Consider the following 70,845-nt stretch of genomic DNA (forward strand, 5'->3'; position numbering starts at 1 on the left):
CCTCTCACCGCTGTGACCTTCAGGGAGTTGCTGCTTTCCCCTTCGTGAAGCAAAAGCTCTCCTGTCTTCTGGTAGTCTGCTGAATTAACTCTTAAACCAACTTGCAAACTGTGTATATATTAATCATTTCCTATTCTCTTGTCTAAAGTGTGTCATGTACGGTCATTGCTTGAGGAAACTGGACCTTATTGGAGGTTTGGACCTGGCATGCAGTTGAGGAGCGTGTTGCTTCTTTTTATTAATTTATTAATTTAATAAGAAATATTGGTTTATCATATAATTGATAAAAATCAATTATAATTTATTGATTAATAATTAATAATTGTATTTTACTTGTGGTTGTTCAATATTAATTACAAACCTGTATCTATTTACAGACAAATCTCAGGTTAAATCAGGTGGGAATTGGTACAAAGAAGCTGTAACAGTGATCTACAGAGTTCAGTGCAGAAATGTGATGTAGGAAAAGAATGCAAGTCCCAGGCGGCCCCCGAGAGAAGTGGTGGGGTTGGGGAGGTGAGGAGGAAAGTTGTACATACAGTGGGGGACCACGAGGGGACAGCTGTTGCTGCCTCTGCAGATCTGCTCAGGACACCCTCTGCTTCAGTATCAGTTGGAGAAAGCTGCCAGCACTTCTGTACACTGAAAACATAAAATAAAATATGCTTCAAAATTAAAACCAATTTTTTTTTTCTGTTCACATTGAAATCTTCCACTGTAAGTAGACTCCTGAGACCTCTCCAATTAGCTGTACAAGCCTGGAAGCCCTGAAGAAAATCATGGAAGAGATGTTGCTCATTTGGGCTTTCTGCACTTTAACGAGCCCCATGGTGTATTTGGAGCTGAGCCCGTGAACCTCAGATACTGAGAGTGAACAACCTGTCCAGGAGTTAAAGTCAGCAGCAAACGCCAAAGTGTGTTGGAGCATTAATTGGCCCCACGGAGGGCCCTTCCAGATCAAGCCTCCCCATGGGTTTGTTAGAGGAGAGGGAAATATTTGACACAGTTATGATGTACAGTGATTAAAAATTTATTAGTGATTTAAGGTAGATCAAGAGATGGAATTTTAGCAGCACTTAATCATTAGCCAATTTAGAGGTTTGCAAAGTGATTTAACAAAATAATTGAACAGCGACTTAGCTACAGATTCGAAGATGGCAAGATTCACACTAACATACTATAGAGTATTCCAAATCAATACATATACATATGGGCAAGAGCACACGTCTCAAGTTAATACATATGCACATAAGGAAAGCATATAAGTGCGCATGCACACACCCCCCCACACAGACAGAGGTCTTTGATTCCTGGAATCAGGAATTTCATAATAGCATATTAGCTATAATGCTCATAATTTCATAATGGCTCTAACGAGCCAACAGGTATTGCTTTTAACTCCTACGTGTGCATGGACAAACAGCAGAATATCCACATCCATAAAGCTAATGTGTATATCACAAACACATAGGTGGAGGGGTGGGTGGGATAGAGGCTAGCCTATAGTCACAATTTCCCTTTCCGGAGTTTAGGATAAATACTCACAATGCATCGGTGTTCCTCAAGGGGCAGTAGTTGAGGCTCGACTAGTCTGGCCTTCCAGTCCTCGAGGTGTCAGCCTGAGCGGTGTCCCCACTCAGGGGAGATCCTGGCCACAGCCCACTGTGATCCAGAAGAGTTCAAATGATCTTTATGATAATTACTACTTATAGGATCTGAGATAATTGACTTTCATCATGTACTTTTCCACTCTGAACCAGCTCAGACAACGCAATATCCCAGTACTTTCAACCAGAAAGTACGCAAGCCCAGAAGTTGCAAGGACTTGGGGTCCTGGTATTCCCTTTCTTTGTGGCCACGACCCATATGTTGTGAGTAGTGATGGGTTGTACTTATTATCTCCAAAGTGTAGGACCGTAGGGATCAGGCACACCATTGTGTTCTGGTCCGTTGTGTTCCACCTTTTCTATCTTTCATGGTACACCATTATGTATTGTTCTGATCCACTGTGTTATTTTGTGGCTCAGGTGGGGAGGAAATCTCGGCAAGTACCGAGTGGTCTGGGAGGAGGGGGGTTCCCCACCACAATCTGCTCTGTGACTAACGTTAATTTACCTCGTCCGTAGAGCTGCTGTTTTGTTGCCTCTTGTCTCTATGTCTATAAACATGGAATGCCTCAGTCTAAGTAGAATTTGAGGGAGACTTTTTGTTTGGTTAGTTCCTCAGCATTTTGTTAAATGTAGTTAAGTGGCATTATGTACACAGGGATATTTTTGCAGGAATGCAGTTTGTTTAGCCATCCTCCAAACTGCAATGTATAAGACAATATTTAACAGCAAGCATAATATAACAGCAGTCAGTAAGATCACGATAGGCTGTAACACCGGGTTTGGTATTCCAGTTGCCCTTGGAGACCATCCAAACAGGACTTCCCACCAGTGGTGTTCTTGTCCTCCTTTGACACTTTTTAACACTCAGTGTATTTCTTCAACATCTCTGTAGCCTGTGATAATAGTTTTTTATCCAGTCTCTCGTGTTCGTTGTAGAAGGTTGATTAAATCTGGGTGGTGAAGGAGCTGTTTGATGATACTTACACTCATTCTGATAGGTGTGGGCTGTAGCTGGTGATATATCATGTAATCAAAAGACAAATCATCATGAATAGTTATTGGTACAGAGAAAATAAAATCACAACCAACAATTATGAACAGGTTGCATACACATAAGTTGAGCTGATTGGTTATGTTGTAAGCAAGATCAGCTATCAATAAAGATTCACACAATGTTTGCATGCAGACATGTCCTTTTCCAATGTCTATGATGGCAGTTTCAGGAATCTCATTTGGGTGGATTTCAAGGTGGCAGATGCTTTGTTCTGTATCTTAACAGATGTCTTCAGCTTCAAGAGTGATACTTTTGCAAATGAAACCTTGTTGCTCTCTCATAATGCATGCATTGTCATCAACTGTTTGCCACTTTCCTCCCTTTGATGGGACCACACTCTGTGGTCTAAGGGACAGAGGACAGTTCCATTTTGATTTAGTCTTAATGCAGTGATTGGTTCTATAGTGCACACCGAAGCATTGCGTATTGTGAGGATGAAGGCAATAATCTTATCACTTTCTGTGTGATAAGTGAAGTTGATTAATTGCCACCAGGATTGAAACTGCTTTTCAAATTTTGAGGCATTGTCCCAAATCAATTGACGAGTTTCAGAGGGTAGGGTTCCTCCTCCTCTTTCTCTAAGAATGGCTGCTACCATAGGCTGTATCCACAAGTGTGCTCGGATACAACTCAAGGCAGGAGAGGTGTTATCTTGGGTTGCTCTGAGGGCTTTTGCAATTAATTGATGATCATTTTCTTCACTTTGTTCCCAATGAGGTAAAATGTCTGATCGGAGACACTGACTTGCTCCCAAGGCTGATAAAGATGACTGTAGTGGGCGTTCCAATTTGCTCAGGTCATGGGTAGTAGCAGTTAGTCTGTTCACTAGGACCTCAGCATCTATGCAATTCACTACTCCCAATCCTGTCCCCAGTAATTCAGTGGTGTCCCATCATATAAATTGGGATTGTTTATTGTTAAAAGATGGTCCATGTAACCATGCTATGCTGTCAGGAGTGATCAACCATCGTTATTATCTTCATACAACAGGACCATGGGGACCGGGCAGACTACTGTGTTCTGGTCCGTTGGGCTCCACCTTTTCTACCTTTCGTGTTAGACCATTATGTATCGTTCTGGTCCAGTGTATTATTATGTGGCCCAGACATTGGAAGAACTGCTCTCTCCTGGGCACTTTCCACACCAGTCCAGAGCCTCCCTGGCTCTCCCCCACCTCCCCTGCCCTCTCCCCAGCCCAGCAGAGCAGCCCAGTCTGGGCTGGCCCCACAGCAGCACTGGCCACAGGGTACTGTGGGGTTCTGGGCACTCCCCCCACAGCCCATATTCCTCGGAAGGCCACAGCAGCTGCTGGCGGGCAGAGCGGGCTCTCAGCCTCCCCACCAGCCCAGGGCTGGAGCTGGCCCCAAGTGCCAGCAGAGCCCGCTCACTCTCGGGCTCTCCTGCATTCAGCTGCGGGGCATCCCCCGCCCACACTGCCTCTGCCCCGCTCGGCCTCCCCGCCTGCCCTGCTCCCCAGCACAGCACCAGAGTCCTGGGGCTCCTCAGGCAGCTCCCCCACCTCTCCAGTCTCCCTTCCCTGGGCCCGCTGCATCCTCACTGCCTCCCACAGCACGGCACAGTCCTGGTTTGTGGGTACCTGGTTTGGTGCATTCTCCTGGGGGGACTTAATCTCGGAGGCTGTTTCACCTTCTCAGTCTCCATTCCCTTGCCACCCCAGAGGGCATGGAGTGTCCCCATCCTCCCCTGAACACTCCAGATTCCTTTCCACATGGACTGACATCTGCCATCAGCCCCATCATACCTGGACATCTTCAAGTGTTCAAGGAAGTGTCTGGTGTCTGAAAGATCCCAGTGATACCATGAGTTTATTCCCCCAAACACAGGGAGAAAACAAGGTGGAAAGACACCTGGAAAGTCCAATGCTTTGTGTTTGTTGCTAGCTACAACTGTATCAAGGAGAGCCCAGCCTGCAGGAACCACACTCAGGAGATCCCCTTTTATTGCAGAGATGCTATTAGAAAGGCAAGAGGTGACACATGGTTCTTCAAGGATTAGACACACAAGACAGAGACTCAAGAGAAGTGTTATGATCCCAAGAAATTACCTGTAAGTATGATTATGAGAGAAAAAAAAAAAAAAACCAAACCAAAACAAACAATAAAATAACCCAGAGGCCTTATCTAAAAAACATCCTCGGTACTCTGCAGACAAAAGGAAGAAAATTACTTCTGATGGTGCAAAACCACTTAGATCAGTTTCCTCAGGGCATTCTTCAGCTCCGTGTTCCTCATGCTGTAGATGAGAGGGTTCACTGCTGGAGGCACCACCGAGTACAGAAGTGAGACCACCAGGTCCAGGGTTGGAGAAGAGATGGAGGGGGGCTTATAGTAGGCAAACATGGCAGTGCTGATAAACAGGGAAACCATGGCCAGGTGAGGGAGGCACATGGAAAATATTTTTTGTTGTCCCTGCTCCAAGGGCATCCTCAGCACGGCCCTGAAGATCTCCACGTAAGAGAGCACAATGAAAACAAAACACACAGAGAATAAACAGGCGCTAAGTAAAATAAGCCCAGCTTTCCTGAGATAGTATATGTCAGAACAGGAGAGATTGAGGATCCGAGCAATTTCACAGAAAAACTGCCCTAGGCTACTCCCTTTGCAGAGTGGTATTGAAAATGTATTGGCAGTGTGCAGGAGACCATGGAGGAAACCACCGCCCCAGGCAGCTGCTGCCATGTGGACACAAGCTCTGCTGCCCAGGAGGGTCCCATAGTGCAGGGGTTTGCAGATGGCCACGTAGCAGTCATAGGCCATGACAGTGAGAAGGAAATATTCTGCTGAGATCAAGAAGGCAAACATAAAGACCTGTGCAGCACATCCCAGGTAGGAGATGGCCCTGGTGTCCCAGAGGGAATTGGCCATGGCTTTGGGGAGAGTGGTGGAGATGGAGCCCAGGTCGAGGAGGGAGAGGTTGAGGAGGAAGAAGTACATGGGGGTGTGGAGGCGGTGGTCGCAGGCGATGGCAGTGATGATGAGGCTGTTGCCCAGGAGGGCAGCCAGGTAGATGCCCAGGAAGAGCCAGAAGTGCAAGAGCTGCAGCTCCCGTGTGTCTGCGAATGCCAGCAGGAGGAACTCAGTGATGGAGCTGCTGTTGGACATTTGTTCCCTCTCCACAAGAGGAGCCTGTTCAAAGTAGGAAAAGACAGTGACAAGTTAGGACAGACACTTCTGAGCAGAACTTGTTCCATTTGTCACAGAGAAGTGCCCCAAATGTCCTCTGTCATTCCAGGAAGACATTTGTGCAGGTACACAGGAACCAGGAGTGATCGCAGGTTAGAACTACCTTTGATATAAAAGAGCTTTTCACCATTATTACTCCCAATTCCCCTGAAGGCAAAACAGAGATGTGGGTTGGGTTTCTTTTATTTTATATTTTGCTCTTGTTACTGCAGTCCCACACAAGGAGTCATTTTTGAAGACAAAAATCCCTGGGAGGCAACAGGACACACCCTTAACCGCAGAAGGAAGAGAGCCGGTCTGTTAATCCGTCCTGCACTCAGCTGCATTTTGCTTGAACCTCTTTGCTCTGGAGGATGATCTCATGGAGAGTAGAGGATTCCAGTTTCAAAGTGTAGATCTTCAGCCTCCCCAGTGAAGAGCTGTGAGCTTGTGGATGCCCAGAAGATGGGGTATCCTTTAATGGAGAGTCAGCTTTATCCCCACCCCATGGACTGCATTGCCGAGAGACCCACAGGTTGGAAAGGTGCTTGGGCACCATGGACACATCAGCATGGCAAGACATTCAGGGGCAGTTGCTGAGCTGCTGCTGAAGCCCAACCCCAAATAACCTGAAAAGCAGAGCAGCAGCAACAGCAGGGATGGATGGAGAAGCAAGGAGAAATGGCCCAATGGGTCTGCCAAGGCAGGCAAGGCCGGGGAGGGACAGAGGGGCACTCAGGAGAGTCTCTTCTGCCCGAGCTCTGGCCACAGATTAGGCAGCTGCTGCCCTGGATGCCACATCCTTGAGGGCAGAAGCTCACTGGGCAGGCACACAGCCCCCCGGGGCACAGGGACCCAGCTCTGATGGACAGCCCTGGGCACCCCTGGCTGCACACCCGCCTGCACACCCCTGCAGTCATCCATTGGACAAGGTAGTCCTGTACCTCTGACGGTGCTGCAGGGAAGCCCTGCTCTGGAGAACACCCTTATCTTCTACACTGCGGTGGCAGTGCCCTGCAGCCCGAGACTTACCGTGCAGAGGGCTGTGAAGCTTTCTCCCACTGTGAGCTCTCAGCTGTCTTCCACTCCCAACTGCCTTTAAGCTCTCTCTGCACTGCTCATCTCATCGTTGTGCCTGAAGCTGTTCCCTCAGCCCTGCTGCGCTTTGCAGAGGAGCTGCTCCTGGGCAGAGCTGTCTCTCTGCAGCAGCACCAACTCACCAAGTGCTCCCTCTGTCCCAAGAGCCCGGCCCAGCTCAGCAGCAGAGCACCAGCCCAAGGCATTTTAATGACCCCCCTGGTGGGTTTGGCATGGAGTCCATGAACCTCAGACACTGAGAGGAAGTACAAGAAACTTCTCAAGAAACAGAACTTCGATGTCATCTGCAAAACCAACACTTTCTTGGAGTGTTAATGGTCCCACTGAGGACCATTACCAACAAAGCCTCCCCAGGGGCTCGTTGGAGCACAACACTGGAGTCAATAACAACAGACAGGGAAAGGAAAATTAAAGGTGGCTCTGATGCTGAGGAAACCTGAATGTGTTACATTGAGCCAAAGGGCCACGCTCGGACCTGCAGCCCCTGGGAAAGGAGATCTCGTCCCTCACCCCATGCTCAGGGCTCTTCCTGGGGCAGTGTGGTGTGGGGATGTGCAATGCTGAGGGAAGGAGTATGGCGTGAGACTTCTGGGTGGGGCAAGGAGGTAATGAGGCCTTACCGAATAAGGTTAAGGTACCTTCTGGTAGGATTTGGTGGCAGAGACAGTAGCCATAGCCATGGTGAAGAAGAGATCATGTCTGGTGGGGGCTTTCAGTGCCCCCTTCTTTCTTTGAAGGCTCTCAATTGTCTTTCATTTTCATCTCAAAATCTCAATTACTGATATATCTTCATCCTCTCTGGCTGTTCCTTGAAAGAGAAAGCCATGGCTTGGTCCTGCCCCACTCTGGCTGCCTGATTGTTCCACAGCACTGCCCTTGCAGTACATTTCCTTCTCTTCTTTTCTAGTCTCAACCTCCCAAGCCACACTTTGTGGCATTCTTCCTCTCTCCTGCTTTTTGACCACCTCGAAGAAAAGCTCCACCATCTCTGAAAACCCCCTTCAAGCAGTTACGGGTTGTGACGGTGATGCTCTGAGCCTCTACTTCACCAGGCTGAAGGAGCTCAGGACCCTCAGCCTCCCCAAATGGGGCATGTGCTTGAGACCATGAATCCCGTATTGGCAGACCTCCTCTGGACGCTCTCCATTCCTCCCCACTTGTCTAGAACAGGAATTCCCAAAGAGGACCACGCTAGTCCAGAGGTGGCCACATGAGGTTTCAGCGGAGCAGGATGATAGCCCCCCTGCTGTGGGTGACCCACACTCCTCCCAAGGCAGCTCCACATACACCTGGCCCTGTTCATGGTGAGCATGCCCTGCCGGCTCCTATGGAACCCCTGGTGGTGCCCAGGCCCTTCTCCTCAGGGTGCCTACTCAGCCAGGCAGGTCCCAGGATGCCCTCCTCTACTGTATTAATCTTCCCCCTGATGCACCACTGGCCTCTTATCTGTGTAAAATTTCAAAGGTTTTCTGTTGCCCAAATCCCAGAGTTTCTCAAGCCCCCACTGGACTGAAGCTCCCTTTTGTCAGCTGCCAACTTTAATGTGCAGTTGGTCACCCTGATGGTGGTGTCCCTCACAAGGTAACAACCCAGGGAGTTGCAGGGCACTACAGATACAAACAGGTGGTGCTACTTTAGTGCAACTTCTTTCCAATTTAGGATTATCCATACTGACCATCTCAGAAACAGCTGCAAAGCAAGCAAAGCCAGGGCCAGTGAGGAAAGAGCAAACAGAGGTGGGCTGTTTGTACTGGAAAGCACAAGAAGGATCAAAGGGAAGAAAAGAGGGAGAAAGGAAATGGCAGGTGAAGCTAAGGACTAGATCAAGGCTGTTTTGGGGGTACCTTCCAAGAAGCTCTGGATGTGAGCAGCATGTACTTGTTTGAGACAAGAACAACCCAGATGATCTGACCAAACCTATGTCTGCCTTACTTCCAGGGTCTTGGAGAGTCTGAGTACTTTCCCCACCATGGTGAAGACAAGACCTGTGGTGGAATGACATGTGTGGTCACTCATGTTGAAGGGACCGCAGAAGCTCTCTAGGCCAATGTCCATCTCACAGCAAGTGCAGCTATTAGATTACACCAGGTTGCTCAGGGATTTATTCATGTTGGCTTTAAAACCTGCCAAGGAACGACACAGCACAACGTCACTGGCCAGCCTGCTCCAGTGCTTCACTCTCTTCATGGGTAAACAGTGTTTCCTCACACACAACAGGGAAGAACCTGGATCTGCCTCCTTGGTGACCTCCTGGTAGTGGTAGGAGGTAGTAATTTTACGTTCTTGTTAAAGCCCCCTAATCTCACAATTGAACAACTTCAGCTCTTTCAGCCTCTCCTACTGACAAGGTCAACCTTACCAATGCATGCCTGAGACATTTAGGGCTCTTCCAATCCCACTGGATTTACAAGCAAGGGACTTCAGGGATGTTGGAATATCATCACCCTCATGCCATCACGTTCTGTGTCGCTCTCATTGGTCACCTTGTTGCAATGCACAGCTGTTGCAGGCTGTAGGGACAGCCTGTTCTGTCTGAACAAGCAGTCACCCACAGTGAAACACTGAGCTGACGATGGTTCAGGCCCTGGTGGCAACAGGACACCACTGTGAGGGTCTGGCTCTGGGGCACCATGCTTGGTGCTAACCCACATGCAGATGAGGAATTAATGGCTGCAGGAACCACAGTAGCCATTATCAGAGATGACAGGTTTATCACAGAACTGTTCAAGTTGGGAGGGAGTTTGGGATGTCTCTAGATCAGCCTGCTGCTCAATACAGAGTCAACCTTGAATTCACCCCGAGATCCTTCAATTCACTTTGTCCAACAGAATCCTGAAAACCTCTTCTGAGGACTTTGTCAAAGATCATGTAGTTCCAATATCTCTGCCATGGGCAGGGACACCTCCCGCTAGAGCAGGAAGCTCAAAACCCTGTCCAACCTTGAGAACCTCCAGGGATGGGGCCTCCAAAACTTCCCTGAGTAATTTGTTCCAGTGCCTCACCACCCTCAAAGTGAAAATTTTCTTCTTAATATTTATTCCCAATCTCACCTTTTCCAGTTTGAAGCCATTCCCCCTCGTCCTATCACTACATGCCCTTGTAAAAAGTCCCTCTCCAGCTTTCTCCTAACTCTCTCAGCCTGTTTTCAAAGGACAGGTGCTCCAGCCCTCTCTTCATCTTCGTGGCCTCCTCTGGACCTATTCCTAACAGGTCATGGGAGAGAGCAGTGGGAATGTCTGGATCTCTGCCTGGGGAGAGGTGATGAGTCAGCTGAGAACAAATGAGTTAGTGGGCAGAGACACATGGGTGAGGTAGTGGGTGTCTTCTCAAAAGTAGTGGGAAGATTAAAGAAGATGATTGAGGAAGATTAAGGCTTTCTTCAGATGATCAGAGCCATGCTCCCATGGTGAACATGCTCCTGTTTCATCTGGGAAGGGATATGAAGGGCAACAAGAAAGGACGCTACAACTCTATCAATGGCAAAGGGAAGGCTTGGGAAAACATGAGACCACAGCTGAATGGGGCGGGAGTCCTGCTGACACAGGACATCGACAAGGCTGAGGGATTTGATGCCCTTTCAACCTCACTCTTTGCTTCTTACATGAGCCTTCAGTAATCCCAGACCCCTGAAACTAGAGGCAAAGGTCAGATCAAGGATCATTTACCTTTTCACAGAATTGCCAAATGGTTGAGGGTGGAAGAGACCGCTAAATGTCATCTGGTCAACTCCTTTTCTCCCGCAGCGCCACCTCGTGCCAGTTGTCCAGGATCATGTCCAGATGCCTCTTGAATATCATCAAGGATGGAGACTCCACAACCTCTCTAGGAAACCTGTGCCACCCCTCAGTTCAAATACTTTACCTGATGTTCAGAGCTGTGTTTCAGCTCATGCCCATTGCTGCTGGTCCTGTCACTGAACAGCACTGAAAAACATCTTAGAATCCTAGAATAGCAGTTTGGAAGGGACCTCAAGGGTCATCTGGTCCAACCTTTCTTGGCAAAAGCACAGTGTCAATTAGATGGCCCAGCACCCTGTCCAGCTGAATCGTAAAAGTGTTGTCCTGGTTTGGGGTGAAGCAGAATGGATTTTTTGTTCAGTAACTTCACTTTTGAGCTGAGCCTCTTCTAACTACTGAAATTAACAGCACATTTTCCAGACACTGTTCACCCTCAGAGGGATAAGACCTGTGTTTATAGCTGATGCCCGGGCATGGTATGCAGAGAGGCTCCTGCTTATACTTATTGCTATAACACCCAAGGGCGGCTCACTTTGGTATTTGCCCCATTGGAGGGTCGGAAGCAGAAGAGCGTAAAGGGGTCCCACCTGCGGGGAGGAGCGGACAGGACAGGTGACCCCAAACTGACCAAGAGGGTATTCCACCCCATCTGCCTCGTGCTCAGTGTAAAAGCTGAGGGATCAAAGAGTCAGGTCTCTTCCTTCAATAGCCTGTGTCCAAGGAGGACTCTGTATTTTCATTTTCCTTTGATCCCGGTCTGTGCGTTCCTGACTCTTGATCTGCAATCCAGTTCCCATCCGTTGCTGAGTCCAGTCTGGAACTTTCCCAGTGCTTGCCAGCGATGTGATCGTCATACACTGTGCTCCATACACGTTCTATATAATGAATATATTTCATTGTTTTCTTATTACTAGGATCAAATCTTCTTCCAATTATTTTGTTAAAATAATTTAGTTTCTTTTCAAAGCATCAGTTTCTCTCTCTCTCATTCTTCTCTCCCTTGGGAGAGAAGTTAAAGGAGAGCATCTGTCATTTATTTTGGTGGAAGTCCAGACAAAACCACAACACCAGACTAAACAACCCCAGTTCCCTCAGCCGCTTCTCATAAGACTTGTTTCCTAGACCACTCACAAGCTTCGTTGCCCTTCTCTAGACATGCTCCAGTGCGTCAATGTCCCTCCTGTAATGAGGGGCCAAAAAATGAACACAGTACTCAAGGTGAGGCCTCAGCAGTGCCGAGAACAGGGGAACAATCACTTCCCCAGTGCTGCTGGCCACAGTATTTATGATACAAGCCAGGATGCTGTTGGCCTTCTTGGCTACCTGAGCACGCTGCTGGCTCATACACAGCCGGCTGTACACCAATACCCCCAAGTCTTTTTCGGCCAGGCAGCTTTCCAGCCACACTTTGCAAGAACTGTAGCGTTGCATGGGGTTGTTGTGACCTAAGTGCAGGACCCAGCACTTCTCCAGCATCTGATTCCCATGACCTGCCTTCCTGGCCTGTGATGGGGCATTCCCAGGAGAAGGATGCGGGCTGGGGCTTGAGGAAGGCACATTGGCCCATCACGGGGCTCTGAAATCACCTGTGAAGGCAGGAGTGCTGAGTCCATGGGGCAGGGAACCACCCCCCTCCCACAGCAGGGAGAAGACCCAGGGGCCCAGGCTGCCTGTCCCCGTGCTCCTCTCCTGCCCCAATACCAAATGGTGCCATTTGGTGTTCACTACAGCCCAGGTAAGAACCACTTTCCCGTTGTGCCTCCAAAGCACCGGCTGCCTCGAGGGCTGGCACCGCCTGCCCTTCGCCTCTCCCAGCCTCATCGGGGGACACTCCAGTTTGCCCTAATCTGCCCTTCTCGGGGGGCACACGGTGGGTGGGAATGGGGATCTCCTTTACAGAGACACGCCAGGTGTCCACACTCCCTCAGTCACTCTGCTCATTGCCGTGGTAGAGCCAGAGAGGACCCAGGCATCTGGGCACTGGCAGGCGAGAGGGGACACCGAAACAGACACGGACACACGCGCAGAGAATAGCTTTGCTGAAGGGGTTTATTGATCATTAGGGGGGAATGGCCCAGGGCTCCCAGGGGATCAGGTGGGGTCATCCAGGATGATCATCTCCTCATGCTGCTGGAGGGGAACAGGGCAAGGGTGTCACCACCACTTCCAGTCCTGAAAGACAGAGCCCCACATGAGACCCCCACTGTCAACTGGGACATGAGAGTGGCCTTGTCTCCTACTGTCTCTCTCTGCAGAGCCCTGGGGAAGGAGCTGGGAATTGGAGCCCTCAACAGACCAAGGACTGGACTTGGCTCTCCTGAGACCATATGGCACCCAGAGTCCCTCGCCCAGTGTGTCTCTACCCTGAAATGCCCCTAAATCTCCCAGAACCCTGCACAGCCCTCACAGTGATCCTTGGGGTGTGTATGGCACTAGAGACCCTGCCTGGCCTGCATGGTGACCCTCTGGGTCTGTAGAGCCCCACTGCGTTCAAGGAAAGGCATGGAGGCAGCTCTGTCCCAGTCACCCTGGGACATGGATCATGGACAGTCCCCTCTCTTTCCCTCTCCCTTAGCCAAGTTCTGCCCAACCCAGAGGGCTCAGGGATCCCACGGGGCTCAGCATCCTTTGTGGGGCTGGAGACACCCTGATGCTGCTCACCTAGACATCAACGTCGACAGCCACACGTCTCTGGCGCGCAAGGTCCACCGCCAGCTCAGCCACAGGAGGCTGGGGAGAAAGGGAGAGTTAGGGACACCCTTGGGTGTACTGGGGTGTACTGGGAGACAGGGGAAAGTGATGGGATCCTTGGGTAAGGTGCTTCTGGGGAGGAATGGGGTACATGAGTTTGTAGGGTGGTGCACAGAGAGCAGTGGGGGTCCTGGGGAAGGGGCCCACTTGGGTACTGGCTGTGTACTGGAGTATCCTGGGGTATCCTGGGGTGTAATGGGAGGAATGGGAATGCAATGGGGACCCTGGGGAAGGGGGCCTCCCTGGGAAAAGACTGGGGTGCAGAGGCGTTTTCTGGGGTGTCAGTGGGGTGTACAGGGGTATACTGGGATGCCCAGGATTGTCGTGGTCATAGGAGGGGAGGGTTGGGGGCAAGTAGAATTTTTGGTACCCACCTCAGACCTCTTTCCTATCCGGGATTTGAGTACCTTCTCCTGTAGAGAGACCATGAGACCTCACTGGTCTCTAGGATGTCCTCGGTCCCAGCAAGGGATGGGCGGGCCAAATTGCCCTCCCATTCCCCAAGTCCATCCCACTACTTACATCTAGGCTAAGACTTCCACTTCCTTCCAAGAGTGCCTAGGGAAAGAGAGAAAAGGGGTGGTCTGGATTGGACCTTGGTGGGGCTGCGGGTGGGGCACGGATTTCCCCACTCCCCCCAGGCCCATAGCTTCCTCCTTCTCTGAGAGGGGAAATCCTTTCTGCTCCTTCCAGCTCCGTTCCTCCAAGTTTCACCTGGGATAGCTGTTCACACAGGGACCAGGGGTGGGGATGGAGATAAAGATAGTGTGGAGAATTCAGGGCCTCCAAAGAGGATGGGGGAGGGGAGGACCCAAAGACGAGGCACTGGGGTGAATTAGTGGACCCCAGAGGGACTGTGCTGGGGGTGTTGAATGGACAGCACTGTGTGGGATGCGAGTGAGGGGTAAAGGAATTGAAGTAGAGGGGATATGGGGAGTTCAAGCGAGGTGGTAGGTGGGGGCAGAAAGAGAGGACTGCTGAGGACCAAAAAAAGGGGATCGGGATGGTGTTTGGGAGTTGGGTTTGAAGGAAGGTGATCTGGGGACACTACCATAGTGGACAGGATGAAAGGCAAAAGAATGAGGGGAAAGACTGAAAGCAAGGCATTGGGAATGATAAAAGGAAGAGGATTTGGGGACTCTAGAAAGGACACTTAGGAGATCTAAGGAGGTGATGTCTGAGGGTCACAAAAGGATGGGATGCGGAGGCCCAAAAGGGGGAGATGTGGGGGCACCAAGATGAGAAAGTGGCAGGTGCCCTTAGAGGAGTTTGCAGTGGACTCTCCCAGGGAGGGGACAGGTCTGACCACTCATTGAGGAACTCAGGCTCTGGGCACCAGAAGGTTAATTGCAGGGGAAGCGGAGACAACAGACGGAATTACGGGAGGCAGAAAGCTGCATTGCTTTGGGCTGGAGGTGCATGGGAGCCTGGAGGAGCTCCTTGCATGGGAAAGGGAGAGGCAAAGCTCACCACCAATGCTATTCTGAAGGAGAACTGATGTCCTGCCACCAGGACCCATCCTTAGCCTCGAGCCTCTCCACATGGCATTGGGGACTCACCTCAGCATTGTCCGGGGTGCACAGCAGGATGGTGAAGAGGAGGGCCACGCTGAACACTGCGACCTTCATCTTCCTCTGTGGTGTGGTGAGTCCTGGGTGAAGCTGGAGAAGGTAAGGGGCAGATTTATCCCTGCCCAGACTCCTCCTTGCCCCTCCCAGCCCCGAGAGCCCCCAGGGCAAAGCCAGGCTTGGCAGAGACACCAGCACTGGCAACAAGCCCAGCCCTGGGACAGAGTGACCCCCGCCTCCGGCACAGAGCCACCTTCCCCGACATAACTCCAGCTTCCCGCCTGGGGCAGCTGCAGATGGAACTGCTCAGGCATCAGCGGGTGGTGAGGGCAGTGCGCCCCTGACAGCTGCACACCCTACGGAGGACAACTGAGGGCAAGGGCAATGGGGACAGCTGGGTGACTGGCATCTTCAGTCCCTGGAGGCAATGGGGAGCACTGGTGAATGCTGGGAACCCAGAGACGAGGGTTGAGCTGGGGGGAAGTGCTGAGGTGGTGTCAGTGTCCAGCTCCAGCCCACTCCATTCCCCTTGCACTGCAGGCCCCAAACTTGTACGGTTCCCAGCCGCGACCTCCCCAGAGCACAGAACAGAGGGGGAAATCCCGTGCCCTCCAGACAGCATGGGTCCCACTCTGCAGAGCCGCCCCCACACGGTGGGTCCCAGTGGCCCTGTCCCAAACAAGGCTCTGGCTACAGCCCTGTCCATGGCTGGGACTTGGCCACAGCTCTTGGCCCTTTTCCCCACAGAGTGTCCCTTCCATGCCCTCGTCCTTGGCCAAGGCCTTTGCCATCACTGAGCAGGATGTGGCTGTTCTGAGAAACACGATGAAGGAGGCCCTTGTGCCTGGGCAGCCACCCGTAGCTAATTGTGGGGACAGAGCTCTCCTGGCAAGAGGAGGGATGTTTGTCCCCACAGCATCACTGATAAGGTCTGTTTGCCCAGCGCCCATGGCACCAGGAGCCCCTTCAGCAAGCTTGGTGCTTCACCATAGGGCACAACTGGGGAGAGTTGGGGGGGATAAAGCATCCTGGATGCCGGGGCTCCCTCCAGCCCTGTCAGCGGGCAGAGCCCGCAGAGGAGGGCAGTGCCGGGGGCACCGGGGAGAAGCAGGTCCTGGGGCACCCCGCACGCCTGGGGCTCCCTCGCTGCCCTTGGGACAGGCTGGAGCCTAGAGGTGGGGGCAGTCCCGGGGGAGCAGCCTGACACCCGGGGTGTCGCTGTCCTTTGGGAAAGCCTGGCGGCAGGGGAGTCCTGCAGGAGCGGGGCTTAGAGCAGCCTGGGGGCTGGAGCTGTCTCCCCAGGGGCACTGCCTCCCTTTCCCTCTCCCCCCTGCCTGCCCTGCAGCTTTCCCCAGCTTTCCAGGGGGGTTTCCTTCACAGCACCCCTGGCCCACACATCAGCATCCCGGGGGCCCTGCACAGCACCCTCTGGCCAGTGTGGGGCAGGGGCAGTGTGCGGTTGTACACAAGTGGTTCAGCTCTCCCCTCTCAGTGGGGATGGCCGCTGGGTGAAGCTGCTGGCCTGGCTCGCATAAGCCAAGCAAGACCTTCTCCAGCAATGCGGTATCAATGCACCATTCTTTCCAGTTGTGACCCACACGGGATTGGCCATCACTGCTCTCTTCAAGGATGCAACTGCCCAAACAGCAGAGGGAATAGCTGGTGCCTCTGTCAGCAGGGACATCTTCCTAATGAAGATGGGCATATTTTGGATCAAGAAGCTCCGGCACGCCTGCTGTGCCTCCTGTAGATGCACACAACTGGAAGAAGAAAGAGACAAAAGGACAGATATTTATGGATTTTTGCATTCCAAGAAGACCACCATTTTTCCTCGTGGTGTGAGCTAGCACTGGGAGGCCAGTAAAGGTCTTAGTCAGGAGATGCAGCATGTATTCACTTGCCTCTTTGGGTAGCTGATGGTCAGAAGTAACCACATGGAATGACCAGCAAACCCACCAGCTGACATCCTCTGATTGTCATGTGCCACAGTAATTCAAGCTACCGCGCTGTGCTTCCCAATTGCCCTTCCAAAACCATCCAGCAGTCCATGTCACAGGTCTGAAAGTAAAAGAGTGCTCTATTTGAGTCCTCGTTCTGTGAGAGGGTGAGGCTAATTTATTTTTATGAGACACAAGCTGGAAATAAAAGGCTGGTGGTAAAAATCTGGTTTAGGTTTTGAAATCAGTGGGAGGTTTTCCTGAGTTTCAGTGAATCCAAGGTGTCACTGGTTTTGTTCCCGTGATGACACAGGCTCCTGTCAGGGCTTCAAAGAAACAAAAATGCACTGACAAGTGGTTCACGAGAACTGTGAATGGCTCAGATTCTTCCATGACATTCTATGTCATTTTTGAGGCTTATGGGTACAGTTCTATCTTTACGGGAGACTAAGTATCAATAAGAGATCTGTTGTGGATCAGCTGTGAAAAGATTTCAGGGAACTGACTTGAATATTTGCTTTGGAAATTGCCCAAAGAGCAGGCAGTCACCTGGAAGGTTTTCATCTTGACTGCTTCTGCTTTGTGTATTACTTATTAGAGAGCGAAGTGACCGAGTGTTGATTTATTTATCATCTTTAAATATGCTGTGATGTTCTTTGTGTTCTGAACTTATGTTGAAAAGAAGTGCTGAACTGTGCGCACTGTCATAATTGAGGAATATTGACTTAGGAGAGGTCAGGGCTGCCTTTGAGGTCAATGCAAATGAGGGGCAAACGCATTTGATGGGCACTTAACCTTAAAGGCGCTGTTCAGGAAGATCCCATCTGCTGGTTTAAGGAGATCTCAAGGACGCACATCAGTGGGACAGACAGAGGGTGAAGGTCCTGTTTCCCCCACAGTTAGGTTTTGCTTCCCATCCCCCCATATCCTCCAGTTCCCAGTGTCCCTTAGTGCCTGGGGAGGGTGGGGGGAAGGACAGGACTCAGCAGGGGGTCTCTGTCCTGCTGTCCTGCTTTGGGCTGGCATAGAAATAACAATAGATATGACCCCAGCGTGTTAGAGGGAACTTTTAATTGTTATATCTGTGTAACGGCTGCTGGTCACGATATTGACCTATCTGTACTCGACCTTCGTTTATCTGCTCTGTGCCATGCTCCCTTTTGTGTTGTGGATGTAAAAGGCTGGTTTTGGCTTTTGTCCTTTGCTGTGCTCTGCAGCGCTTGGTGGTGTTTTCTCTGGGAGATTTACTGTAAAAGGACTCTCCTGAAGCTTAATGTGGTATTTGAGCTCTGCACTGATGCCATTTCTCTACTTTGGGAACCATCTCATGGAGACAATTAACAATTACACTTTCACCTTTGTCCTCCAAGAGGTTTTTGGGGGAGGACACACAGCATGGCACCCTCACCATCTTCTGCGTGGCAGATATTTTCTCCCTCATTACAATAGGTGTCTTCAATATCTTGAACACCCTTGGGTAGCCAAAATGCTGCTGGTGGTACTTCTCAACAATACTCTCTCCCCTTTTTCTAAGGTTAACCGAGTACTTGGGAATATCAGGCAGGCCTCGAGGCAGTGTGGTTATGGGTGGCAAGAATGGTGGTCACCTTTGATGGTCTGGGACTTCAACCCAGAACAAAGGGTGCCCTGGTCCTGGCTGTGCCCAAGAGCCACAGCTTGTCGCGCCGTGCTGGGGCCTGGCCTGCGCCTACTGAGCTCTCTTCAGCACTGCTCAGCACCAGAGAGGGGCTCTGGATCTCAAGACGTGCAAACAGACACTGTGGCTGAACCAGAGACGCAGCCCTCAGCCAGATCAGTCTCCCCTCTAGCCGAGAAGGAACAACGGAAGCCGAGGCCAACTTGTGAGGTGTGCAAATGGATTTCAGCCATCATCCAGGAGAGCAAATTGTCAGCTGGTTGCTCCGATGCTGGGACACTGGGGCCACTAGTCAGAATGAGAGGGTAAGGATGCCCGGCAGCTCGGGGTGTCCTTGCCAGGGATAAGGCCGTTGTGCACATGCCAGCACCTTGTCTATAGTGAGCTGGACAGACGCGGAGGCACCAGCTGTGGAGGGACTGCCCAGCCAGCTGCAGGAATCGAAAGAGACTCTCGCTTGCTCCCTACAGGCCTGCGTCTCAGCTGTGGAGAAACTGTCCCAACAATTGCTCCAGCACTTAAAAAAGGATGTCTTCCTCTCTCATACTGACCAACATCTCAGCTATTAAGAGTCAGCCTTTTTCTGCTCAAGAGAGAGGGTACTGGTGGCACACACCCTGTGCCACCCTGTGGTTCTATCTGCGTGACCAGGAAAAGGACATGAGGAAGTGGGATGGTGTACCTACCGGGAGACTAGAAGTTTTGGTACAAGAAGTGCAAAAAACCCCAAAAAAGACAAAAGGCAATCCATTTGCTATTTATTTATTTATTTATTTTTATTGGCAATAGCCACGTGCCATGACAGTCCACAGGCGACAATATCGTACAAGCTGAAACTCCCTGGTCCCCTCTGTAAGCTGATCCAGCGACTGGAGAGCCAAGGAGTGATCTGCAAGACTTGCTCACCCTTTAATAGTCTCAAATGGCCACTGCAAAGATCAAACCAAGAGTTGAGGCTAACTGTGGCCACTTTTGTGGCCTGAACAAAGTCACACCACCACTGAGTGCTGCCGCACCAGACATGATAGAATTCCAGTAGGAACTGGAGTCAAAGGCAGCCAAGGGCTATGCAACAATTGATACCACTGAGTTTCTTTCTTGATCTCTTTGGCAGCAGAGTGCAGGCCAGAGTTTGCTTTCACCTGGAGGAGTATCCCAAACGCCTGGAATCGACTGCCCCAGTGGTGGAAACACAGCCCCACCATCTGCCATGGTCTGATCCATACTGCACTACTGCGCTCCCCAGAGGAGCAGGGGCTGGAGCCCCTTCTCAGGACAGACTGCTTGCCAAGAAGCCACAGGCATGCGGGAAGCTCAGGAGGCTTTTTCTGGCACTTCACTCGGCATTTGTTTTGACATATGTGGTGCTTTTCTGTGACTATTCTTTCTGCACAGAATACCGTAAAAAGACAACCATTTCATAAAAGATGGTCATGAAGTCCCTGTTAAATTACAGGAAAGATCCCCATGAGCTGTGGAGGAAGACAGGGAGATTGTAATAAGCACCAGGAAGATCCAGAAAGGTCAAGATCCTGTCTGAAGAGTGAGTGGCTCTGAGCAGCAGTGATTGGCCTCGCGTAGGACTTGACTGGCTGCCAGGTGCCCACCGAGCTGTTCTGTCGCTCCCCCTCCTCAGCAGGACAGGGAGAAAATAAAATGAAAAGCTCATGGGTTGAGATAAGGACAGGGAGATCGCTCACCAGTTTCCATCACAGGCAAAACAGACTCGTAATTTATTGCCAATCAAACAGAGGAGGATAATGAGACAAAAGAACATCATCTAAAAACACATTCCCTCCACCCCTCCCTTCTTCCCAGCATCAGCCTTGCTCCTGACTGCTCTACGTCCTCTCCCAGAGTGATGCAGAAGGGTGGGGAATGGGGATTGTGTTCGTTCTGTATCACTTTGTTTGTGCCACTCGTTCCTCCTCATGCTCTTCCTCTGCTTCCTTCCAGAAGCCTCCTGCAGTGTGGGCTCTCCACAGCGCTGCAGCTTCCTTCAGGGCACATCCACCGGCTCTGCTATGCCATCCTCCACGGGCTGCAGGTGGATACGTGCTCCGCTCTGGATATCCACAGCCTCCATGGGCTGCAGGGGTCAGCCTGCCTCACCATGGTCTTCCCCACGGGCTGCAGAGGAATCTCTGCTCTGGCACCTGGAGCACCTCCTCCTCCTCCTTCTTCACTGACCTTGGTGACTGCAGAGTTCTTTCTCTCACATATTCTCACTCCCCTCTCTCAGCTGCTGCTGCGCAGCCATTTTTTACTCCTTCTTAAATATGTTATCAAAGAGGCACTACCACTGTTACTGATTTGCTCAGCTTCGGCCAGCGGTGGGTCTGTCTCATAGCCGCCTGGAACTGGCTCTGCCCAACGTGGGGGCAGCTTCTGGCATCTGCTCACAGACACCACCCTGGAGTGCCCCCCTACCAAAACCCTGCCACGTAAAGCCAATGCAGTGTGTCTGGGAAGGTGGGTCAGGGGATGTCAGTGAGTAACAAGGTGATGGCTGATGGCTTTAGCAAATCCTCACAAGCAGGCTTAAAGATCATCAACCAGGCTTGGGCATTCCTCTTGGTGAAACACATCAAGGTCTTTCGGAGCCACTTCAGCATTTAATTTTCCACCTGTAACCGGTGCCTCTGACTGCCTCTTTCACCAGCCCGCAGCGACCGTCTCCTTGTCAGGCCATGCCCTCCATGCTCTTTTCAGTGATGGCCCTCAGTGGGGCCTGCTGACATGCTCAGAAACTTGAAGGTTTGCTGCTGACTCTTTACTTCCATAGAAGCTTGTTCCACCTTTCAATAACTGCAGTTCAAACATTTGACACCAGAGGGCTCATAAACACCCAAAAAGCCCTAACAAGCCAAGTCTTGGGGCAGAGTTTTCCTGGAGTCCTCAGTTCTCATGTGGTTGATTAGTGAGATTTCAAGAGCCCACTCAAAGTGAAAAGAGTTGAATAATAAATAACAATAACAAAGCACTTGTTCTTTTTCTAGTTCTTTTCTTTTTTTTCTGATTACAGATTAAGTGAGGTCGGCAATCCATGACGGATGCTGTTCCTGAGTGCCTCCAAATGGACAGCCTTAGACCAATGGAAAAAAATATTTTTCTGTCAAGCACAGATCCCAAGGCCCACCTCAACACTCCCTTCTCGGACTCTCTCAGTCTTCCCTTTTTTTGCCTACTATGAGTCACATGGTGAATTCATGAACTCCCTCAATTCACAGAAGGAAGCAAAGAGACACAGTTAATGAAGTGCTCTACTTTGAGTAGCCAAACCTGCACTCATCCCAATGCATCAGGGATAAAGGATCCATTTCAAGTAGACTCTGCAGCACCTACACCAACTCCTGTTTAATTCCCTGCAGGGTAGGGTACAGGTGGCTCCTTTGCGGGTGGAGGCAGGGATGAGAGTCATCTCCTCTCATGTTGGAGAGCTAGGGTGCCATTGCCCAGGCTTCCTTTCCTACCCAAGGAAGAGAAACCAGTTGTCTCAACTGTGATGCTTTGACACAGCCTGTCTGGCGACCAGCTCCTGCTTCAGAAGTGCTCCTGTAGATCATGGATCACCGGGGGGTCCCAGTCCTATGTGGGGGCTTCAGTGCTGCAGCTCTTGCCCTTCTGGCTCTTCCTGGGCATCTACCTGGCTGCCCTCCTGGGCAACGGCCTCATCATCACTGCCATCGCCTGCGACCACTGTCTCCACATCCCCATGTACTTCTTCCTCCTCAACCTCTCCGTCCTCAACCTGGGCTGCATCTCCACCACTGTCCTAAAATCAATGGCCAATTCCCTCTGGGACACCAGGGCCATCTCCTACACGGGATGTGCTGCTCAAATTTTTTTAGATTCTCTTTCTAGTTGTAGCAGAGTATTTCATTCTCACTGTCATGGCCTGTGACCGCTACGTGGCCATCTGCAAACCCCTGCACTATGGGACACTCCGGGGCATCAGAGCTTGTGTCCACATGGCAGCAGCTGCCTGGGGCAGTGGGTTTCTCAATGCTCTGCTGCACACTGCACATACATTTTCAATACCTCTCTGCCACAGCAATGCTGTGGACCAGTACTTCTGTGAAACCCCCCAGATCCTCAAGCTCTCCTGCTCAGACTCCTGCCTCAGGGAAGCTGGGGTTTTGTTGGGTAGTGCTTTTCTTTAGTGCATCTTAGTGCATCCGGGAGGCTGAGAAGGAGATAGCTGGTTACAAGCACAGCCTGAAGTGGACCCACAGCCCACGGCCAAACAGCCAAAACTTCCCACTCTGGCACACACAGAAGGGAGGGGCACCAGCGACACAGGGGAATGGAAGCTTGTTACTGCAAAGACCAGCAGGAGGAAGAGACTTCCCCCAAAACCTGAGGTGCCCTTGCAGAACCGCTTCACTGCTCTGCAGAGTGAAGAGGAAAAACCCACTGCATCAGGAGAGGCGCTGGAGCTGAGTAAGGCCACCCGATCTGCTCCCCGTGTAACAACCAGTGCAACTCAGAAAAGGCGACGGGTGATAGCAGTAGGCGACGCTCTTCTGAGAGGCACGGAGGCACCCATTCGCTGACCTGACTCACCCTCTGGAGAGGTGTGCTGCTTAGCGGGGGCTCGTATCAGGGATGGCGCTGAGAGCAGTCCTCTGGCTGTTATCTGCTGCTGCTGTTTCACGTGGGCACCAGTGATGCATCCGGGAGCAGCCTGAAGACTACCAAGAAAGACTATAGAGCCATGGGAACAGTGGTCAGGGACTCTGGGGCGCAGGTGGTTGATTCATCCATCCTCCCAGTCAAAGAGAAGGGTTTGAAAGGTCCAGTCAAAGCTGGCCAGTCAATAAATGGCTACAGGACTGGTGCCACAGCCAGGGGTTTGGCTGCTTAGACCATGAGACTCACTTTGAGAAACCGGGTCCCCTGGGGCCTGATGGGGTCCACCTGTCAGGGAAGGGAAAGACCAGCTGCAGTGCATGGAGCTCCACCTGGGGATGGATAAGGAGCGGATCAAGAGCTTGTGGGTCAGGATTAAAGGGAGGGCAGGGACAGGTGACATTACAGTGGGGGTCTGACAGAGGCCACCCCACCAGGAAGACTGTACTGATGAGGCCCTCTATAGGCAGATTGGAGCAGCCTCACATTCACAAGCCCTGGTCCTCATGGGGGACTTCAGTCACCCTGATATCTGTGGGAGGGAGAATACAGCAGGGCATAAGCAATCCAGAAGGTTCCTGCAATGCGTCGATGACAACTTCCTTCTCCAAGTGACAGAGGAGCCAATGAGGAAAGGGACCATGCTGGACCTTGTTCTCACCAACATGGAGGGGCTGGTGGGGAATGTGAAGCTCAAGGGCAGCCTTGGCTGCAGTGATCATGAGATGGTGGAGTTGAAGAGCCTTAGGGCAGCGAGGAGGGCGCACAGTAAGCTCACTACCCTGGACTTCAGGAGAGCAGACTTGTGCCTCTTCAGGGATCTGCTTGGCAGAGTAGCATGGGATAAAGACCCGGAGGGAAGAGGAGCCCAAGACAGCTGGCTAATATTTAAGGATCACCTCCTCCAAGCTCAGGAGAGATGCATCCCAACAAAGAGGAATTTGGGCAAAAATGCCAGGAGGCCTGCATGGGTGAACAAGGAGCTCCTGGGCAATCTCAAAGAGAAAAAGGAAGCCTACAGAGGGTGGAAGCAAGGGCAGGTAGCCTGGGAGGAATACAGAGAAATTGTCCGAGCAGCCAGGGATCAGGTTAGGAAAGCTAAAGCACGGATAGAGTTAAATCTGGCCAGGGGTGTCATGGGCAATAAGAAGAGCTTCTATAGGTATGTCAGTGACAAAAGGAAGATGACGGAAATTGTGGGCCCTCTCAGGGAGGAAATGGGAGACCTGGTAACCTGGGACATGGAAAAGGCTGAGGTACCCAATGACATTTTTTCCTCGGTATTCACTGGCAGGGGCTCCCGCCACACCACCCAAGTCACAGAAGGCAAAGGCAGCGACTGGGAGAATGAGGAACTGGCCACTGTAGGAGAAGAACAGGTTCAAGACCATCTGACGAACCTGAAACTGCACAAGGCCATGGGACAAGATGAGATTCACCTGTAGGTCCTGAGGGAACTGGCAGATGGTCTTCTACCAGCCCTATGCTTTCTCAACCCTCAACCTTTGCAGTGGCACAAGCCTGGTCTGCCAAACACCTTCACTCCTGTCAGGTTTGTACAAGGCCCACACACATCTGGGCATGCCCAGTGTAAGCTGGCCTCCACCCAAACCTGGAGCCCCCCTGACCTTGGAGGCATGGAGGGCCCAGGTCCCCTCTGTCCAGGGCTGGGCACAGCTTCTCCCTGGGAACTTCCCTGAGGAGCACTCCTCGTGTGTGTCAGCCTGGCCCAGGTGGCAGAGTGGCTGCTGGGGCAGGGCTGAAGTAGCTCAGCTGGGAGAGCGTTAGACTGAAGATCTAAAGGTCCCTGGTTCAACCCCGGGCTTCAGCAATGATTTTCTCCCTTTCATTTTTGCAGAGCCCCTCTGCCTTCTTCCAGCCTGCCCCAGCCATGCTTGTTCCATCACCTCTTGCCACAGCACCGGCACTGCCCTGGAGCTGTGAATCTGTGGCTTAGAAGGAGCCTTCCTCCAGGGCCACAAGTCCCCATCCTCCCCCTGGGCAGGAGTCTCCATTCAGTGCTGCTTTGGGGGGGTGTCCAGCTGTCCCCCCTTCCCTGCTCCACAGAGATGGGGATCTCTCCTCTGTAGGGTCTCTGCAAAGACCCTGTTCCTCTCCTCTTTGTCATGCTTGATGGTGCACACTCTGCTCCCCTCCTCATGCACCTCCTTCACTTTGTCTTCAGTTCCCAGACCAGAGGCCACCGTCCCCCCAGTCCCAGGGACAGGCACTCCCTGGAACCGAGGCCTGAATGGCAGAATCCTTCCTGTGGGGGGGTGTTGCAGCGACACATCTGATGTGCCCAGGACAGTTGGCAAAGCCATGCAGAGGGTCACCCACTGCAGTGCATGGGTGTCAGTATCGTTTAGTCACACTCCATCCTGAGCAGAGTTTCTTGGCCCCCTTTTCCCCCCTGCTGCAGTGATTGATAAAACACCTATATGCCCTCTCTGGGCATCAGCCCCATGGAGATGGAAGCCTGCCCTTCACCCCACCTCCAGGGATGCTGTGGGGCAGAAGGGTACAGGAGGAGGCCCAGTACCTGGACGAGGGTCTGTGAGATTTCTGACCCCTTGTCTCCCCCACCATACAACCTGGGATGCGATAAGAGCCTGGGGGCACCTCACCCCAGGGAGGCCATGTCCTTTACCCTGTTGTACTGCTCCTCCTGTGGAGCTGGGGACAGATGTGGCACAGAGTTGTATTGTCCTGGGTGGCAGAGGAGGCTCAAGGGAAGAGGTTTGTTCCTCTCCATCCAAACACCCCAGGGTGGGCCAGAGCGTGGGAGCAGTGCCTGCAGCAAGAGCCTCCTTCTGCCCCATCACCCTGCAGAGACGCTGAAGGGGCAGTGCTCTGCAGTGCAGCCCTGTGCCAGGATCAGGCCCCAGTGGAGAGGCAGTCCGGCCTTCCCCCATCGCAGGAGGATCCAAGTGCTGTTTTGTGCAGAGGGTCCCCGGGCACCCAGGGGACAACAGGGCTGCCTTGTCATAGACACGTCACGGGAGCAGAATGTCTCTTCTACTGGCAAGTGTCAAGGGGATGTTGCTCAGTGGTCAAGCGCCCACTGTGCATGTGGGAGGTCCTGGGTTTGATCCCCGGCATCTCCAAGGGTGTTCTTCTCTGAATCCCCAGCCTCAGGCGGGCACAGGCTGGAGCTGGAGCCTCTGGTCCTCTCCAGGCACTGTGGGCCTGCCCTGCCCACCCAGGGCCTGGCTGTGGGGTGAGGAGGGCTCTGCCTCTTTTGAGCCCCCTCTCAGAAGAGAGGCAGGCGGCTGTGCTGGACCTGAGCTCAGGTCACTGCCTGCACCACAGACCCACCCCACCCACCACCCAGGGACAAGGTTGGGCAGCAGAGTTCCTGTGAGGAGATCTCAGGGAGGGGGGAGACATCAGCAGCACACGAGGAATCCTTTCTGGCTGCACTGAGAGATGTGGTGTGAGGGTGCTGCTCCAGCCCGGGTGTCCTTTGGGACCAGAGCCACGCTGCCGTGGTCTGAGTCTGAGATGGTCCTGTCTCCAGGTGGAGATCCCACACCACAAGGGAAGCACCCCTCTGTGCCAGCAGGTAGGGGTGTCTGAGCTGGATGAACCTGGACAGACCTGTGGGACTCCCAGCTGGAGGGATGACACCTCTTACCCTGACCCTGTCTCCTCTTTCCTCTGCCATCACCACTGGCTTGAACAGAGCCTCAGCTCAGGGCACCCGGAGCTGCTGAGGTCAGACACAGCCCTGCAGAGGTGGAACTGGTGGGGCCAGAACCCACCTCTTGTACTGGCGGCATTTGGGTCTCCGTCCACCCCGTTCCAGTGAGAAGAGCGAGACACAAGCCTGTCCACAGCCGTGCAGGAGATGGTGTCCCCACTGTTCCCACCCAAAACTAATTGCAACCAAAATGGGGTATGAGACATGGCATTGCACTGCAGGGTGCCCAGTCCCCAGGAACAGTGGGCCCATATTCAGACAAATGAGGTATAAAAGTGAAGCAAAGAAGAAGAGAGGTGGGAAAATCTTCTGAACACGAGATGATAGGTGCCATGAATGGACACCGACCTGTGGACCCAAGCTGCCCCAGATGGCAACCATAGAGAAGAGCCCAGTGCCCTTCCCAGGCAACCTCCCCACCAGCCCTTCCGTCCCACAGCTGTGACAATTCTCCCTGACTCTGGCACCTGGCAGAGCTTTGCCTCCTCCTCCTCAGGGAGATGTGTGAGGGGGCAGAACACCTGAGCAGACAGAGCCCGTTTCATGGCATTTTGGGGCCTGAACAGTCTGGCCCTGCAGGCTGGGTCCGGTCTCTGCAGCAAAGCGGGATTGTCACTGTGCCCCGGCTCTGTGCCTGCTCCTGCAGCTCCCACGGACCTGCCTGAGAGATGGGACGGTGAGACCCCAACCCTCTGCACTGCTGCCCCACGCTGGGCAGAACGCGGCTGTGGAAAGCCCATCGGAGAGCAGCGTTCCCAGGGCGATACCCCCTTGGTAGGAAAGTTCTAGGGACCAGGGCAGAGGGCTGTGTGAGCCTGGGCTGCCCTGGAGCCCCCCAGGGTCACCCCACGGGTGGAGGAGCTCCCACAGGGAATGGGGTGTGGGCTGGAGCACAGCAGCAGGAGGGGTCCCAGGGCTGCTGTGGGACCTTACAGCCCCTGCCCAGGAAGGAGGCAGCTCTGGGGCTGTGACAAGAGCGCTTGGGGTCTGCGAGGGCCCACAGCAGCAGGAACGGCCCATGGAGACTGGGGTGCTGGCAGAGCCAGTGAAGGGGCAGTCCCAGCCCCGTGTGCCCCCGCAAGTGGCTCTGCACCCTGTGCCAGGGCAGTGCGAGCAGAGCTGCCTCCTGCCCACTGTGGGAGGTGACCCGTGGGCTGAGAACCCCCCTGGGGCTGGCTGGGGTGTGCAGGGCACTGCAGCCGCCTTCGGGCTCACTTCTGTGGGGCCACAGCCCAGGGCTCCCCCACACACAGCAGCTCTGTCGTGAGCTCTGCGCCGCGGGACCTGCGTGGCCCAGGCACGGCTGCAGGAAAGGGCGACTGGGGAACCTCAGGGAGAGGAGATGGGCGCTCCCACTGGGTGCATCACGGGACCTTGACAAGAACCGTTTTCTGGAAAGTGTGACTGGCAGGATGGAAATGTCTTTCTCAGCAGAAACATTCTGCACGGAACAGGGGCTCTCACAGCCTGCTGTCCCAAAGACATGCCCCTTCCCCACCCCCATGTTTTTGAGCTCTTTTCCCCCTAGTTGGCCTCAGGGAGACACTACAACTCCTGGCAGGCAAGCACAGCTCTGGCTCAGAGCCCAAAGGCTTTTAATAAGAGCAAATACAGGGGCATGGTGTAAAAACGGGGGATTAGAAACAGAGGAACCACCTGGCAGCTTCTGCTGCCCATGGAAAAGGGAGATGGTTCCCTGGTGCTCACGGCTCTCCCAGCTGCACAGACCTCTCCTCCCTCCTGGCTGCACCCCGCTGCATGGCAGGGACGGTCTCTCCTGGTCCAGGGCTCAGGGACTCTGTGCACTGAGATCCGGTCTCACAGCCTCTGTGTCTTCAGGGGGATGCGCCAGAGACACCTCTTCAGCATCGTCGTAGCCCGTGCTCTCTGGGGACAGGGAACAGACATCCCCCTTAGCTCCAGGGGCCCCAGCACTTCTCTGGGAGTGCAGGGTTGCCCCTGCAAGCAGCATGGCATGCCACTGCATGTTCATCCCATGGGGCGCTCCTCCTGGACTCTACATCTCCTTCCTCCCTTCTCCTCACCAGTCCGGAGATGTTCAGCTCCCTCTCCCACCATTACTTCCCCCAAGGAAAACTCCTGGGGCAGGTACCCCCGTCCCAGCAGGTCGGGCTCTCAGTATGGCAGCGATTCATCCAGCACCAGGGATGGCACCCCAGGAACTGGCAGCGCTATCTCCCCCTCTCACCTCCAGGTGCATCCTTGGGCCCTGCTCCTTCCTCTGGCACCCTGGGCATTTCCAAGTCTTCCTGCCCAGGGGCAGGATCCTCCCCCGGGTCAGAAACCTCCTTGGCATCATCATAGCCATCCGCTGGGTCACCTCCGGCCAGGACAGGGACGTCTGAAAGGAGAGGGGAGCTGGTGACAGAGAGAAGATACATCTGCAGAGCAGAGGATGGGAGGACGTGCAGGGACATGGGGCTCAGACATTGGTGTTGGCAGCCCCACAGCAGACCCCCCCATGTCCTCTCCAACTCTGATGCTGACACCCAGTGACACTGCTGTCCATCACATGTCTGCAGGGAGGAGAGATCCACCCCTTCCTGCCCCCCATTACCTGGTGATGACCCCGGACCATCCTCCTCCCTGCTGTCCCCGGGGTAGGACTGCAGCTTGGTCAGGGACCCCTCTGAAGAGGCGCCTGGAGAGAGGCACAGCGGGTGTTATGGGAGTGCGCTCTGCTGATGCCACTTTTGGCCCATGCTGCTGGGAACGGGGGAGCCCCAGAGCCATCGCTGCATGGGGACGAGGGCTCAGGACTCACCCTGCTCCCCTGGGACAAACCCCTTCTCAAAGGGCCTCCCAGAGCTGCCCTGGGACAGCCCCTTCCCTCACCCCTCATGTGTCCCCCAGGGTGCAGGGGGAGGCAGAGAGGGGCTGTCCCCAGCTGGGGCGGGCAGAGCTGGTGGGGAGAAAGCTTCTTTCCTGGGCCCAGGACCTGGCTGCTCTCCCCACACACTTTGGCCAGGGGGCTGCAGGGGGTGTCAACCCTGGGTGGGGACCAGCGGAAAGGCACTGTAGATGTGTCCTCAATGAGGGACGCGCACCAACCTGAGCCGCTGAACCTTGCCTGCTTCTCCCATGCTGGGCTGTAACCAATCTCCTCGTACACAGCCTCAGGGAAGGGCTCCTGAGCTCTCTCAGAGCCTGCGGACAGAGGCAGAGCTGGCCCAGGGGTGGTCAGAGAGAGGATGGGATGGGAAAGCACACATTCTTATCCCCGCAGCTCTGCCTTTATCACTCACTGACACCCCACACCAGCCCTGGCCTTGCCAGGAGGCATCTTCCCCTGGAAGGGACCCACCTCTGCGGCCAGCCCTGGTGCGTCGCACTTGCCCAGCCAAGAGGGCCAGGAGCAGGCAGAGAAGGGCTCCCAGGATGATGCAGATGATGACGGGCAATGAGAGTCTCCCGCTGCCACTCAGACGGCCCCGGGTGGGATCTGCATGGCAGGAAAACAGAAAGGGCAGTACCAGGCCTGGGAGAGGTGAGGGGCCGGGACAGCCCAGTCCTGATCCCCACTGCATCTTGACTAGGGGACTCCAGGGGATGAGGGATGGGGACGCTCCATCCTTACTGGGTAAATGACACTCCTTCCCAACCTCCCCACCTCCCTGCTACCCTGGTGCCTCCTCCTGGGAGAATTCACACCCCAGAAAGGAGCCCATTCCTTCTGGCTGTGGGTCACAGCCTGGGCCCAAGAAGACCCATCGCCAGTGGGGAGGACAGGTTACCTGCTCGAGGGGTTGGTGCTGCCGTCCTGGGTGCATCTGCAAGGAAGGAGAAGGAGAATAGGGCTGATGGGTGGGTGTGCAGGTACCAGGGAGCCTCCTCTCTGTCACATAGTGTGTGTGTGTGCACACGTGTGCATGTGCAGACATCCCTGATACATCCCACCCAAACTGCCCCTCCTGTACGGCTGGTGAGGGTGGCCAGGAAGGAGCCCAGGGCCCTACTCTGGCCTCAGGGCAGGACAGAGCAGGCAGCCTGGGAGATGCCCCTGGGGGCTGCAGGGCCCTGCAGGCAGAAGCTGGAGGACATCCAGCCCCACAGAAGCTGCTGCCCACTTGGCAAAAGGCTCCCGTGCTCTGCAGCGATGGCCTTGCTCTCAGGACCTCTGGAGCCATGATGGGACCCAATGGGGAAAAGGCTCCTTGCTGATACCCTTGTGAGGAGCATCAGCCCTGCCGCTCACCTGAGCAGCGCACAGCAGCGTCCTCCTTATGGCGGCAGGCACCGCTGTCCCCATGCCGGGCCCAGCAGTCCTGCAGAGATGGCTCTGTCCCCCGGCACTCCACCTGCTCCAGCCAGATGGGGCCCGTCCCCTCCCCAAATGCAGCCTCGTGCAGGGCAGACACCGCAGGGCCACAGCCCAGCTGCCTGCATGCCACCTCGGCATCCCGCATGTCCCACCAGTCGTCACACACCGTCCCCCAGGAGCCACGGTGCCAGATCTCCACTCTGCCAGAGCACCCGTTCTCGCCTCCCACGGCACGAATCTTCTCCCTGTCTGGAGAAGGCAGAGAGCTCCCAGTGCAGCGGGACAGCAGGCAGAGCCCTGCCACACGAGAGGAGCACGCGGAGGAGCAGCTACCTGTGCAGCTCGTGGTGCTGGGGCATGCAGCCGTTGGGGCCGGGGGCAATTCTGGCTGACGCCCTGCAGAAGGAAATGCTGCGGTGAAGGGGCTGCTGCAGGGTATGGTGCAGCAGAGAGCGGGGCTGTGCTCTGCTCGTGCCACCTCACTCACGGCAGCACCTGAACCCCGGTAACTCAGGGGACACGCAGTGTGAGGGACCCTGACTGCTCAGCCCCAAAGGGACCCTGGACCTCACAGCAGCAGCAGGGTGTCCATGGAAGGGACACTGCTGGGACCCCTGGCTGTTCCCTTCTGAGACCTTGCCTCCAAAACCCTCTTCCCTGCCCAGGCGAAGCTGGGAGCCCGGCTGGCAATTCCCCTGCTGGTGAATGTGTGGGGCTCTCAGGGCTGAAGTACCATTTTTGCAACCAGCAGCAGAAGTGTCTGGCATGGAAAGGAAGAGCCTCGGCAGAGCCTGTCTCTGCGTTTGACCATGCCCAGCAAGGAGCAGGAGCTGGGGAGAAGCTGGTGCCCGGGTAGCTCAGAATTACCATTGCAGGTGATGTGGGTCTCATCTTGCAGGTCATCACATGACTGTGGGTTCCAGGGATCAGACAGACACTGCCAGAAGGAGCTGTTTCTCTCCCCACACTCCACATGATCCAGCCAGGCAGGGCCAGACAGCCTGCCGGGGGGCAGTTGTGTTTCCAGGGTCTGTATGTCCCCGCAGCCCAGCTCCTTGCATGCCAGTGACATCGTTTTGCGAGTCATTGAGTTGGAGCAAACGCTCCCCCACGTCCCATTGTAGAAAACCTGCAGGCGCCCGGAGCAGTTGTTGCTGTTCTCCAGCCTCAGGGCCACGAACTCTGGGAGGAAAGGCACCGAGGGGGAACAGGCTGGTGTGGGGCTGTGGCAGCAGGGACGCCTCTGCACAACCCACACCCTCAGCCAGGCAAAGGAACGGCCAGCAAGTCCCTCTTGCACCCACGGGCAGAGAAATGTCCCTGATGGACAGACAACCCTGCCCTCCCTGCAAACCATCAGGGACAGCTGAGCACCCCAGGGACCCCCAAAGGGACTGAGGGGACCTGTGGGTGGGTGTCCCCAGGATGGGCTTTGTCAGAGGCTCAGAGGTGGCCAGTAACAGCCTCGGCCATTGCTGGCCCTCCCCTCATCCCAGCCTGCCTGGGCACTGGGCTCCCACCGCAGCCCCCGGCAGACCTGAGCAGACGACTCCTGCGTCCTCTTTGTGCCCGCAGTCGTGCTGCCCCCAGGACCCTGCCGGGCAGTCCCAGAGAGCAGCTTCGGCCCCGGAGCAGTTCACTCCATCCAGCCAGATCTGACCGGAGCCTTTTCCGAACCGAGCAGAGCCAACTGCCTCCACCGCCCCTCCACAGCCCAGCTGGCGGCAAACAATGGCAGCGTCGGACAGGTCCCATTCGTCATCGCAGACGGTCCCCCAGCGTCCCTGGTAGTAGACCTCCACTCTCCCAGCGCAGCGCCCAGGCCCGTTCACCAGCTGCACCCGCCGGTTCCCTGCAGCAGAAAGAAACCTCAGCTGCCATCACGGGCTGGCTGCCCACCCAGCCCAGAGCCTGGGGTGTCCCTGCAGTGCCACTCACCCCAGCAAATGACCCCCACGTCCTCGGCAATCCCTGCGTCCAGTGCACTCTCAGGCAGGGAGGTGTTGCAGAGGGTCAGGTTGGCCTCGTGCCCTGCGCACCGGACCCCTCGAAGCCCCACGGGACCCGTCCCTCGCTGAGGCTTTGGGGGGTTGTAGGCTGTCTCTGCCTCTCCGCACTGCAGCTGCCGGCACACCACGCTGGCCTCCTTCAGATCCCACTGGTCATCCAGGACTCTGCCCCACATCCCGTGCTGGAAGATCTCCACTCGCCCATCACACCGGCTTCCTCCACCCACCAGCCGCAGGGATGCAAAGTGAATAGGGCCTGGGGAGAGCAGCCATGCCCCAGTCCTTGGTTGCATCAGGGAGCCTGGCAGCCTGCAGCATGTCTCCAGGCTCTGGCACCCTTGCAGAGGGGCCCAGAAGGGAAATTCCTTGCAGAAGGAGCTCGCCTGCCTGCCTCCAGCCCCCAAGGAGAGCTCCTTGTGCAGGGCTCCATGGGGTGCTTTCCCAGTCCCCGAGCCTTCCTGAGTAAGACGCCAGCTTTGTTCTTGGTGGGGCAGAGTCACAGACCACGTCCCTGCCAAGGCAGTTGGGGCAGCTCCCGCAGGAGGGAGCAGCAGCCAGAAGTGGCCACTACTGAGACATGGGAGAGATGCGTCTCTGCTCACCTGCATCCCTTGGGATGGGGGACTGGGAGCCAGACCAAGGTGGGCCTTTGCCATCAAATGGGAAAAGTTTGGGTCCTGTGTTGACCAGAAACCAGCCCCACTCTGCAGCTCACCCTCAGGTCTGATGCTGCGGCTGGTGGCCCCCAGGCAGCACCTCTGCTGTGGGATTGGGCTCTGTGGGACTCTCTGTGGGGTGGGACAGGGCTGCCTGCAGGCAGAGGGATGGAGACAAGCCCCACAGCCACGTCCCTGGCCCATCCCACTGTGGGAAGGTAAAGGAGCCTGGGCTTGGCGGTGGACCCAGGGCCGGAGCTGCTGCCCTGAGGGGGAAAGACACCGGCCCCTGTTCAGTCCTCTGCTCCGTCACAGCGGAGTAGTCAGTCTGAGCAGGAAAAGTGCTCCAGATGTCCCCTGGTGACGCCTTGCACTGCCACAGGGCCCCCTGCTTTGGGAGACCATGTAGCACGTAGGGAGAAAACGGAGTTAATGGAGTGTTTTCCCAGCACCCACCTGAGCATATGACAGCAGCGGCGTTCCCATGGGAGCACGGTGACATCCCCAGTGCAGTCACTGGGCACTGGCCCAGGTGGGATTCAGTCCCGTCACAGTGGAATGAGTCTCTCCAGATGGGGCCAGTGCCTCTCCCAAAATGCCCTCCTCTGGGAACAGACTCAGCGAATCCACAGTCGAGGTGACGACAGAGAACGTGGGCGTCTGAGACATCCCAGTGGGAGGCACAGAGGGTGCCCCAGGTCCCCAGCACCTGGACCTCCACCCTCCCCTCACACGCCGTGCTGCCATTCACCAGCCTGAGCCCTGTGTACTCTGGGGACAGAGAAGGATGAGAGAGGGTGGACTTGTGTTCTCACTCTCAGGAGCTGGAGGAGAGGCCAAATGGAGAGGAGCTCGTCATCCTCCTCCCTCTGCATGATTTTTTGGCTGCAGACAACCACATCACCCCTTCTCTCCTCATGCCCAGCACAGCACAGTCGCTGCCCTTCTCCCCCATCCCCAGCACGCCCCTTGGTGTTTAACACTCCAACGTGAGTCCTTACGTGTGCAGGTGACACCAGCGGCGTTCATGTGGGTGCAGGGCTGGTCTCTGGGGGACCCCTTGGGGCAGAACATGAGGGAGGATTCATTCCCCACACACTGGAGCTCCCTGTCCCACATGGGACCAACCCCTTCTCCAAAGTGAGCTGCCCCATGGACAGACAGGGCTGTGCCACACTGTAGATCCCTGCAGACCACGTCGGCAGCTTTGGGACCAAAGTCTGAGTCACAGACGGTTTTCCACTGGTTCCTGTGACGGATCTCCACTCGTCCTGAGCAGGGGTTGTCCCCTCCAACTAGCTGGAGAAATCCTGCAGAAATCAAAGACTCCCGCGAGTTCCCAGAGCCCTCTGGAGTCATGGGCCCATGTCCCACCTGGTTTCTGAGGTGGCTGCAGGCAAACAGCCCCACAAGCCTCTCAGCAGCTCCCAGTGGGTTCTGCTGGCACAAATACCCCAGGGACACCCTGCCGCTCCTCAGACATCAGCACAGCACTTGCAGTCTTGCTTCCCTCACAACCCCCATCTGTAGGCACTGCTCAGACAAACTCCTGCCATTTTGGAGACCTTGAGCTCCCAGGCAGCACCCAGAGCACGTTGGGGCCCAGGGACATGGACTCAGACGCTGTCGGCTGCTGCAGCCTGCTCTGCCCACCGAGCTCAGGGCCAGGCTGAGGAATCCCTTGGAATCGCATGAAACACACCCTTCTCTCAGGGCGGTCTCAGGCTGTTGGGACACTGCTGTTAGATGGGACATGTCATATGGTACAAGTGTGGCATAGCTACATCAGCAGTCGGAGTCCGTGCCAGCCCCTGACTCTGGCACCTGCCTCAGTCAGGGCCAGGAACACAAATGTGGCCATTAACGGGCAGGCAGAGGGCAGAAGAGCGGGAGAGGAGCAGCCCTGGGCTGACACTACTTCCCATTGCAAGGACGGGCACTGAGCAGCGCCAGAAAGTGCCGGCAAAGCCCCTGTGACACAGGGCACCCCGGGCCTGGGGCAGGTGGGTCAGCACTGCCTGCACAGCGCCATGTCCCCATGGGCTGGCTCTTGCAGGGTGACCCTGGGAGAGGAACGGGTTGCTGTGTGCCACCCTGCTCCTCTGCCCAAGGCCAGCGCTTTTCCCCTTTGAGCAGCCCCTTTGCTTTGGCTGAGGAACTTCTGTCTGCCGGAAGGCACAACCCGAAAGCCCCTGGCCACTCTGTGCCCTTCCCTTGGGCTGTGGGTGGCCATCTGAGCAGCTCTTGGTGCACCTGGCACAGGGGAACCTAGCCCTCGGCAATGCCAGAAAGGTCCTGGCTGAATTGGAGGAGAATCACAGAATCACAGAATGGTCAGGTTGGGAAGGGCCCTCTGGAGCTCACCCAGTCCCACCCCCTGCCAGAGCAGGGACACCTACAGCAGTTGCACAGGATGGCGTCCAGGTGGGTTTGGAATGTCTCCAGTTTGGGAGACTCCACCACCTCTCTGGGCAGCCCCTGCCAGTGCTCTGCCACCCTCAGAGTAAAGAAGTTCCTCCTCATGTTAAGATGGAACTTACTATTTTCATGTTTGAGCCCGTTACCTCTTCTCCTATTACTGGGCATCACTGAAAAAAAGACTGGTTCCACCCCCCTGGCACCCCCCCTCTAAGTATTTGTAAGCATTAAAAAAAAAAGACTGGAACCAACAAAAACTGCAGGTCATGGAGGGGGATTCATCTCCCAGACCCAGGCTTTGACTGAGGGTTGGCTGGGCCATCCTGGGGCCTGGCAGTGGGTGGACGCCCAGGGTGGGATCCCACTGGTCTTTCCTCAGGCACCAGGGACACCAGCAATGACAGCCCCAGCTTGGCAGTGCACCAGTCACACCGCACCCTGCTCTGGCATCCGTTCATGGCTCCCAGAGGGCACAGACAGGTCCCTTCCCCTGTCCCGGTCCCAAAGATGTGGAACGGGTTGGCTCCTTACCTGAACATATCACTCCAGCATCCTCAGAATGATCACAGTTGGTTTCACCCCATCCGAGGTGTGTACAGTCAGACAGGGCAGACTCGTTGCCGTGACACTCAACATCATCCATCCAAATGGGGCCAGATCCTTTCCCAAAGTGTCCGTACTCAAGAGCTTCAAGAGCGGGCCCACAGCCCAGCTGCTTACAAACCACCTCAGCATCATCCAGGTCCCAGGAGTCATCACACACGGTCCCCCATTGGCCCTGGTGTTTCACCTCCACTCTCCCAGCACAGTACTTGCCACCATCCTCCAGCCTCACCTCTGCAGCCCCTTCAAACACAAACATGGGAATGGTCAGGAGAACACTGAGCCCCAGACTGCAGGTCTGGGGTCCCCCCTGCCTGGGCCAAGCCACGGCCACCAGGGTGGGAGCCCTCTCCCCTCTGGGCTTTCCCTGGGGGAGTGTGAGTGTCCCTGCACTCCACGTGGGCTGTGCAGGCTGGGGGTGCTAACTCCAGACCCACGGGGCCATTTGTTGCCCCACAGCCCTCAGCACCTTCTCCCACCCCAAAGGCCCCCTGCCCATGCCCACCCAAAAACTGTACCCCCAGGCCCTGCACAGGGCACCTGCTCCTCCGTAGACCAGCACCCCTTAACAGCACCGTGTCCCCAGGCCTGAAGCTCCGCTAGCACACCACCTGCCCTGGCACCACAAAAACCTACCACCCCAGGGCTTTCCATGTCCCAAGGGAGTGCCGACACAGTCCTGAGCATCGCCCAACCCATGTCCCCTTCTTGCCACTGGCATCACTGCTGGGGCCCCAAGAAGGACATTTCCATGTGCAGATGCCCCAGTCCCCTTCTCTGTGTGGGGCACAACTGCCCTCCTGGCGTTAGGGTCCCCCAGAACATGGGGGCAGTGAGCAGCACACAAACCCTCTAGGGCGCTCTGCAGGTTTGCTAAGCCCTGGGGACTGCTGAGTGCTGTTGTCATCAGCTGAGCCACCACCAACTCCAGAGGAACAGCACTGGGGAACAGGCGATCCCAAAAAGGTACCCTGGGATGGGGTGTCTATAAATGCAGCCAGAAATGGCCTCACCTAAATACTGGAGCCCTGGAAGTGGAGATACCCTCTCCCACCCAGATGGATGCAGGAAAAGGCACGGGGTCCATATACCTGAGCGCCCTCTGACCCTCACCTCAGTGGCAGCTACAAGGAAATCCCATTCCCAGAGATATCCCGATGACCCCACTGGTGCTCACTAAAAGGGAGCCAGCACTTACCTCTGCAGAGCTGCACCCAGAGGAGCATCCCCAGCACCAGACGGGAGATTGATCCCTCTATTCCCATCCTTCAACTCCTGCTCTGCTGGCACGGCTTTGCTGCACCCTGTTCCCGGTCACGGCTCCTGGGGACTCATGGGGACAATGATGATGGGAGGGTAATATATCTCTGCAGATGCCGACCCAGCTGCAGGAAGAGCCAATCGAAGCAGCAGCACCTTTTTAGACGTTATCGGGAGCTATCTCCCCTCCGACACAGCCCAGCCCTCCAATGAACTTCTCCAGCGCCGTTCATGACCATATATGAAGGACATACATGTCCCACTGCGCGTATCACGGTCGCTGTGGTGGCGGATTGTCATGGGACAAGCTGGGTGTGGAGGGAATATGAGTCGGTCACTCCTTGCACCTCACTGTGGGGACCGGGAGCACTGAGCATCTCTTACGCTGGCCTCATCCATGAACCCAAGAGGCAAAGTCCAGCCGTCCCCGAGCTGTGGGAGCCATGGAGCTGGGTCTGCACAGGCGTCTGTGTCAGGATGGGGAGGAAACCACCCCTGCCCCTGCTACAGACCCCTCTGTGCTGGGAGCAGCAGCCGGGAAAAGGCCTTGCCCAGGTCAAGAGCTCCATCCCAGCAGTGCTGGCTTGTCCAGGCCTCCCCAGAGAGCCCATGGTCGATCCCTCGCAGCAGCTGGAGCTGGGACACGTCCCTGCCCTGGCAGCAGACATGCAGCCCAGAGGCTCAGACGTGTCCCTGACTCTCAGCGTGTCACCGAGGGGCCGTTATTCCCCGCGGGCGGATCGGGAGCTGGAGCCTGCAGGTGCACAACCCACAGCCCACGTGGCCTCGCAGCACTCCCCGCGCTCCCCCCGCAGCGCCCGGGCAGGAAGTCTGTGGTTTCCTCCTGGCGCCGTGCCCAGGCACATCCCTGCCGTGCCCCCGAGACACCCCCACCCCGACTGCTCTAGCCAGGGCTGCAGGGGCTGCTCCTTCGGCCTCGCAGGCACGCCGCCAGGCAGCTCCCGTCCCCCGTGATGCCCCTGTGATGCACGCGGCCACTCTGCACCGACCCCACGGCCACGGGGTGCCATCGGTGATGTGATCCCACATCCCTCCTCCTGCCAAAGATGTGGGCTCATGGGTTATACTGACGGTGACCTCACACTCTCCTACTTCTGCTGCTGTGTGCTCAGGCCTTATACTGATGGTGACCTCACTATGGGCTTCTGCTGAGGATGGTTCTTCCAAAAATTCTTATTTGGGTGGGGTCTAAATATTCTTTTCATGACATCAGAAGCACCCACACAACCATATGCCTACTCCTTGCATAAAAGCTACTCTGGCACCTGTGAGATCACAAGCTCATTCCAAAGCCACGTACATATTCTTGGCCTATCTGCCACTCAGCCTCTGATGATATCAGAGCATCTAAGCCTGACATGGGCCTTCTCCAGGTGATGTCAGAGCATCTAAATCTGCATGGGCCTGCTCCTGGCCTATCAGGTTTTCGGACAACAGTGACCTCACAAACACGTACACAAGCTATTGCTTGGCTCTTATCCTATCAGAAACTCAGGCACCAGTGACACCACAACAATCGACACAACAAATGGGTCTTCTCCTGGCCTTTTAGACACTAGGACAGCAGTGACCTCCCCAGCACCTAAACAACCCCTGGGCCTCTTCCTGGCCAATCAGCTAATTGGTCACAAATGACCTTGCAAACACCTACACAAGACAGGTGCTTACTCCTGGCCTACCAGATTCTCAGGCACCTGTGACCTCAAAATATCCAACTCAACACACGTTTCTCCTGCATGCTCAGGCACCAGTGACCTCACAAGCACCTACACAATCCATAGGCCTGTTCCGGGCCTACTAGCTACTCAGGCATGAGTGACCTCATAAGCACAGACACATACCATGGGTCTGCTCCTGGCCTGTCAGGTACTGAGGTAAGGACGATCTCACAAAACCTACACAAGCCATGGGTCAGCTCATGGCCTGTCAGCTGAGAGTGACCTCATAAGTACGTATCTGCCCATCTGCCATGTACTTCCTGGTGAGGTACTCAGGCTCCAGTGACCTCACAAGCCCCTATACAAGCTGTGTACCTGGTCCTGGCTTATCAACTACTCAGCTGAGAGTGACATCACAAGTATAGACACAAGCCATGTGTCTCCCTCTTGCCTATCAGCACCACAAGCACCAGTGACCTCACAGGCTCATACAAGAGCCCTGGCCTTGCTCCTGCTCTATCAGCTACTCTGGCACCAGAGACCTGACCACCACATATCTACCTATTTGCTATCTGCTCACCTATGAGATAGGAGGAAAGAAGTGACCTCACAAGCTCCTACACAAACCATAAGCCTCCTCTTGGCCTGGTCACTCAGGCAGCAGTGACCTCAGAGGCACATATCAACCTATTTGCTCTGTGCTCGTCCTTTAGGGGTGACCCAAGCCAGTAGCTGAACCCCCTCTCAGTCACTTGCTCACTCCTCCACAGCAAGATGTGGGAGAAAACTGGAAGGGCAAAAGGAAAAAAAAGAAAAAACAAAAACAAAAAAAATAGGGCTGAGATAAAGACAGTTTAAAAAGTGGAGGGAAAAAAAAAAAGAAAAAGAAACAAGTGAAGGAGAAGCAATCATTCCCACCAGCAGACGAAAGCCCAGTCAGTCTCAGGCAATGGCTACTTTGAAGAAACTCCCAGTACAGGTTTAGCGCTGAACAAGGAATAGTTTGGCAAGGATCATCTCTCTGGTCCATTTAGATCATCTGTCTTGACTTTGTCTCCTCCAAGACTCTTGCCCACCCTCAGCCTCCCAACCGTGGGCACAGTGAGAAATAGGGAAGGCCTTGATGCTATGCCAGCACTCATCAGCAATTGCTACATCAGCGTGTTCTCAGCACTGGTTTAGCCACCAGCACAAAGCACAGCACCATCTCATCTGCTATCAGGGAAATCAACTCCATCCCAACCAGACTCAGGACAATCTCCACCCCTTATTCCATACCGTTTGCATCCTGCTCAGGTCCTGCAGTGTTCAATGCATTTGCAGCAACCACCAGCACCCCCTTCCCGATCCTTTGACACTACATACACACAGCGTACTGGGTTTGGCTGGTGTGACTCAGGTGGACGTGGACAAGTCCCAGCCCACTCCTGACTTCTCCCCTCACTCGGTTAGTTGGAGTTTTTTGAAAATTTCCATCAGGTCATCAACTTAAGGACAAGGCAGAACATGTAGCACTGCCCTGCACCCCATGGTGGTCTGACAGGGATCTGTCATCTCCTCCAGAACCATGGGGAAAGGGAGCTCCCCACCACCACCCAACTTCTTGACAGGACACCTCAAAATGCAGTTTGCAGTTCACTGGCCCATTGGCTGTTTTCTCTCAAGCACGTGGTGCTTTTGGGGAGCCCCTTTGGGTCTTTTCTGCTTTGACCCCATGCACATGTTCTTCTGCAGGTGGCATTTTGTCCGGGTTTTCCATTCTCATAGCCAGCATGGCCTGTGTCTTGCAGCACCGCTCAAAGCCCAGACTCTGCCCCGGTCAAACCGCACGGCCGCCCTGCAGCGCTGGGCTGGGCTGTGGGGGCCTCCCAGTGCTGCTCACAGGAATGGGCCCTTCTTTGCACCTGACAGGATTTGTTCTGGGGGGCCCCATGGAGGTCTCCAGGGAGGGGGCAACAGTACCTGGGCATGTCCCAGCTTGTCCGTGCCTCAGCACTTTTTTGGCACTCCTCCACCCTCTTGAATTCCCCCCAGCCCAGAGCTGTGAGTGCGTGTTCTGCCGCTTGGTAAAGTGGGGGACCCCGACCCGGAATTTTCCTTTTGATTCTGCTCACACTTAAACTTTAATTCTGCAGTATTTTAAATCATATTAAAGATGGTTTTATCCATTTCATACCTCTACTTTTATGAGTATGTTAATTCCTGTAGCTTCAGAAATGTTTATTTGTGAAAAATGTGTATATGTATAAACATATATAGAAGGATGATTATAAAAAATACTATACCTATTTATATATAAATAATTATTTTACTAACAGAATGATACACTTCCTTTCATAGAGCTATATCCATATATGTCTATATTGAACATAAATGTATGTATTTCATATCCAAGAACTTCCTAGGCCAAAGGAGGCAGGCAGCCAATCACAGGGGCTGCCTGAGAACACATGGGTGTTGCGATGTCCCAAGATGGCCATTAGCCAATCCCAGGGCAGAATGATGTTTAACAAAATGGCCGCTCACTGACATGAATGGCAGCACCCTGACCTAAAATGGTGGTCAAACCAAAATGGCGGCCTCTGTGCATGTAGGGGAAGGGCCTTCCGGGTCTGATGTATCTCCGGGTGAGCTGGAGGGAGCGGCCGGTCCTGCCAGCCAATCACAACAGAGCACATGACCAGAAGAGAGAGAGTCTTCCGGGGCCAATGGCCCCTGTGGCTGCTGGGAGGTGGTGGGACTATTTGTTTTCCCACCGGGTGGTTGATAACACCCTCAGGTTTGTGGTTGTTGCTCCGCAGTCGAGGCCTTTTGTGCTCCTCACACCACCCCACCAGCGCGTAGGCTGGAATGCACAAAGGGTTGGGAGGAGACACAGCCGGGAGAGCTGCCCCCCACTAACCAACAGGATGTTCCACACCGCATGACGTCGTGCTCAGCATATAAACTGGGGGAAGAAGAAGGAAAGGGGGACTTCTGGAGTTACGGCGTTTTTTCTTCCCGAGTAACCGTTCCGTGTGATGGAGCCCTGCTTTTCTGGAGATGGCTGAACATCTGCCTGCCCGTGGGAAGTCGTGAGGGAATTCCTTGATTTGCTTTGCCTGCGTGCGCGGCTTTTGCTTTACTTATGCACCTGTTCCTGTCTCAACTCACGAATTTCCTGACTTTTGCTCTTGTGATTCTCTCCCCCATCCAACTGGGAGGAGTGAGCGCGTGGCTGTGTGGTGCTTCGCTGCTGTCTGGGGTTAAACCACAGCACTGGTGCTCCCAGCCAGAACGAAAGTTTTATTAAAAAAAACAATCTCCAGCCACTTTGGAGCTACTGAAACTTATTTCACCTTCAGTGACACTTTCATTTGCAGCACTTTGGGAATTAAATAGCCACACCAACCTGAAAGTAATGGCTCCTGCCAGAGTTTAAACGTTGGGCAGTGGCGGCAGTGGAGCAGCAGTTGTTGCGGCATGTGGAGAGGACATCAAGGCTTGTGAGGTGCCCGGAGGTGCCTGAGGGTGTCTCTGGGCCCCTGGCACCTGTGGGCTGTGTGTGTGGAGGGACCAGCCGGCAGGCAACAGGTCTGGCAAGAGGGGTCAGCCGAGAGTTGTGCGGTGCATTGGCCCCCGCGGCCAGTTCAAACCACAGGACGCCACATATAACTGTTCCCTGAGGAGCAGCACGACGAGGGCGTGCAAACAGGGAGTGGTGTCAGCTGGGAGCAGTGCTACCCTTTGCCCGGCACTTTGCACAAGAAGGGCAGCGCACTCTGCCCATTGTCGGGCTGCTGCCTCCTCTGCTCCCCGGGCAGGCGTAGGCTGCAGCCCTGATGGTAACCCCCGCACGCTGGTGGCTGTGCAAGCCCACCCAGAAGCTTGAGGTCTCCAGTAATTTAGAATTAGAAGGACAACATCTTTCAAAGGATTTTCCCTTTTAGATGTAAAAGAGCCATTTTTCCTGGGAACTTCAAAGAGACTGTGTCCTGGTCAAAGAAAATGGTGTCCAGGCAGCACAAGTGCAAGGCGGAGGCTGAAATGCAAGCAGAAGCTCTAAAGGCTTCCTATGCTGTCACCTCCACCAAAACAGAACTCCCAAGGACTGAAATAGCTGTCCAGACCTCAGGTTGCATGGAGCTCCAGCACCTGGAAGTCCCCCTAGTAAGCAATGGCCATCATAGCTGCAAGTGTGCCCAGCTGGAAGAACTCCTCAAACCAGTAGGTGTGTTACCAGAGGAGCTCAACAGGCAGTGCAGTATCCGGGAACGTGAGGGAGAGATGGATGCGTGGTCCTGTGCGCTGTGCCACGCTGAGCACCAGCCCTGCCTTAATGCTGCCCAAGGGGAGGGTAAGCCTGAATTCCGCCTCAGGCTGACTGACACAAGTAAGTCCTGAGAGGAAGGAGATTGGTCCCTTGTCTCTGGTCAGGGCAGGAGGAACCTTCCCCTTCCACTGAAGTGCCCCTGTGTAGCAGATGTGATGCTCTGGGGATGGAGAATGAAGAGCAGGTGAATAATTGGCAGGATTCAGGAAAAGCCGACCGTGCAAAGTTGATCCACCCACCCACCCGCATTAGAACCAGTGCCACCAGAAAAGCACATAAAGTATTAGTAATTGGGGATTCCTTATGGAGAAGCACCGAAGCAACCATTTGCCTTCCAGACAGTCTCTCTAGAGAAGTTTGCTGCCTACCAGGAGCTCACATTTGTGATGTCATTGAGAGGCTGCTGAGCCTGGTGAACCCTACAGGTTTTCACTCACTCCGATTCCACATAGGGACTAATGCTATTGCCACAAGGAAACTGAGAACCACCAGAAGACACTACATGTCCCACAGAGCAATGCTAAAAGGATCAGGAGCACAGGTGGTGTTCTCCTCTCTCCTCCTAGTCAGAGGAAGGGGTTTCAGAAGGGGGAGACAAACCCAACAGGTGAATGCCTGGCTTTGTGGCTGCTGGTGTCACACTCAAGGTTTGGGCTTCAGTGATCATGGAGTGAGCTTTGAGTAGCTGGATCTTTTGGGAGCTGATGGGATTCACCTGACCAAGTGGGACAAGACGGTCTTCACCAACAAGCTCACAAGACTTCTTAGGAGAGCTTTAAACTAGGCTTAGTGGGGGAAGGGGGTGGAGTTTCTTGCTTGCAGAGAAGAGCCAGGGGCTGCTGATGTATTAGGAACCACCAGGGAAACCCCTGTGAAATGCCTCAAAGGAATTAGGGCATCTTTCTCTAAAAAGGTGACATGATCCATAGCACAGCTGAAATGCCTCTGTGCCAATGCAGGTGTGCTGGGTAACAAAGCGGAGGAGCTGGAAGCCCTGTGTAGCAAGAGAGCTCTGATCTGATTGCTGTCACTGAAATGGGGTGGGATGAGTCGCATGACTGGGGCACTGCAATCGATGACTCTAAACTGTTCATGAGGGACAGGCAAGGAAGGAGGGGCGGGGGGTTGCCCTCCATGTAAAAGACTGGATTGACTGCACAGAGCTGTCTTGGAAAACCAGCAATGAACAGGTTGAGAGCTTCTGGGTGAAAACCAGTGGCCAAGCAAACAAAGGAAACCTTGTGTCTGGTGTTTCCTACAGAGCACCTGCCCCAGGGGAGCCTGGTGACAACGCATTCTTACTTCAACTACAGGAAGCATCGTGCTCACAGGATCTGATCCTGCTGGGGGACTTCAGTCCTCCTGACATCTGCTGAACAAGGAGCACAACAAGCTGTAAGCTGTCCAGGAGACTCCTGGAGAGTGTCAAGGATAATTTCTTCCTTGAGGTGATAGACAGCCTGGCCAGAAGAGAAGCATCACTGGACCTGTTGCTCACCCACATGGAAGAACTAATTAGAGAGGTCCAGACTGATGGCAGCTTGGGATGCAGTGATCGTGCCCTGGTGGAATTAGCAGTCCTGAGGGGTACGGGCCTGGTGAAGAGTACCATCAGGAGCCTGAACTTTAGGAGAGCAAGCTTTCTGTTGTTTAAGGAGTTAGTGGATGGGCCCCCTGAGGAAACTGCCCTCAAAGACAAAGGTGCTGGGCAGAGCTGGCGGCTCTTTAAGGACGTTTTCTTCAGAGCGCAAGAGCTCTTGATTGCCACGTGTAAGAAAACATGCATACAAAGCTGGAGGCTGGCACAGCTTAGTAAGGACCTCCTGCTGAAACTACAGTGTAAGAAGGAAACACAGAGACAGTGGAAGCAGGGACATGTATCCTGGAAAGAATATAGGGATGCTGCCCGGTTGTGTGTGTGTGGGATCAGGAAAGCTAAGGCACAGCTGGAGCTGAATTTGACAAGGGATGTGAAGAATATTAGGAAGGCCTTCTATGGGTATGTTGGCCAGAAAAGGAAGTTTCAAGTGAATGTACCTGCCCTAAGAAATGGGACAGGAAAACTAGTGACAGCTGACATGGAGAAGGCTGAATTACTCAACAGGGGTTTTTTGCTTCAGTTTTCCCTGGCAGTCAGTCCTCCCCTGTCTGTCAAGTCCATGAGCTTCAAGGCAGGAACTGGGAGAATTAAATCCCTCCCATTGTAGCAGAAGATTAGGTTTGAGGTCACCTAAGGAACCTGAACATACATAAGTCCACGGGACCCAACTCAATAAATCCTAGGGTCCTGAGGGAGTTGACTGATGCAGTTTTCAAGCCATTCTGCATCATATTTCAAACATCATGGCAGTCAGACGGAGTCCCCAGTGACTGGAAAACTGGAACCATCAGGCCCATTTTTACAAAGGGTAAAAATGAGGACCCTGGAAACTGCTGACCAGTCAGCCTCACTTCTGTACTTGGTACAGTCAGGGAACAGGTCCTCCTGGAAGATATGTCGAAACCGATGGAAGGCAGGGTGGTGACTAGACAGCCCTCAAGGCTTCACCAAAGGCATGTTGTGCCTGAGAAATCTAGTGGCCTTCTAGAATGGAGTGACTGCATCTGTGGGAAAGGAAAGAGCAAGTAATGTCATCTACCTGGAGTTCTGTAAGGCCTTAGACATGGTGCCCCTCAACATTCTTGACAGTAAATTGGAGAGAAATGGATCTGATGGATGGACTGGTAGAAAGGTAAGGAGTGTGCTGGATGGTGGTGTCCAATACAGTCAATGGCTCAATGTGCAAAGTGGAAACCAGTAACAAGTGGTGTCCCTCAAGGGGACTAGTACTATTGAATATTTTCATCAATGACATAGAGAGTAGGATTGAGTGCACCCTCAGCAGGTGGGCAGATGACAGCAAGCTGAGTGGTGCAGTTGATAACGCTAGAGGGAAGGGATGCCATCCAGAGGGACCTTGAGCGACCGCAGGAGTGGGCGCATGTGAACCTGAAGAAGTTCAAGGCCAAGGGCAAGGTCCTGCAACTTGGTTGAGGCAATCGCCAGCATCAGTAGAGACAGGGATGAATGGATTGAGAGCAGCGCTGCAGAGAAGGAAATGGGGACACTGGTGAGGGAAAAATTGATCATTACCTTCCGATATGAACCTGCAGCCCATAAAGCCAACCGTATCCCGGGCTGTATCAAAAGAAGCGTGGCCAGTAGGTCGAGGGAGGTGATTCTCCCCATGCACTCTGCTCTTGCAAGACCCCACCTGGTGTACTGTGTCCAGCTCTGGTGTCCCCAGCACAAGAAAGATGTAGACATGTTAGCACAGTCCACAAAAATGATGCAAGGCCGAGAACACATCTTCCATGAAGAAAGGCTGGAGAGAGTGTGGGTTGTTCATCCTGGAGAAGAGAAGGCTCCAGGGACACCTTCTTGTGGCCTTTCAGGATATGAAGGGGGCTTATAGAAAGACAGATGTTTTACCAGGGCCGAGAGTGACAGGGCAAGGGGCGAGGGGGTTAAACTAAAAGAAGGAGGGATAACATAGGACATGAGGAAGAAATATTTTATGATGATGGTGGTAAGACAGGGGAATAGGTTGCCAAGAGAGGCTGTGGATGCCCCATCATTGGAATTGTTCAGACTCATGCTGGAAATTGCTTTTGGCAGCCTGATCTAGTGGAAGCTGTCCCTGCTGGTGGCAAGGGGATCGGATGAGACAATCTTTAAAGGTCCTTTTAACCTGAACCATTTGGTGATCTTTGGTGATACAGCTCTATGTCCTTATGACCTACATTCAAGGACACACATCCCACTGGTGGTTACCAGGGGTTGTTACTCAAACACTGAAGTGATCTCAAGAAACTCAGTTTCCCACAAGAGGACACTCCCAGGAGGGGCTGATGGCACTTGTGTTCACTCATGTTTGTTTCATCACACAGACGCAATATGTATTCCAATATCTGTAATGCAGAAATAAACTTCTGATGTAGTCACTCAGTGTCCCTCGGTGGAGGGAAAAAAACCTTTCTGAGCTGAGGTGAGTGGCTATTGCTGGCAGTGGCAGCCGTGAGGAGTTGGTTGGTGATGAGTACCCTGGGGCAGCTTCCCTGGTATGTCCAGGGACCATGACAAAGACCAGGTCCTGTTCTCCTGGTCCTTCATGTCTCTGCCAGAAGGCCTGGTTGTGTGAGAACACTGCGGTGTGCACCCACTCTTCACACACAGCTGAGCTCTGCACTGGCATTTTCCTCTCCCAGGCACTTTCCAGCTCAGCCCAGGCCCTCCCCTGCTCTCCCCACCTCCCCTGCCATCTTCCCAGCCCAGCAGAGCAGCCCAGTCTGGGCTGAACTCACAGCAGTGCCTGCCGCAAGGTGCTGCAGAGCGCTGGGCACTCAGCCCACAGCCCCACGGAAGGGCACAGCAGCTGCTGGGGACAGAGAGGGCTCTCAGCTTCCCCATCAGCCCCAGGGTAGCAGGCTGGACGTGGAAGGATGAAAGAGAGGTCTGTTTCAGTGCCTCTCCTGCTGTCAGGCCCAGGAGGTGCCCTTCACCAGCAGCCTGCAGCCCCCCTGTACCAGCCCCACTCCCCAGGACAGCAGGAGGGTCCTTGCCCTGGGGCTCCTTTTGCAGCTCCTGCTCTGCCAGCGGCACAGCAGCCTGCCCCAGTTGGACACATGGGAATGGGTCGCTCTTTTTCTTCATCCCCTCCACACACATGGTCTCCTGCTCCTCTCCTGGGACACCCCTGATCACAGAGAGCCTTTTCCCATGTGAGTGTGTCCGTGCTGGCTTGGCCGGCTCTTTTTGCACTCCTGCCCATGCTCCCCACAGGGCCCTGAGCTGAAAGTGCTGCTCTTTAGCGGGCGAGGACTGTGGTGCCCTGGGGCTACGGGGTGCCCCTGCACTGGCTGTGATGGTCAGGGTGGGAAGCAGACTCAGACGGACAGGGATCACTGCCGATGAGCCCCCTTCCAGCTTCCACTTCCTGATGGGCCTATGGCCAAGGAAGGGGCTTGGTAGGACCGTGGGGTATTTCCAGTGCCTCTGCGTTTGAGTGCTGCGCTAAATCTGGCGTGTGGTGTTTCAAAGAGGTGTCATGGTTTAACCCCAGTAGGCAGTGAAGAACCACACAGCCCCTGGCTCCCTCCCCGCTGGGTGGGATGGCGGAGAGAATCGGAAGGACAAACCTGATAAAAATCAAGGGTGGAGAGAAAGGCAGTTTAATAGGTAAAGCAAAAGCTGTGTGTGTATGCAAAGCATAATCAAGAACTCTTTCAGTACTTCCAAACATCAGACAGGTGTTCAGCCAACTCCAGGAAAGCGTAATGGTTACTTGGGAACACCATAATTCCAAACATCCCGCACTTCCTTCTTCTTTCCCCAGGTTGTATTGCTGGTCACGACGTCATATGGTATGGGATATCCCTCGGGTCAGTTGGGGTCAGCTGTCCAGCTGTGTCCCCTCCCAACTTCTTGTGCACCCCCAGCCTACTCGCTCTCAGGGAACTAAGAGGACCAGATAAAGCCTTGACGCTGTGTTACCCTGCTCAGCAATAGCTAAACTGTCCCCATATTATCAGCACTGTTTTCACTACAAATCCAAAACATATCCCCATACTAGCCACTATAAAAAAAATTATCCCATCAAAAGCCAGTACAACAGGGTATCATGAATCCCTCTCCAGTGGAAAATCCCCTGTCCTTCTGCTTGCTTACAGCCCATGCTGGGACTGCAGAGTCCGAGGAGATTCACCCTCAGCTCCAGGAAAGTTTTCAGAAACAGGGGGTTTAAAACTTGATTTTCTGCTGCCGCCTCTGTTTTGTTTCAACTACAGGGGGAATCTGGCTTCTCATGTACACCAGGTCACTGGGCAAGAAAATACACCTAACTGCTTAAGAAGTGAGATTAGGAATAATATTACCACAGGTCTAACAAAGAGAGAAACAGAGATAGAGAGAAGAAAGAGAGAAAGAGAAGAAAGAGAGAAAGAGAGAAAATATGAGAAGAAGGAAAAAAAAGGAAAGAAGGAAAAAACGAACCAATGAATGAATAAGGGAATGAGGGAATGAACAAGGAAATGAAGGAACAAAGGAGAGAAAGAAAAAGAAAGGAATCAAGAGAAAAAGAGCAAAACAGAGGAAGGATGGAGGCAATAAAGGGAAAGAAAGAAAAGAAGGAAGAAAAAGAAAGGAAAAGAAGAAAGAATATAAAGAAAGAAAAAGAGAAGAAAGAAAAAAAGAAAGTCCTTCAGTGGCTTCTGCAACTCGTCGTGTCGGATTCCACACAGCAGCCTTCCACTTTCGATGCTTTCCCACAATTCGGCAGGACCCATCAGTGAACAGGGCATGTTTCTTCTCATTTTCTGGCAGTTCATTATACGGTGGGGCCTCTTCTGCACGCGTCACCTCTTCCTCTAGTGATATTCCGAAATCTTTGCCTTCTGGCCAGTCCATGATCACTTCCAGTATGCCTGGACGACTGGGGTTTCCCATTCGAGTTCGCTGGGTGATCAGTGCAATCCACTTACTCCACGTAGCATCAGTTGCATGATGTGTGGCAGGGACCCTTTCTTTGAACATCCAGCCCAGCACTGGCAGTCGAGGTGCTAAGAGGAGCTGTGCTTCAGTGCCAACCACCTCCGAAGCAGCTCGAACCCCCTCGTATGCTGCCAATATCTCCTTTTCTGTTGGGGTATAGCGGGCTTCGGATCCTCTGTATCCCCGACTCCAGAACCCCAGGGGTCGACCTCGAGTCTCCCCTGGTGCTTTTTGCCAGAGGCTCCAGGTAGGGCCATTCTCCCCGGCTGCAGTGTAGAGCACATTTTTAACGTCTTGTCCTGCCCTGACTGGCCCCAGCGCTACTGCATGAACTATTTCCTGCTTAATTTGTTCGAAAGCTTGTCGTTGCTCAGGACCCCACTTAAAATCATTCTTTTTCCGCGTCACTTGATATAGAGGGCTCACAATCAGACTGTAATTTGGAATATGCATCCTCCAAAAACCCACAACACCTAAGAAGGCTTGTGTTTCCTTTTTACTAGTCGGTGGGGACATAGCTGCTATTTTATTGATCACATCCATTGGGATCTGACGGCGTCCATCTTGCCACTTTATTCCTAAAAATTGTATCTCCTGTGCAGGTCCCTTAACCTTACTTCGTTTTATGGCAAAGCCAGCTTTCAGAAGGATTTGAACTATTTTATTCCCTTTCTCAAAAACTTCTTCTGCTGTGTCGCCCCATACAATGATGTCATCAATGTACTGCAAATGTTCTGGAGCTTCACCCTGTTCCAGTGTGGTCTGGATCAGTCCATGACAAATGGTGGGGCTGTGTTTCCACCCCTGGGGCAGTCGATTCCAGGTGTACTGGATGCCCTTCCAAGTGAAAGCAAACTGTGGCCTGCACTCTGCCGCCAAAGGGATTGAGAAGAATGCATTGGCGATATCAATCGTTGCATACCACTTGGCTGCCTTCGACTCCAGTTCGTATTGAAGCTCTAGCATGTCTGGCACGGCAGCGCTCAGCGGTGGTGTGACTTCATTCAGGCCACGATAATCCACTGTTAGCCTCCACTCTCCATTAGATTTTCGCACTGGCCATATGGGACTATTAAAGGGTGAGCGAGTCTTGCTAATCACTCCTTGAGTCTCTAGTTGACGAATCAACTTATGGATGGGAATCACAGAGTCTCGGTTAGTACGATATTGCCGTCGATGCACCGTTGTGGTAGCAATCGGCACCTGTTGTTCTTTGACCCTCAACAACCCTACCACAGAGGGGTCCTCTGAGAGACCAGGCAAGGTGGATAACTGTTCAATTTCTTCTGTCTCCAAGGCAGCTATGGCAAAAGCCCACCGATATCCTTTTGGGTCCTTGAAGTATCCTCTCCTGAGATAGTCTATGCCAAGGATGCATGGAGCCTCTGGGCCAGTCACAATGGGATGCTTTTGCCACTCATTTCCAGTTAGGCTTACTTCAGCTTCCAGTACAGTCAACTCTTGTGATCCCCCTGTCACTCCAGAAATACAAATGGGTTCTGCTCCTCTGTAATTTGATGGTATTAAGGTGCATTGTGCACCAGTGTCCACCAGAGCCTTATACTCCTGTGGCTCAGATGTGCCAGGCCATCGAATCCACACAGTCCAATAAACCCGGTTGTCCCTTTCCCCCACCTGGCTGGAGGCAGGGCCCCTCTAATCCTGATCATAGTATGCGTTATTCACTTGTTGCAAAAATGATTTGGAAGTCCCTTCAAGAGGATCGGAGGTTAGATCAGGCCTTCCATTCTGTCTGGGGAACTGTCTGCTGGAAACAGGAGCTGCACTTTTTCTGGAGGGATCCCCTTTTGTGTTTGTTCTTCCTTGCAGCTCACGTACCCGTGTCCGTAGTGCTGAGGTAGGTTATCCATCCCACCTCCTCATGTCCTCTCCGTGGTCACGCAGGTAAAACCACAGGGTGCCTCGTTGTGTGTACCCCCTATACTCTTCCTCTTGAGTAGGGAAACGCCTGCTCCTAATAGCTGAGATGCTGGCCTGTACAGGTGGGGAGTAGGACATACTCTCTTCAAGTTGCTGGACCTTCTGGGACAGTTTCTCCACAGCTGAAACGAGAGGGGAAGATAGGCTTTCTTCATATTGACGGAGTCGTCCAGCCACCTCATCCACTGTTGGTCCCTCTTCACCTCTCCATTCCATCACTGCCAAGGAGTTGGCATATGATGATGGTGCGCTCCGTACAAACTTCCGCCATATGGGCCTTGTGCACTGGACTTCATCAGGATCTGTGGGTAACTGCGCATTATCTGGGTCAAAGTAAATCATCTCTCGTACGGCTAATTCCCTTAGGTACTGGATACCTTTTTCCATGGTGGTCCACTTGCTTGGACGACATACAACATCTTCACTGAAAGGATACCTTTCCCTTACACCTGCCAGGAGTCGCCTCCAGAGGCTGAGGGCTTGTGTCTTTTTCCCAATTGCCTTGTCAATGCCTGCCTCCCTAGACAAGGATCCCAGCTGCTTAGCTTCCCTGCCCTCTAATTCCAAGCTACTGGCCCCGTTATCCCAGCATCGGAGCAGCCAGGTGACAATGTGCTCACCAGGAAGTCGACTGAAATCTTTTCGCATATCTCGCAGCTCACTCAGGGATAGGGATCGGGTTATTACCTCTGGTTCTGTCTCTTCCTCCTGTTCCTTTGATGGCCCTGGTTCATCATCATCCTTTACTATGCGAACTGATTTCTTGGTGTATTTCTTCTTCTGTATAGGAGCAACTGATACTGGCACAGGTTGGTTGTCCGGTTCAGCTGCAGTGCCTGCCACTGGGGTTTGAGTGGCTGCATTGCCTGTCACCAGGGTTTGAGTAGCCACAGTGCCTGCCACTGGAGTTAGAGTAGCCTCATTGTCTGCCACCAGAGTTGGAGTAGGCATAGTGCCTGCCACCGGGGTTGGAGTAGGCTCTTTGTCTGCTGGTCTGGCTTTCCCCTCTTTCCCCTGAGGGTCCTGCATAGTACTGAGCAGTGTTTGGTAGATACTGGCCAGGGCCCAACACAGTGCCATAAGTTGTGCCTCTCTGGAATAGCCACAGCATTTTCCTTTGAAATATTCTATTACTTTATCAGGGTCCTGTAGTTGTTCAAGGGTGAAGTCCCAAGCCATTGGAGGTGAGAAGTTCTCTAGATACCTGCCCATGTTCTCCCACATCCCATGCCACCCCTGACTATCTGGCCTTGGGACAGATTTCTGAGTGGTAGTCTTAAACAGCTGTTTTACCCTAAAAAAAACTTGAAAAACATTCAGGAGACATAGCAATAGGAACACGCTGGTTTGAGCATCCCAAGGATATTCAAAATTCTCAAGAGGTGTTATACCTGGCCCAAAGGAGAAAAAGGAGGCAAAAGAGCTGGGGAAAGTATCTCCCCCTGTTTCTCCCATAGATTGGGTGTGATTATTGATAACTTCTGAGAGATGGGAACCAAGGTATGGACAGGACAGCAATACTACATAGAAACCCCAACAAAGCCACTTGAATAGTGATGTTGCCATATCATAAGCTGATATTGCACAGGACAGCAAAATTATAGTCCTGATCCCTCTCCCTGAGATAACAAACAGCATCACAGGGAGTACATACAGCATATAAGAATTTACATAACACAGCCATGTAAACAAACGAAGCAACATTGTAACCGGCAACTATTTAACTAATAGGAGAAATACATATAAGAAATCCGTTTTAACAAGCTCTGGTCAGATCTGTCGTTATTAAAACCCTTCGTGCCCCACGTTGGGCGCCAAAAAGGACTGTCGTGGTTTGGCCTCAGCCAGCAACAGAGAACCACGCAGCCGCTCACTCGACTCCCACAGCCGTGAAAAAAAAAAAGCAGAAAAGGGCAAAACTCGTGGGTTGAAATATTATAATTTAACAGAACAGACAAAGGGAAAAAAGAAAGAAAAGAAAGAAAGAAAAACAATAACACCGGTAAAGGAATACAAGAACGCGATTACAGTACCGCCGCGAAGCGCACCGACCGGACCCGCACTGCCGCAACCCACCCCCGAGTGGCGACTGACTCCCCCGCCCCGGCTAGCTCCTTTTATAGCGGGGCATGGGTCACGTGGTATGGAATACGTGCCTCCCCTGCCGGCTCCTTGGAAATTAACCCCATCCTTGCCGGAACCAGGACAGAGCAGAGCCAGTTCACTCCTCAGCCCTCGGGGAGAAGGCAACACTGGACTACACTCACAGTATCACAGTATCACAGTATGCTAGGGATTGGAAGGGACCTCAAAAGATCATCTAGTCCAATCCCCCTGTCGGAGCAGGAACACCTAGATGAGGTTGCACAGGAAGGCGTCCAGGCGAGTTTTGAATGTCTCCAGAGAAGGAGACTCCACAACCTCCCTGGGCAGCCTGTTCCAGTGCTCTGTCACCCTCACTGAGAAGAAGTTTCTTCTCAAATTTAAGTGGAACCTCTTGTGTTCCAGCTTGAATCCGTTACCCCTTGTCCTATCACTGGTCACTACTGAGAAGAGCCTGGCTCCATCCTCATGACATTCCCCCTTTATATATTTATAAACGCTAATAAGATCACCCCTCAGTCTCCTCTTCTCCATACTAAAGAGACCCAGCTCCCTCAGTCTTTCCTCATAAGGGAGATGCTCCACTCCCTTAATCATCTTAGTTGCCCTACGCTGGACTCTCTCCAGCAGCTCTCTGTCCTTCTTGAACTGAGGGGCCCAGAACTGGACACAATATTCCAGATGCGGTCTCACCAGGGCAGAGTAGAGGGGAAAGAGGACCTCTCTCGATCTGCTAACCACCCCCCTTCTAATACAGCCCAGGATGCCATTGGCCTTCTTGGCCACAAGGGCACAGTGCTGGCTCATGGTCATCCTGCTGTCCACCAGGACCCCCAGGTCCCTTTCCTCTACACTGCTCTCTAACAGGTAGCTCCCCATCCTATACTGGAACCTGGGGTTGTTTCTGCCCAGATGTAGGACCCTACACTTTCCCTTGTTGTATTTCATGAAGTTATTCCCTGCCCAAATCTCCAGCCTGTCCAAGTCTCTCTGGATGGCAGCACAGCCCTCTGGCGTGTCAGCCACTCCTCCTAGCTTAGTGTCATCAGCAAACTTGCTGATAGTACACTCAATTCCCTCATCTAAATCATTAATGAATATATTGAATAATATGGGCCCCAGTACCGACCCTTGAGGCACTCCGCTGGTTACCGGCCTCCAACTGGACTCTGCCCCATTGACTACGACTCTCTGGCTTCTCTCCTTCAGCCAGTTCGCAGTCCACCTAATTATCCGGTCATCCAGTCCACACTTCCTCAGTTTAGCCATGAGGATGCTGTGGGAGACCGTGTCAAATGCTCTACTGAAGTCAAGGTAGACCACATCTACCGCTCTGCCATCATCCATCCATCTCGTTATTTCCTCATAAAAGGCTATGAGGTTGGTCAAGCATGACTTCCCCTTGGAAAAGCCATGCTGACTGCCCCTAATAACCCTCTTATCCTTGATATGCCTTGAGAGGGCACCAAGGATAAGCTGCTCCATCAGTTTCCCAGGGATGGAGGTGAGGCTGACCGGTCTATAGTTACCCGGGTCCTCCTTCTTGCCCTTTTTAAAGACTGGAGTGACATTTGCTTTCCTCCAGTCCTCAGGCACCTCGCCCGTTTCCCAAGACTTGGTAAAGATGGTGGAGAGTGGTCCAGCAATGACTTCAGACAGCTCCTTCAGCACCCGCGGGTGCATCCCATCTGGACCCATTGATTTATGGATGTCCAGGTTGCTTAACTGGTCTCTGACCCAGTCCTCATCAACTAAGGCAAACCCATCCATTGACTTGACTTCATCTTCATCTGGGGTCTCAGCAGAACAGGACTCCTCAGGACAGCCCCCGACAGAGTAGACAGAGACAAAGAAGGCATTCAATAGTTCTGCCTTCTCTGTATCTTCTGTCACCAGGGCACCCACCCCATTCAGTAGTGGGCCTACATTGCCTCTGGTGTTAGTTTTATCTGCCATGTATTTGAAAAAGCTCTTCCTGTTGTCCTTGACCCCTCTTGCCAGGTTTAACTCTAAGGAGGCCTTAGCTTTCCTAGTTGCCTCTCTACATCCCCTGACAGCAGCCCTGTACTCCTCCCAAGCGGTCAGCCCCTCCTTCCATGATCTATAAACTCTCTTCTTCCACTTGAGCTTGCCAAGCAGTTCCCTGTTTAGCCACACAGGTCTCCTGGCTCCCTTCCTTGACTTCCTACGTGTCGGGATGCTCTGATCTTGAGCTTGGTAGAAGCAGTCCCTGAATGCTGTCCAGCTATCCTGGGCATCTTTACCTTCAAACAGCTTTGTCCACGGGATTTCCCCTAGTAATTGTTTGAAAAGGCCAAAGTTTGCCCTGCTGAAGTCCAGGGTTGCAATTCTGCTTGCTATTCTGCTTCCACCAGCCGAGATCATGAACTCCACCATCTCATGGTCGCTGCAGCCAAGGCAGCCTTCAACCTTTACTCCTTGCACCAGACCCTCCTTGTTAGTGAGGACGAGATCCAGCAGTGCACCTCTCCTAGTCGGCTCCTCCACCATTTGCATCAGAAAGTTGTCATCAATGCATTGGAGGAACCTCCTAGACTCACTTCCTCCCCACGCCCTACTCCCCTCCCCAGTAGGGTAGGGAGAAGAGGGAAGAAAGAGTTGAAAACCTCATGGGTTGAGATAAAGACAGTTTGAAAGAACAGTAATGGAAAGGAAAATAATAACGATAAAAGAATATACAAAAACCAAAAGTGACACAATACACTTGTTTACCACCCGACGCCCAACCCAAGCAGCGATCACAGATTCCTGCTGCCCGCCAACCCACCATTTATATACTGAGCATGATGGTATGGAATATCCCTTTGCCCAGCTTGTCCCTCTCAGTTTCCATGGGGAACTGAAAAAGTCTTTCACTTAATATAAGCATTACTGAGCAACAACTAAAACAAAATGTGTTATCAACATTATTCTCATACCAAATCCAAACCAGAGCAGCTTCTAGGAAGAAAAGTAACTCTATCCCAGCTGAAACCAGGACAACTCCCAGGTAGCCCTTGCCTTGATGGGCTTCTGGAGAAGTCCCCTCTGAAACCTCTTGGGGTGATGTGGAGCTGTGAGCCAACCTGACCCATGCAGCAGCCTCTCCACAGCAGAAGGACCCTGCCCTGCCCTGCCGGGGGTCAACCCTTCGACCCACAGCTTCTGCCACAGGCTGTGGGGCACTCCCTGGACAGGCTGAGTGCTGACCCTGGCAGGCGGCAGCGTCCCTGCCCCGGCACGCGGTCCCCTGGGGTGCAGGGACCCTGCTGAGAAGGACAGCCCTGGGCACCTGTGCCTGCACACACACCTTCACAGCCCTGACGCCGTCCCCGGGTGAAGGCAGCCATCGTGCCCATTCCCTCTGATGGTGCAGCAGAGGATCCCTGCTCTGGAGCACGTCCTCCTCCTCTACACTGCAGCGAGATCCCGTAGGTTTTGGGCTATGGCAGCTTTAGGAGATCCCTGCAGGAGCTGCGGCTGCATTGCCCTGCAGCCAGAGACTTACCGTGTCAGGGGCTGTGGAGATTTCTCTCTCTGTGAGCTCTCAGTGTCCTCCCGCTCCCAACTGCCTTTAACCCCTCTCTGCCTCGCTCGTCTGCCCTCGGACCCTGCCCTGCTGTGCTTTGCAGAGGAGCTCCTCCTGGGCAGAGCTGTCTCTCTGCAGCACGCCCACTTGCCATGAGCTCCTCCCTCCCAGGAGCCTGGGCCAGTTTAGCGGCAGAGGAGCAGCCCAAGGCATTTTAATGACCTCTCTGGTGATTTTGGTGCTGAGTCCATGAACCTCAGACACAGAGGAATCTGAAGAAACCTCTCAAGAAGTAGAAGTCAGATGTTAACTCCGAAGTTTCTTGGAGTGTTAATGGGTCCCTCTGAGAGCCATTACTGCCAAAGCCTCCCTGGGGGCTTGTTAACAATCTTTGAAAAGTTTTACAAAGTTGTGTGGTTCTTTAAAAAATTGTTAAAAACTGTTGAACCACACGACTCTCACAGAGTTTCCTCTTTTGGGCTTCCCATCCCTGTGCCATCAGGAGCACCCAATGGCATTCTCTCTCCTGCCTTCGTACCTGGTGATGTTAGTGGGAAACCTGCTGATCATTTCCCTCATTCTTGCTGAAGGAGACCTCCACAGGCCCATGTATTCTTTCCTCTATAACCTCTCCCGTGTGGAGAACTTCATCACGACATCCATCCCAGCCAAAGCCATCGGAAACTGGCTGATAGGGAGCAAAGCCATCTCCTACGCAGGCTGCTTAACTCAATGCTACTTCCTCTGCCTTCTGGGCTGCACCGTGTTTGTGCTTCTGGTTGTCATGTCCTACGACCGTTATGATGCCATATGCCACCCTCTTCAGCAGCCTGTGCTCATGAACAGTCAGCTTTACCTTCAGCCCTAAAGGTGGGCTTGTGGACTGCAGGCTTCCTGGCCATCCGTGTCTCCACTGTCCCGGTTGCCAGGCTGCCCTTCTGCAGGGTATTGAGCACTTCCTCTAGGACAGTGTGCTTTTGATGAAGTTGTCCTGTGCAGAAACACAGATTATTGAGCTGATCACCTTCAGAACCTCATGCATCATTCTCCTTGGCTCCCTGGGCATGACAGCAAGGTCCTACCTGTACATCATTAGTGCCATACTTTGGTTGTAGTCAGCTTCCTCATGGCAAAAGGCATTCTCTGCATGTTTCTCTCCCTTCATCCTTGTCATCTTGGGCTACAGTAGCTGCATCTTCCTGCACGTCCAGCCTTCAGATCACCACATTTTCTATAACAGGGCAGTGTCCCTTCTCAAAACAGTCATAACTTCTTTGATGAGACCCTTTATTTCCAGCCTGAGGAACCAGCAGATGAAAGATGGTCCCAAGGTGAGCTTGAAGAGAAGTGTGATAATCTTCAGGAAACAGGAAATCTTCTTTTCTGTCTAAGAAGAGATGTTTTAAGTGTATGTGGAAGGGAGAAAGGTGTGGGGAGGGCAAACACATGATTCATAGAATCATAGAATGGTTTAGGTTGGAAGGGACCTTAAATATCATCGAGTTCCAACCCCCCTGCCATAGACAGGGCTACCTCCCACTAGACCAGGTTGTCCAAAAGCCCAACCAGCCTGGCCTTAAACATCTCCAGTGATGGAGTTTCCACAGCTTCTCTGGACAAGCTGTTCCAGTGCCTTCCCATGCAAAAGTGAAAAATTTCTTCCTAATATCTCATCTAAATCTTCCTTCTTCCAGTTTGAAGCCATTCCCTCTCGTCCTATCACTACATGCCCTTGAAAAAAGTCCTTCCCCATCTCTCCTGTAGACCCCCTGTAGAATCACACAATTCTGATGCATGTGTTTCTTTCTTAGCAGTGTAAACTTTCTTGAAATGAATATTACATCAGGTTCTCTACTGCAACATACCGTCATAAGAAGACCCTCTGGCATCATAAATCATAGAATGGTTTGGGATGGAAAGGACCTTAAATTTCATCTTGTTCCAACCCCCTGCCATGGGCAGGGACACCTTCCACCAGAGCAGGTTTCTCAAAGCCACATCCAACCTGCACTAGAGATGTCTTTCCAATGATCTAAAAGCACTTGATAAACATTTTACCTTGAAAGTCCATCTTTCTTTTGATTTATGAGACAGACTCATTGCAAATGGCTTCTGTAGGAGACATTAACAACTATCTGAGATGAATCCCTCCCAAATCACCTTCTCTGAGCCATTCCTCTTGGTGCCTTCTGCTACTTACGGGAAGAGAAACATTTCCCATTTGTGATTCATCGTGTCCTGAGGTGGGTGACTACATGCTCACCACTTGAGAGATGTCTCTCCACTGAACACAGACAAGGGCCTCAGACCAGATGTCCAAATTAGAAGCTAAATGTGATCTTAGATCTTAACATAGGTTAAGTTCAGAACTAAGGTTTGACCTTAATTTAGACTTGATGATCTGACAGCTGAAATGAGGCAGAGAAAATCCACATTAATATCTCTGTATTCCTATTGTGGTGTGTGCTGGGGGTATGAGAAACTTAGGATCCAGCCACCAGGAACTTTGGACTTTGAATCTTTGGAAACACAGCAATTTCAGGCCTTTTCTCTGTGTCCGGAGCTGAGACATGAGAGAACAGTAAGTTACCTGCCAAGGCCTACACTGTGCTGCAAGCAGATTGCAGAGGCAACACCTATCAGCCGCTTCTGGAGCTGTATATTGTTCTTCAAGAACGCTGTGTGAGCAGAGAGCAGTGTGACTCTTGGGCCAGCACAGGAAACCCTAATGAGATCCAACTCCCAGTGGCACACAGAGGAAAATGTGAACGTTCTTATACATGTCTTTGTTTTATCCAGTCATTGCATGAAGGCAAGCTCCTGATGATTTATTCTGGGTGAGTGCACGTTGAGCCCTGTTTGCAGAGCCAGGAAGGCAGTTGTGAGGGGGAGGAGAAACAGAAGTGATACCTGCACATAGCTCGAGAACGGAGGGGATACGGTTAGTTTCAGGTAACTGTATACACCGTGGAGTCGGGTTTTTTTTTTTCCATTGGCCCAGGGGAGCATGTGTTCACCTGGAGGAAAGGAGATCGTCCATAAAAGGAAACCGATGCTTCTAGAGTGATTTCAGTTGTCCACATTAAGTGGGATGAGTTATACTTCCTAAATAGCTTTGTGGGTATTTTCTTCCTGGAGAATGAGAAGTGAGGCCAGATGATGAGGTCAGGGGCAGGTTTTCTATTAAAAATGTTGACACTTGGTCAGAAGACATTCTTCCCCTGACAGGGAGCAGCAAGAGCCGGGCTGCTCTCCAAAGGAAGGCGAGCTGGGAGCCAATGGCGAGACCATGGCTGGCAACGCAGGTGGTGCCTCCCCAGCCAGGGCCCAGCCCCACCGTACCTGAGCAAGGTGAGCAGGACAGGCCGGGGGATGGCGGCCTGCAGGGCAGCTAAGGCAGGAAGACAACCCAGTGATTAGGAAGAGTGAGGTCTGGCCGGGTTGGAGTTAACTTTTGCCCATAGCAGCCCTCACAGTGCCGTCCTACTGTTGTATTTGTCGCTAGAATGGTGTTAATAACACACCGATGTTTTGGCTACTGCTGAGCAGTGCTCACACAGCAGCAAGGCTGTGTCTCCAAACCCCCACTGCAAACACAGGCCTGTAGGCTGGGGGTGGGCAAGATGTTGGGGGGGGACATAGCCAGGACAGCTGACCCAAACTGACCACAGAGACATTCCATACCATATAACATCACACCTAGCAATAAAAGAGAAGAGAAAGGAGGAGGAGGGGTTTCTAAAGCAACCGAGGTCATACTTGCCAGGAAGTGGTTGGACATCACCTGCTGATGGGAAGTAGAGAATAAATCTTTTGTTTGGTTGGTTCCTTTGCTTCCACATGGGGCCTTTTTTTTTCATTATTAAACTGCTTTTATCTAGTGTCAGAAGTTTTTCATCTTATTTTTCCCCCTGTCCTGCTGAGGAAGAGTGATAGAGTGGCTTGGTGGGCACCTGGCAGCCAGCCAAGGTTAAGCAACCACACCAAGCCTGGAAGATGCTGTTCTAGGAAGCTCTGCTGCCTTTTAGTGCTGCTGACTGTGAGATCTCCAGGAAAACTCCCTCAGAATCCAGGTGATCGTCAGTCACAAGTTGTGTCCCCAGGAGGCCAGTCCTCTAATATCTTTATCAACAACCAGGACGAGGGGATTGAGTACACCCTCAGTAAATTTGCGGACGACACCAAGTTCAGCAGGAGTGTTGATCTTCTTGAGGGCAGGAAGGGTCTACAGAGGGATCTGGAAAGGCTGGGTCCATGGGCTGAGGCCAATTGTATGAGATTGCCACGTGCTGGGTCCTGCACTTGGGACACACCAACCCCATGCAGCGCTACAGGCTTGGGGCAGAGTGGCTGGAAAGCTGCCTGGCAGGAAAGGACCTGGGGCTGAATATCAGCCAGCAGTGGGCCCAGGTGGCCAATAGTGTTCTGGCCTCTATCAAGAGTATTTTGGTGAGCAGGGCAGTGATTGTTCCCCTGTACTCGGCACTGGTGAGGCCCCACCTCAAGTACTGTGTTCAGTTTTGGGCCCCTCGCTACAGGAAAGACATTGAGGTGCTGGAGCATATCCAGAGAAGGGCAGTGAAGCTGGTGAGGGGTCTGGAGAACAGGTCTTATGAGGAGCGGCTGAGGGAACTGGGGTTGTTTAGCCTGGAGAAAAGGAGCTTGGAGGAGGCTTTATCACTCTCTACAACTGCCTGGAAGGAGGTTGTAGCAAGGTGGGGGCCCGTCTCTTCTCACTAGTAACAAGTTATAGTACAAGAGGAAGTGGCCTCAAGTTGCATCAGGGAAGGTTTAGATTGGAGATTATGAAAAATGTCTTCACAGAAAGGGTTGTCATTCATTGGAACAGGCTGCCCAGGGAAGTGGTGGAATCGCCATCCCTGCGGGTATTTAAAAGATGGTTAGACGTTGCGCTTAGGGACATGGTTTAATGGTGTTTTTGCCAGTGTTAGTTTGATGGTTGGACTTGACGATCTTAAAGGTCACTTCCAACTGTGACAATTCTATGATTCTATGACCCTTCTGTTGAGTAATGAGGTTCAGTGTGGCCCCCTTGCCTTCTAAACTCCTTTTTGAAGCCTAGGTCTGGCTGGATCCCATCATAGTCTCAGACTTGGTCAACGGTTCATGTCTAATGGAATTATTCTTACAACATTAATGGTATGTGGGTAGCTATATGGATTCGCAGTGTGTCAGAGTATTAATTCAGCATGCTGTCACTTACTCAGGATCCGTTGTGGGTAAGGGATGTCTCCACCTTGGGCAAGGAATGATCTCTTAGTCTCAGGTAAGGAATCTCTAACCTTGAGAGGCGTCCCTGCTTGAGGTTGGAAGTGAGGTTGGAAGAAAGCTTGGGAGGTCTGTAGTCCAATCTGTCAGAAACAGGTATGATGAACTGCTGCCCAGGAGAGTCCCATAGTGCAGGGGTTTGCAGATGGCCACATAGTGGTCACAGGCCATGACAGCGAGAAGAAAATACTCTGCTACAACTAAAAAGAGAATCTAAAAAATTTGTGCAGCACATCCCAAATAGGTGATGGGCCTGGTGTTCCAGAGGGAATTGGCCATGGCTTTGGGGACAGTGGTAAAGATGCAGCCCAGGTCAAGGAAGGAGGAGTTGAGGAGGAAATACATGGGGTACATGGGTGTGGTAACTGTGATGGTAACCGGTGAGCAATCTCCCTGTCCTTATCTCAGCCTACAAGCATTTCATTTTTTTTCTCCCCCTGTCCTGCTGAGGAGGGGCAGTGATAGAACAGCTCGGTGGGCACCTGGCAGCCAGTCAAGTCCTACGCAAGGCCAATCACTGCTGCTCAGAGCCACTCACTCTTCAGACAGGATCTTGAGCTTTCTGGATCTTCCTGGTGCTTATTACTGTCTCCCTGGCTCCCTCCACAGCTCATGGAGATCTTTCCTGTTCCTTAACAGCGACTTTATGACCATCTTTTATGAACGAGTTGTCTTTTTAGGATATTCTGTGCAGAAAGAATAGTCACAGAAAAGCACCACATATGTCAAAACAAATGCCGAGTGAAGTGCCAGAAAAAGCCTCCTGAGCTTCCCGCATGCCTGTGGCTTCTTGGCAAGCAGTCTGTCCTGAGAAGGGGCTCCAGCCCTGGGGCTCCCCCCCTGGGAAGTGCAGTAGTGCAGTCTGGATCAGTCCATGGCACATGGTGGGGCTGTGTTTCCACCCCTGGGGCAGTCGATTCCAGGCGTTTGGGGTACTCCTCCAGGTGAAAGCAAACTCTGGCCTGCACTCTGCTGCCAAAGAGACCAAGAAAGAAACTCAGTGGTATCAATTGTAGCATACCCCTTGGCTGCCTTTGACTCCAGTTCCTACTGGAATTCTATTATGTCTGGTGTGGCAGCACTCAGGGGTGGTGTGACTTTGTTCAGGCCACAGAAGTCCACAGTTAGCCTCCACTCTTGGTTCGATCTTTGCAGTGGCCATTTGGGACTATTAAAGGGTGAGCAAGTCTTGCTGATCACTCCATGGCTCTCCAGTCGCTGGATCAGCTTACAGAGGGGACCAGGGAGTTTCAGCTGGTGCGATATTGTTGCCTGTGGACTGTCATGGCACCTGGCTATTGCCAATAAAATCAAACAAATATATAAATAAATAAATAGCAAATGGATTGCCTTTTGTCTTTTTTGGGGTTTTTTTTGCACTTCTTGTACCAAAACTTCTAGTCTCCGGGTAGGTACACCATCCCAGTTCCTCATGTCCTTCCCCTGGTCAGGCAGATAGAACCACAGGGTGGCACAGGGTGTGTGCCACCAGTACCCTCTCCCTTGAGCAGAAAAAGGCTGACTCTTAATAGCTGAGATGTCGGTCGGTATGAGAGAGGAAGACATCCTTTTTTCAGTGCTGGGGCAATTGTTGGGGCAGTTTCTCCACAGCTGAGACGCAGGCCTGTAGGGAGCAAGCGAGAGTCTCTTTCGATTCCTGCAGCTGGCTGGGCAGTCCCTCCACAGCTGGTGCCTCCGCGTCTGTCCAGCTCACTATAGACAAGGTGCTGGCATGTGCACAACGGCCTTATCCCTGGCAAGGACACCCCGAGCTGCCGGGCATCCTTACCCTCTCATTCTGACTAGTGGCCCCAGTGTCCCAGCATCGGAGCAACCAGCTGACAATTTGCTCTCCTGGATGATGGCTGAAATCCATTTGCACACCTCACAAGTTGGCCTCGGCTTCCGTTGTTCCTTCTCGGCTAGAGGGGAGACTGATCTGGCTGAGGGCTGGGCCTGGTTCAGCCTCAGTGTCTGTTTGCACGTCTTGAGATCCAGAGCCCCTCTCTTCCCCTTGAGGTGCTGAGCAGTGCTGAATAGAGCTCAGTAGGCGCAGGCCAGGCCCCAGCACGGCACGACAAGCTGTGGCTCTTGGGCACAGCCAGGGCCAGGGCACCCTTTGTTCTGGGTTGAAGTCCCAGACCATCAAAGGTGACCACCATTCTTGCCACCCATCACCACACTGCCTCGAGGCCTGCGGGATATTCCTAAGTACTTGGTTAACCTTAGAAAAAGGGGAGAGAGTATTCTTGAGAAGTACCACCAGCAGCATTTTGGCTACCCAAGGGTGTTCAAGATATTGAAGACACCTATTGTAATGAGGGAGAAAACATCTGCCACGCAGAAGATGGTGAGGGTGCCATGCTGTGTGTCCTCCCCCAAAAACCTCTTGGAGGACAAAGGTGAAAGTGTAATTGTTAATTGTCTCCATGAGATGGTTCCCAAAGTAGAGAAATGGCATCAGTGCAGAGCTCAAATACCACATTAAACTTCAGGAGAGTCCTTTTGCAGTAAATGTCCCAGAGAAAACACCACCAAGTGCTACAGAGCACAGCAAAGGGCAAAAGCCCAAACCAGCCTTTAACATCCACAACACAAAAGGGATCATGGCACAGAGCAGATAAACGAAGATCGAGTACAGATAGGTCAATATCGTGACAAGCAGCCGTTACACAGATATAACAATTAAAAGTTCCCTCTAAAACATTGGGGTCATATCTATTGTTATTTCTATGCCAGCCAAAAGCAGGACAGCAGGACAGAGGCCCCCTGCTGAGTCCTGTCCTTCCCCCCACCCTCCACGGGCACTAAGGGACACTGGGAACTGGAGGATATGGGGGGATGGGAAGCAAAACCTAACTGTGGGGGAAACAGGACCTTCACTCTCTGTCTGCCCCCACTGATGTGTGTCCTGTTAGGTGTCCTTAAACCAGCAGATGGGATCTTCCTGAACAGCACCTTTAAGGTTAAGTGCCCATCAAATGCGTTTGACCCTCATTTGCATTGACCTCAAAGGCAGCCCTGACCTCTCCTAAGTCAATATTCCTCAATTATGACAGTGCGCACAGTTCAGCAGTTATTTTCAACATAACTTCAAAAAACGAAGAATGTCACAGCATATTTAAAGATGATAAATAAGTCAACACTCGGTCACTTCGCTATCTGATAAGTAACACACAAAGCAGAAGCAGTCAAAATGAAAACCTTCCAGGTGACTGCCTGCTCTTTGGGCAATTTCCAAAGCAAATATTCAAGTCAGTTCCCTGAAATCTTTTCACAGCTGATCCACAACGGATCTCTTATTGATACTTACTGTCCCGTAAAGATAGAACCGTACCCATAAGCCTTAAAAATGACAGAGAATGTCATGGAAGAACCTGAGCCATTCACAGGTCTCTTGAACCACTTGTCAATGTATTTTAATTTCTTTGAAGCCCTGACAGGACCCTGTGTCATCTTTGGAACAAAACCAGTGACGCTTTGGATTCACTGAAACTCAGGCAAACCTCCTACTGACCTCAAAACCTAAACCAGATTTTTACTACCAGCCTTTGATTCCCAGCTTGTGTCTCATAGAAATAAATCAGCCTCACTCCCTCACAGACAGAGGACTCAAATAGAGCACTCTTTTAATTTCAGACCTGTGACAGGGACTGCTGGATGGTTTTGGAAGGGCAATTGGGAAGCACAGCACGGTAGCTTGAATTACTGTGGCACATAACACTCAGAGGATGAGTTTGCAGAGGAACATGTCCGCCTTACAAAGTATCCATGGATGTGCTGTCATAATGTTGATGTCCCATGAACTCAGTAGGGGCCCGGAGTCCAATGCCTTCAATGCTGCTGTGGCTCAGTGCAGCTGGTGGATTTGATGGTCATTCCATGAGGTTACTTCTGACCATCAGCTACCCAAAGAGGCAACTGAATACATGCTGCATCTCCTGACTGAGACCTTTACTGGCCTCTCAGTGCTAGCTCACACCACCAGTAAAAATGCTGGTCTTCTTGGGATGCAGAAATCCATAAATGCCTGTCCATTTGTCTCTCTCTCCTTCCAGTTGTGTGCATCTACAGGAGGCACAGCAGGGGTGCCGGAGCTTGTTGATCCAAAATACGCCCATCTTCATTAGGAGGGTGTCCCCGCTGACAGAGGCACCAGCTATTCCCTCTGCTGTTTGGGCAGTTGCATCATTGAAGAGAGCAGTGATGGCCAATCCCGTGCGGGTCACAACTGGAAAGAATGGTGCATTGATACCGCATTGCTGGAGAAGGTCTTGCTTGGCTTATGCGAGCCAGGCCAGCAGCTTCACCCAGCGGCCCTCCCCACTGAGAGGGGAGAGCTGAACCACTTGTGTACAACCGCACACTGCCCATGCCCCACACTGGACCGAGGGTGCTGTGCAGGGCCCCCAGGATGGTGATGTGTGGGCCAGGGGTGCTGTGAAGGAAATCCCCCTGGAAAGCTGGGGAAAGCTGCAGGGCAGGCAGGGGGGAGAGGGAAAGGGAGGCAGTGCCCCTGGGGAGACAGCTCCAGCCCCCAGGCTGCTCTAAGCCCCGCTCCTGCAGGACTCCCCTGCCGCCAGGCTTTCCCGAAGGACAGCGACACCCCGGGTGTCAGGCTGCTCCCCCGGGACTACCCCCACCTCTGGGCTCCAGCCTGTCCCCAGGGCAGCGAGGGAGCCCCAGGCGTGCAGGGTGCCCCAGGACCTGCTTCTCCCCAGTGCCCCCGGCACTGCCCTCCTCTGCGGGCTCTGCCCACTGCCAGGGCTGGAGGGAGCCCCGGCATCCAGGATGCTTTATCCCCCCCCGGCTCCCCCCAGTTGGACCCTCTTGTGAAGCACCAAGCTTGCTGAAGGGGCTCCTGGTGCCATGGGCGCTGGGCAAACAGACCTTATCAGTGATGCTGTGGGGACAAACATCCCTCCTCTTGCCAGGAGAGCTCTGTCCCCACAATTAGCTGTGGGTGGCTGCCCAGGCACAAGGGCCTCCTTCATCGTGTGCCTCAGAAGAGCCACATCCTGCTTAGTGATGGCAAAGGCCTGGGCCAAGGACGAGGGCATGGAAGGGACACTCTGGGAGGAAAAGGGCCAAGACCTGTGGCCAAGTCCCAGCCATGGACAGGGCTGTAGCCAGAGCCTTGTTTGGGACAGGGCAACTGGGACCCACCGTGCGGGGGCAGCTCTGCATAGTTGGACCCACGCTGTCTGGAGGGCACGGGATTTCCCCCTCTGTTCTGTGCTCTGGGGAGGTCGCGGCTGGGAACCGTACAAGTTTGGGGCCACAGTGAAAGGGGAATGTAATGGGCTGGAGCTGGGCACTGACACCACCTCAGCACTTCCCCCAAGCTCAACCCTCGTCACCAGGTTCCCAGCATTCACCAGTGCTCCCCATTGCCTCCAGGTACGGAAGATGACAGTCACCCAGCTGTCCCATTGCCCATGCCCCCAGTTGTCCTCCGTAGGGTGTGCAGCTGTCAGGGGCGCACTGCCCTCACCACCCGCTGATGCCTGAGCAGTTCCCTCTGCAGCTGCCCCAGGCGGGAAGCTGGAGTGATGCCGGGGAAGGTGGCTGGATCTGTATCGGAGGCGGTGGTCAGTATGTACCAGGGCTGGGCTTGTTGCCAGGGCTGGTGTCTCTGCCAAGCCTGGCTTTGCCCTGGGGGCTCTCGGGGCTGGGAGGGGCAAGGAGGAGTTCGGGCAGGGATAAATCTGCCCCTTACCTTCTCCAGCTTCACCCAGGACTCACCACACCACAGAGGAAGATGAAGGTTGCAGTGCTCAGCGTGGCCCTCCTCTTCACCATCCTGCTGTGCACCCCGGACAATGCTGAGGTGAGTCCTCAATGCCACAGGGAGGGGCTCGAGCCTGAGGATGGGGCCTGGTGGCAGGACATCTGCTGTCCTGCAGAATGACATTGTAGTGGTGAGCTTGGTCTCTCCCTTTCCCACACAAGGAGCTCCTCCAGGCTCCCATGCACCTCCAGCCCAAAGCAATGCAGCTTTCTGCCTCCCACAGTTCTGTCTGTTGTCTCTGCTTCCCCTGCAATTAACCTTCTGGTGCCCAGAGCCCCAGTTCCTCAGTGAGTGGTCAGACCTGTCCCCTCCCTGGGAGAGTCCACTGCAAACTCCTCTAATGGCACCTGCCACTTTCTCATCTTGGTGCCCCCACATCTCCCCCTTTTTGGCCTCCCCATCCAATCCTTTTGTGACCCTCAGACACCACCTCCTTAGATCTCCTCAGGGTCCTTTCTAGAGTCCCCAAATCCTCTTCCATTTATCATTCCCAATGACTTGCTTTCAGTCTTTCCCCTCAGCCTTTTGCCTTTCATCCTGCCCACTGTGGTAGTGTCCCCAGATCAACTTCCTTCAAACTCCACTCCCAAACACCATCCCGATCCCCTTGTTTTGGTCCTCAGCAGTCCTCTCCTTCTGCCCCCACCAACCACCCCGCTTGAAGTCTCCATATCCCCTCCATTTCAGGTCCTTTACCCATCACTCGCATCCCACACGGTCCTCTCCATTCAACACCGCCAGCCCAGTCCCTTGGGGTCCACTAATTCAGCCCAGTGCCCCGTCTTTGGGTCCTCCCCATCCCCATCTCCTTGGGAGGCCCTGAATTCTCCACACTATCCTTATCTCCATCCCCACCCCTGGTCCCTCTGTGAACAGCTATCCCAGGTGAAACTTGGGAGGAATGGAACTGGAAGGAGCAGAAAGGATTTCCTGTCTCAGAGCAGGGGGAAGCAATGGGCCTGGGGGGAGTGGGGAAACCCGTGTCCCACACACAGCCCCACCAAGGTCCAATCCAGACCACCCCTTTTCTCTCTTTCCCTAGGCACGCTTGGAAGGAAGTGGAAGTGTTAGACTGGATGTAAGTAGTGGGATGGATTTGGGTAATGGGAGGGCAATTTGGTCCTCCCATCCCTTGCTGGGACCGAGGACATCTAGTGACCAGTGAGGTCTCATGGTCTCTCTACAGGAGAAGGTACTCAAATCCCTGATAGGAAAGAGGTCTGAGGTGGGTACCACAAATTCTACTGGCCCCTAACCCTCCCCTCCCATGACCACGATGATCCAGGGCATCCCAGTATACCACTGTACACCCCACTGACACCCCAGAAAGCATCTCTGAACCCCAGTGTTTTCCCAGGGAGGCCCCCTTCCCCAGGGACCCCATTGCATTCCCATCCCTCCCATTACAACCCAGTACACCCCAGGATACCCCAGTAAAAACCCAGGCACCCAAGTGGGCCCCTTCCCCAGGACCCCCACTGCTCTCTGTGCACCAACATACAAACTCATGTACCC

The 70,845-nt window shown here is 53.2% G+C and overlaps 1 protein-coding gene and 1 pseudogene across 2 annotated transcripts; one reads left to right on the forward strand and one right to left on the reverse strand.

Moving 5' to 3' along the window:
* Positions 1-28,718: 28,718 nt before the first annotated feature.
* On the reverse strand, positions 28,719-38,162 carry LOC309683932 (scavenger receptor cysteine-rich domain-containing protein SCART1-like; the record flags this gene model as incomplete). Its single annotated transcript, XM_082499909.1, has 12 exons — positions 28,719-28,816; positions 29,139-29,291; positions 29,508-29,591; positions 30,002-30,097; positions 30,255-30,392; positions 31,146-31,460; positions 32,079-32,393; positions 32,749-33,063; positions 33,150-33,476; positions 34,333-34,647; positions 36,826-37,140; positions 38,096-38,162. The coding sequence occupies 12 exons, from the start codon at positions 38,160-38,162 to the stop codon at positions 28,719-28,721; spliced, it is 2,538 nt and encodes an 845-aa protein (XP_082356035.1).
* A 5,661-nt stretch (positions 38,163-43,823) lies between these two features.
* LOC309683933 (olfactory receptor 6M1-like) lies at positions 43,824-59,641 on the forward strand (annotated as a pseudogene). The gene is made up of 2 exons: positions 43,824-44,208; positions 58,715-59,641. The product of its transcript is annotated as an olfactory receptor 6M1-like (transcript).
* Positions 59,642-70,845: the final 11,204 nt, after the last annotated feature.

This window comes from Vanellus vanellus (genome assembly GCF_965231255.1).
Source record: "Vanellus vanellus genome assembly, contig: HAP1_SCAFFOLD_35, whole genome shotgun sequence".
Classification (NCBI taxonomy): Eukaryota; Metazoa; Chordata; class Aves; order Charadriiformes; family Charadriidae; genus Vanellus; species Vanellus vanellus.